Source organism: Bos indicus x Bos taurus, chromosome 13, assembly GCF_003369695.1.
Source record: "Bos indicus x Bos taurus breed Angus x Brahman F1 hybrid chromosome 13, Bos_hybrid_MaternalHap_v2.0, whole genome shotgun sequence".
In the NCBI taxonomy this organism is placed as follows: domain Eukaryota; kingdom Metazoa; phylum Chordata; class Mammalia; order Artiodactyla; family Bovidae; genus Bos; species Bos indicus x Bos taurus.
In genome coordinates this window covers 16,325,750-16,397,018 of record NC_040088.1, presented here as the reverse complement: position 1 = coordinate 16,397,018, position 71,269 = coordinate 16,325,750, and the positions used below count along the sequence as shown (strand labels likewise).

Below are 71,269 nucleotides of genomic sequence, written 5' to 3'. Positions count from 1 at the left end.
CTGGACTTTGGGTCTCCCACAGGTCTCTGAACCTAAGTACAAACTTATTATAGAGCCTTGGCTGTGTGCCAAGTGAGTATACCCTCACTTATCCAAGCTTCTTAGCAACTCCAAGATATGGACACTATTCTTAGTCCCATTTTAAAGATGGGTAAACTGAGGCCCAGCAAAGTTAGAAGGCAGAGCTAGGATTTGCAAAAGCGGCCAAAAGGCTCTTCACCAACATGCTATACTTTTCCAGAGATCTCACCCTGGTCAAGCCCTACGGTCACTGCTACAGGCAGACCCCTTGGCCCTCACAGCTACTAGTCTCTGGCCTAAGAGAACCAGGCTCCTGAGGGTGGCCTCCAGGGAAGATACGTCGAGGCTGAAAAGCAGGAAATGCCAAAGTTGAGCCTGGCCAGGCCAGGGTCGCCCCCTGGTAACTCCCGCCCCAGCTGAGGCTTGGCTGTGCCAGGGACTGGGCTGAGCCCTGAGGCTAAGGAGGAGCCTCCCCCAGGGAAGTCCAGGCACTGAAAAACAAGCCTCCTCCCTCTCTGCCAGCTCAGCTTGCCCAGCCCTGCTGGGGGCCTGGTGGCAAGGCCGCCCTCCCCGAGGCTGAGGCTGTGGTTGGCAGGACGTTCAGCCCCAAGAGTTTGAGGCTCCCAGCCCTGCCTTGAGCTCTGGCTTCCTCTTCTGAAAACAGACTCCTGTTGTCTCCCTAGACATGTCTTGGCCCTTCGTTTTCCCCAGGGCCATGGGACAGGGAGAGGAGACCCCGAAGGCCCACACAGACTTCTAAGATGCCCATTTATCCACTGGGGAGACTGAGGCAGTGAGTGTGGATGTGACTTACCCAAGGTCAGTGAGCCAGCAAAGTAGACATGTGTCGGACTCTTGAGCCCAGCTCTCTACACAGCCCAGGGCCTCCCCAAGGAGGCAGGAAGAACCTGGGTGGGGCAGGGGGCAGGGGTGTGGGGGGGCAGTGTGTATGTGAAATCCCCAAAGGGAAGGGCATCAGTAGCTCCCCCAGGACCTGCCAAATGCTCCCATGATGCCAAGGCCCACAATTTCCCAGTCATGAGAGAGTTAAGACAGGGCCCCTTGGGACTGAAATCACTTCCTTAGAAAAGAACAAACCAACATGAAATGAAACCCCAAACCAGAAAACCCCACAATGAGCAGTTGGATCCACTGCCGATCCTGACCCTTGAGCTACATACTTACATGATAAATCCAGGAGTGGCTTGATGTCTTCATTCATTCATTTACCAAACAGTTGTTCGACCACCTACTGTATTCCAAACCCTATGCTGGGCATTTGGGATTCAGTGATGAGCAAACCAGTTCCAGTTCTCCTGGAGGCAGACTAGAAAAGAGGCAGTTACCAAAAGGCACGTATGTGGCCAGCTCTATGTTGGGTCAGGAACAGGAGACTCTGAGTCAGTGCCCAGAGAAATCACCAAACCTTACCTGGGGGAAGAGCATGGTCAGGGAAGACTTCCAGCAGGAGGTGACATTGGAGCTGGGCTTTGAAGGATGTGTAGGAGTTTGCTGGGCAGGCATAGGAAAACAGCAGGTTCAAAGGCCTGGAGGAGCGGGAGAGTGCAGCTTCTTTAAATAACAGCCAGAAAGCCAGTCATCCTAAAGTAAGGCTTGGGGAAACCATGCAGATCTCTGATGCTTTTGTCTCTGAGTACCCTGACACATGCTCTGACCCAGACAAGGGAAAGAGGATGCTGTGAGTATGCCAGGGTCAGGACCAAGGACACTCATCAGAGATTGGAAGTTGAAAGCTGGTCAGTTTCTTCCAGGCTCTTCCAACTCCCTCCCAGACACAAGAAATGGGGCTTCTGGCAGCCTGAGGCAGCCCAGGACAGAGACCCAGGTAATGGCTGTGGAAATGAGTGTGGACCAGAAGCTGGTGTGCAGGAAGCAGAAAAGGGATCTGAGGATGTGGGCAGAGCATATCCTGAGAGTTTCTGAGCTACCATCCCAGCCTCTGGGCCAGTCCCTGTGGGCTCCTTGTCACCTACAAAATGCTCCTGCTCTGTCCACACCTCTGCACGTGCTGTGTGCGTTCAATCAACCAACAGTCATCGAATCCCTGTGACACAACCACTGTGTGTTAGGCTCTGGCAACAGGGATGACTGGAACAGCCCTGCATGGTCCCTGCCCTGTTGGAGGTTAGAGCCTGGCTGCGGACGCAAATGCCAGATTGTCACTGAAGAGATGTGGACCTGGAAGGGAGAGAGTGTTACTCTCTGAGAACAGAGGAACTTGACCTAAACCAAGGGTATCAAGGAGGGCTTCCTGGAGGAAGGGATGCCTAAGGAGGATCTGAAGGAGGAAGGGGCACAATACAGGCAGTGGGATCAGAGCCTTTCCTCTTGGGAGATGGGTCTTGTTCAGGACACTTGAACAAGCCAGTTCCCTGGGCTGAGCCTCAGTTTCCTCATCTGCACAATGGTGCAGAGGAGGCTTGAATTTCCAGCTCTGATCCCCGGCTCAAAACACTCACTGAGCAGTGAGAACAGCAGCTTTCTCAGGACTCTCAATGACCTCTCACTCTGCGACCCACGCCTTCTTCCTTGTGCCCTCTGTGACCTCTGTGCTTATCAGTCTGACTGCTGAATTCTGCCACATGTGACGCTTAGGGTTGTGAAACAACTGCCCATTTCCCCCAAAGGCTGCCAGTTCAGACTCCCTGGACTCAGGCCCTAGACAGCTATGCTTGCTTGCCCAGGAAATGTCAGTCCCCAGGGGATGCTGACCTGGGGTCATTGCTTCAAGGGCTCTTTCAGAAACAGCTCCATTTCTGGAGAAAGCCTGACCTCAGGGATAGCAAACCTGGGTCCTGGACTCAGAGTTGACAGTGCCTTGGACAGCTTGTGACTGTATAGTCATTACATCTTATCCTTTTAGGGCTTTTAAACCTTCACTGTGTATTCATGAATTTCACAAATATTTACTGCATACCTACTATGTGCCAGGCACTGTTCTAGGCATTTAGAGAGACAGCAGTAGACAAAAACCAAGCAGGAAAATAAAAACAAAAGCCTTGCCTTTGTGAACTTCACATTCTGTAAATGAGTTGACAAAAGAATGTACCACAATGTCGAGTGGTAACAAGTGCTTTGCAGAAAAATGCAAAAAGGATAGAAGCTACTAAATAAGACAAGAAGGTCAAGGAAGAATTCCCTGAGGAGGCAAGAACTGAATAAAGCAAAAGTGGAAACTGTGGATATCTGGAGAAAGGGTACCACACAGAGGAGAAGGCACGTGCCAAGGTCCGAAGGCAGGGATGAATCAGGGAGAGCAAGAAGTAGTGTGATGGGAGTCCAGTGATGGAGATGGAGAGTGTTAAACATCAGAGTTGCGTTTGGGAGTGCGCTTTGTCAGGGTGAGAGTGTATGTATGTTTATGTGACAGAGAGAAAGAAAGAGAGACAGAGACACAGTCAGGGAAAGAAACCTAGAGACTCACATTCCTCTGTCTTTCTTTCACCTCCCCCTCCTCATCTTGACATTTCAAGATTACGGGGGTGGGGAGGAAGATAGATGATTAAATGATTTAAATGTGCAAGTAAAATAACAACTCAGTGAGCACATTATGCAAATCTATGCAATTAACATCACAAATGAGGTGAAGCCACTGGGGCCAGAAGAACTAATTTCTCTGGGGGCTCCAGCTCCATTCGTGCTCCTCCCCTTCATCCAGAAACTTGTCTGGGTGGAAGGGAGGTGCTCACAAGACTGAGCCCACAGGCTTGTAGGCTACAGGCTCATAGACTGAGGGTCTTTACCTTCCTTACTTCCTGCATCCTTCCTGCACTATCAGAGGCAGGAACAGATAATTGCTCTCTTTTGTTAAAGAAAAAAGTAAGGTCTGGAGAGGAGGAGGAGATTAGCACCCAGGTCTCTTGGGGTTAAACTTTCAGTTGAAAGTTTTCCATTTCATACCTTGGGGAGGTTTGAGCTTCTGGGAGGGGCAGCAGCTTTCTCAGGGCTTTAAGGAAGGCTAACTTTCAGCTGGGAGGGATTGAGGGCAGGAGGAGAAGGGGACGACAGAGGATGAGATGGCTGGATGGCATCATCGACTCGATGAACATGAGTTTGAGTAAACTCCGGGAGTTGGTGATGGACAGGGAGACCTGGCATGCTGTGATTCATGGGGTCGCAAAGAGTCAGACATGACTGAGCGACTGAACTGAACTGAACTGAACTTTCAGTAAAGGATCAGTTGCTAACTGTTTCAGGCTTTGTGGGCCATACTTGATTGTGCCCTTGCCGGGTTAAAGCAGCCAAAGGAGATATGTAAATAAATGGGCATGGCTATGTGATAACAAAGCTTTATTTACAAAAAAACAGACAGTGGGCCAAACCCACAGCTGTCCTTTGCAGTTGCTTTAAGAGATGTGGTTTAATCAGAGCTCCCCTGCAGCAGGGCAGCTAGCCACTGAGGTCTGTGGTACCCTAGGCAAGTCCCTGATCCCCCTGAACCCATCTCTCAATCTGAATAAGGATGGGATATTCTGGGAAAGGTTCTGGGTGAGGTTCAGCAAGGGGATGAGACCCACACCATGGGGGAGGGCTCAGGATGTTGGGTGGGGCAACCTCTAGCAGGGCCAGTATTCCTGTACTATCTCAGCATCACAAACCACCCAAAACTTTGTGGCCGAAGACAAGTGTTTTATGATACTTGCTGGTTCTGTGGTCCAAGAATTTGGACATGGCACAATTAGGGACAGTTTGTCCTGACCCATGTTGTCAACTGGAAGTGCTTGGAGGGTGATTCAGTGGCTGGAGGCTGAAATCACATGGAAGCAACCTCACTCACAGGTCTGGAGACTGATGCCAACTGTCAGCTAGGAGCTCAGTGGGGGCGGTCACCAAAACCCCTACATAGGGCCCCTCCTGGTGGTCCCTTTCTAGCTGGATAGTTTGGGGCTGCCTTGTAGCCTGGTGGCTGCATTCCCAGATGTTAGCAAGACAGTGATAAGGAAAAGTGAAAGTGAAGTTGCTCAGTCGTGTCCAACTCTTTGCAACCCCATGGACTGTTGTCTACCAGGCTTCTCTGTCCATGGGATTTTCCAGGCAAGAATACTGGAGTGGGTTGCCATTTCCTTCTCCAGGAGCTCTTCCCAACCCAGGGACTGAACCCAGGTCTCCCGCATTGTAGGCAGACGCTTTAGCGTCTGAGCCACCAGGGAAGTACAGTGATAAGGAAAGGATGTGGTTAAACCAGACTATGTCATATTTTGCAGAAGCAGAATAGCAGGCAATAAGAGAAAGTGTAGGAACTTCCTTGGCAATCCAATTGTTAAAACTTTGCCTTCCAATGCAGGGGGTGCCAGTTTGATCCCTGGTCAGGGAGATAAGATCCCACATACCTCATGGCCAAAAAAACGGAAACAAAACATAAAACAGAAACAATATTGTAACAAATCCAATAAAGACTTTAAAAATGGTCCACTTTAAAAAAAAATCTTAACCAAAAAAAAAAAAAAGAAAAGAGAGAGAGAGAAAGTGTAATATGCCCTGAATAAACTCAAGAACCAGAATGTGAATTTCAGAACCCCTCTGTGTTCTCTTTACTGATGATTTCGAGAAAGGTAAACGATAGCCTCCTATAGGTCTTCACGTGGAAACAAAGAATAGATTTCAGTAGTTAGTGTTAGTTGCTCAGTCATGTCTGACTCTATGTGACCCCAAGGACTGTAGCCCACCAGGCTCCTCTGTCCATGGGATTTCCCAAGCAAGAACATTGGAGTGCGTTGCCATTTCCTTCTCCAGGGGATCTTCCTAACCCAGAGATCGAACCAGATCTTCTGCAAAAAAAAAAAAAGAATGCAGGAACAAACAACTGTGATCAGGCGAAAGAAATAACTTCAGCAAAGATAAAAAATCAATCATAGGGCTCAGTGGTAAAGAATCTGCCTGCCAGTGCAGGAGACACGGGTTCTATCCCTGATCCAGGAAGATCCCACATGCCTCAGAGTAGCTAAGCCTGTTGGCCACAACTATTGAGCCTGTGCTCTAAGGCCCAGAAGCCACAACTACTGAGCCCATGAGCCCACCCTCTGCAACAAGAGAAGCCACTGCAAGGAGAAGCCTGCACATTGCAACTAGAGAAAAGCCCAGGCAGCAATAAAGACTCAGCACAGCCCAAAATAAATAAATAAAATTATTTTAAAAAATCAATCACAAAGACTCCTGGTTCTGTTTCAAAGGTAGAGATCAGCCTGAAGCACATTTTTGAGTGGTGTTGCAGGCTCCAACCCCCCTTGAGCACTCATCCACCAGACTAACCGGAGCCTAAAGAATGATGATACTGACTTTTGCTGACCCTGGTGACTTCATTCAACTAACTGCCTGGATTTTGACAACCTAGAGTAAGCTTTGCATCATTCTAACGCTAAAATCTCCAGCCCAAGGGTGGGGATTACCACCATGTTGTCATACCGTGCAAGCGGGTCTCAAACTCCACCTCTATGTGGAAGGTCACACCTGCCTTTCCATGAATACGCTTGCAGCCTTAGCTTAAACGTTCCTTAATCTTGCTGTTTGGGAGATCGTACTTTGAGAGCTAACTCCTGTCCCCTTACTTGTCACAAGTGCTTTTGCTTTAATGAAAGTACTTGGTGTGTACTTTCCATTGGCTAAGCACCCTAAGCGATAGACCCACTGCATCCATTAACAATGGCTGCCCTGGGTTTTTGTTGCAGAGCACAGGCTTTAGACCACAAAGGCTCAGTAACTGTGGCACTCGCTGACTTCTCTAGTTGTGGTCCGTTGTCTGAGTTGCGTCTCGACAGGTGGGATCTTAGTTCCCCAACCAGGGATCAAACCTGCTTCCCCTGCATCGGAAGGCCGGTTCTTAACTACTAGACCACCAGGGAAGTCCCTAGATTTGCATTTTTTCTGATCTGTGCTCAATAGAAGAGTCAGGGTCACGTGGTAAGAAAAGCAAGTGAGATGGTAGGGGCTGTCACAGCCGCCTTTGGGAAATGCAGTCTGCCCCACACGCGTGTTGTAAGGGCCCCAGAGTGGGGCCTGGGCCTGGGATCCCCTGGGTCAAGGCGGCGTCGGCACTGTCACTGGAGCCCACACTGCTCGGATCCCTCCCTCAGACCCAATCATGACCTTTCTGGTCGAATCCGGCTCATGCTCAGTCTTGGACCTCCTTGCAGAGCTAATCTTGGGGCCCTTCCTGCAGTGGAAACATATTAGCAGAGTGGCTAAGCCTTTTTCCTACAAACAATGAAGGAAACAAGAAGAAAACCCCCACCCACACAACAGCCCCAGTGATCCCAGCTTTGCAGGATGGTTGGCAAAGCAGATAGGGAAACGTTGAGACGAAACCAGCTGCAAAATCCTTCCTTGAGCCACAGGACGTGGTTTTGTGTTGAGGGTTGAAGCCTGGAGCTGGGATATCCTGGCCTGGACCCAGAAAATAGGGCCTCTCGGAGAGCAGATGGTAGAAATAGGCCCCCTGTAAGAGGTCAAGAGTACCCCAGGGGCACAGGGTCATGAGCAGATTTCAGAGAAAGAATCACTGAGATCAGGGCTGCTGAGATTCAGCGGGGAGACATGAGAGGCAGGCCAGCATTCAGGTAGATTAGCGCTGGCTCCCTGATCCAGATGATTCCAGACTTCCACCTCCTCCACCATCTAATACTTTCCCTAGCAACTGGAGGAGAATCCAGGGCTTACAGAAGGGAGTGACTTTCCTGGCGTCTCACCAAAGGCCGAGCTGGGACTTAAATCTGAGGCCCCATCTCCTTCCACGGAGGTAGCCCAGCAGAGGCTTCTTGGGGTTCAGAATCCCTTGTAAATAGGTCATTAATAATGATGCTACCTCCCACACATGGCCCTCCAAGGCTGAGAATTACATACATCTCCTTCAACCCTATGACAGCCCTGAAGGCTATGGACTCTTACTGGTATCCTCTCTTTCCAGAGGAGGAAATAACTTATAGGAAATAAATGATTGAGTGAGATGAAACACTAAATTCTCAAGTGTACATTTAGGGGGAGGGAAGTGACCCTCCCTGAGAGCACTGGGGATGCTGGGATAGTCCCAGCCCTTGCTCAGGCTCACTGAAGCTTCCTGTCTCAGGTCATTGGCAGCTGGAAATCCCAAGAGTCCCAGCCAGATGTGGCTATGTCCACAGGAGTTCACAGGGTGGGGGTGTGTGTGAAAGCAGGTGTTCCTTACAGGCATCTCATCCCCAGTTATCCTATTCCAGCTTCCTGGCCATTAGAACCAGGGTAAGTGCTCCCATTAGAAGAGATGGGCAAACTGAGTTCCGCAGGAGAAACCAGGTCACCCCTTTTCTGGGGGGGAGTTGAGGGTGGAGAGCAGAAATTGCAGCTGGACCCTAGCTGACATCCTGCCCACGGCTCCTTCCCCAGGGTGAATGGGATGCGTGGGAATGATAGAGGAATGGGGACAAGCCCAGACTTCAGCTGGGCGGACAGTCCCATGACTCATCCCCACATCCCAGTGGCCTTGAGGCTCCCCTGGCCTCCACCTCCCTGCCCCAGCCTTGTTCTCCAACAGCGAGGACCTGCCCATCCCCACCCCCTGTTCTTAGGGAGGCATTGTTCTTCACTGAAATACACCAGATGGGTAGGGTGACCATGTAATTTATTGGCCAAATGGGAACACTTTGGAGAGCTATTAATAATTATGTGGGGACAGTAGGAACGAATTGAGACTGTCCCAGGCAAATGTTTGGCTACCCTATGGTTGGATCATTACTTAACTCAAAAGTATTAGAAGCATAAATGTCAGACACGGAGGCATCAGCCACAAGCTAGTGCAGAAGGCTTCTGGAGCAGGTACATTTTTGAGAACTCTTCAAGTCATGGGGCATCCCTGCTGCTGCTGCTAAGTTGTTTCAGTCATGTCCAACTCTGCGACCCCATAGACGGCAGCCCATCAGGCTCCCCCGTCCCTGGGATTCTCCAGGCAAGAACACTGGAGTGGGTTGCCATTTCCTTCTCCAATGCATGAAAATGAAAAGCGAAGTCGATCAGTCATGTCCGACTCTTAGCAACCCCATGGACTGCAGCCCACCAGGCTCCTCCGTCCATGGGATTTTCCAGGCAAGAATACTGGAGTGGAGTGCTATTGCCTTCTCCAGGCATCCCTAGGGAAATTAAAATCTACATGGAGAGGTTCAGAGCCCATATTCTGAAGTGAGACTTCCTGGGTTCACATCCTGATTTTACCAGTTAGGGGCTGTGTGAGCTATTATGTATTACCTAACCTCTCTGACCATTTGTTCTTCAGTCGCTAAGTCATGTCCGACTCTTGAGACCTCATGAACTGCAGCACACCAGGCTTCTCTGTTCATCACTATCTCCCTGAGTTTGCTCAAACTCATGTTCATTGAGTCAGTGATGCCATTCAACCATTTTGTCCTCTGTTGCCCCCTTCTCCTCCTGCCCTTAATCTTTCCCAGCATCAGGGTCTTTTCCAATGAGTCAGTTCTTCGCATGAGATGGCCAAAGTATTGGAGCTTCAGCTTCAGCATCAGTCCTTCCAATGAATATTTAGGGTTGATTTCCTTAATTTTATCTTTTATAAAATTGATGTACCTGTTGTGATGATGCAATAACTCAGGCAAATCACCTGTAACAAATCTGGCACAGAATAGATGTTCAGTAAATAAAAGGCCATTGTCATTTTGTATTAGTTTTTATTAGTAGTAACAAACAGTGTCAGGTACTGAGAGGGGCAGACCTTCAGGCCTCAGATGGAGCCCTCTGGTTATACACAGTCCCAAGGGAATGAAGGTCAGATTAAGGGAATGAGTGCTCAGCATGAAGGGTAAACTGAGGACTGAGAGGTTCAGAGATGTAGGAGAGCCTTTCTTTTTCTTTTTTTTTAGGAGAGCCTTTCTGATTTGGTTGGGGTCATGTGGGTGGGCTTCCTGGAAGAGGAAGGGCACTCTGGGCAGGGTGATGATCCAAGCTTTTTGGAAGATTAAGGTCATAGCTCCTATTTCTTAAAAAAAAAAAAAAGAAAAGATTAATTTAAAAACATACATTCACCCCAGTGTGCACAGTAGCATTATTTACAATTGGAAAGCTAGGAAAGCAATATAAGTATCCATTAACACATGAATGGAGAAAGAAAATGTGGTCTATATATACACATGCATACAAATATGTATATATTATGGACTACTACTCAGCCATTAAAAATGAAATCTTGCCATTTGCAACATCATGGATTGACTTGGAGGGTATTATGCTAAGTGAATTAAGTCAGACAGAAGATAAATACTGTATGACATTACTGATAAGTGGAATCTAAAAAATACAACCAAATATAACAAAAAAAGAAATGGACTCTGATACAGAGAACGAGCAGTTACCAGTGAGGAGAGGAAAGTGGGGAGAGGCGAGATAAGGGTAGGAGATTAAGAGGTACAAACTGTAGTGTATAAAATAAATAAGCTACAAGGATACACTGTACAGCACAGGGAATATAGCCAATATTTTAAAATAACCATAAATGGAGCATAATCTTAAAAAATTGTGAACTGCTATGTTGTATACCTGAAACATATAATATCGTAAGTCAACTATACCTCAATACAATTTTTTTTTAAAGAAAGAGAAAGTCATAGCTCCTGTTTCTAAAGAACTTATGATGCCCCCTTTTCTCAGTATAAACATCAAAAAAGAAAGTTAATTTTAAGTTCTGCTTTCTATCTTCGCAACAGCTTCCGTGCTCTTTTTGAGATGTCAAGTATCAAATTTTTTCCCCTGGAAAGTTCCTTTTGGGGTCCTCAAGCTTCCATTTCATCTCCTTATTGTTTCCTCTCGGTCGCAAGAAATACAAGTCCCTAGAGCTTGCTGAAGCATGAAAAGAGACACAGGGTGGAACCAGTAGCAAGCAGGGCAGCCCGGCCTCAGGGGTGGCGCTTGAGTGTGGGGACTGGATTGGGAGCCTTGTTCTTTGCTGACTCTGGGTCTCTTGAGGCTGGCTCTGGGCCCATCAGCTTTGGTCTCCCCCTCCTTCCCCAGAACTACTTCTCTGCTTTCTGTGGATACAGCTGGACACAAGTGCCCTCTGAACTCGTTTACATATACTCAGTTCAGAAACTGCCCAGCATCTCTGAGTCCCAAATCCAAATCCTGGGAAGGGAATCTTATGGGTGAGTTTGGGTCACATGTCTATCTTTTCAGCCAATCAGTTTATGACTGAGGGCTGCAGCACAGTATAAACTGAGAACTAAAGGGTGGGAAAGGTCAGTTTTCATTCCGATCCCAAAGAAAGGCAATGCCAAAGAATATTCAAACTACCGCACAATTGCACTCATCTCACATGCTAGTAAAGTAATGCTCAAAATTCTCCAAGCAATATATGAACCGTGAACTTCCTGATGTTCAAGCTGGTTTAAGAAAAGGCAGAGGAACCAGAGATCAAATTGCCAACATCTGCTGGATCATCGAAAAAGCAAGAGAGTTCCAGAAAAACATCTATTTCTGCTTTATTGACTATGCCAAAGCCTTTGACTGTGTGGATCACAATAAACTGTGGAAAATTCTGAAAGAGATGGGAATACCAGACCACCTGATCTGCCTCTTGAGAAATCTGTATGCAGGTCAGGAAGCAACAGTCAGAACTGGACATGGAACAACAGACTGGTTCCAAATAGGAAAAGGAGTACGTCAAGGCTGTATATTGTCACCCTGCTTATTTAATTTATATGCAGAGTACATCATGAGAAATGCTGGACTGGAAGAAACACAAGCTGGAATCAAGATTGCCAGGAGAAATATCAATAACCTCGGATATGCAGATGACACCACCCTTATGGCAGAAAGTGAAGAGAAACTAAAAAGCCTCTTGATGAAAGTGAAAGTGGGGAGTGAAAAAGTTGGCTTAAAGCTCAACATTCAGAAAACGAAGATCATGGCATCTGGTCCCATCACTTCATGGGAAATGGATGGGGAAACAGTGAAAACAGTGTCAGACTTTATTTTTTTGGGCTCCAAAATCACTGCAGATGGTGACTGCAGCCATGAAATTAAAAGACGCTTACTCCTTGGAAGGAAAGTTATGACCAACCTAGATAGCATATTCAAAAGCAGAGACATCACTTTGCCAACAAAGGTCCGTGTAGTCAAGGCTATGGTTTTTCCTGTGGTCATGTATAGATGTGAGAGTTGGACTGTGAAGAAGGCTGAGGGCCGAAGAATTGATGCTTTTGCACTGTGGTGTTGGAGAAGACTCTTGAGAGTCCCTTGGACTGCAAGGAGATCCAACCAGTCCATTCTGAAGGAGATCGGCCCTGGGATTTCTTTGGAAGGAATGATGCTAAAGCTGAAACTCCAGTACTTTGGCCACCTCATGCGAAGAGTTGACTCATTGGAAAAGACTCTGATGCTGGGAAGGATTGGGGGCAGGAGGAGAAGGGGATGACAGAGGATGAGATGGCTGGATGGTATCACTGACTTGATGGACGTGAGTCTGAGTGAACTCCGGGAGTTAGTGATGGACAGGGAGGCCTGGCATGCTGCGATTCATGGGGTCGCAAAGAGTCGGACACGACTGAGCGACTGCATTGAACTGAACTGAACTGAAAGGGTGGGATCCTGGACATTCACCCTGAAGACAAGGGAGAAGGCTTTTCCAGGAGGAGGGCACAGCAAGGTCAAAGGCTTTTAGAGGTGGGGAATTTGAGGCTTCACAGGGACAGTCCTAGTGGCTAAATTTGTAGCCCTCGTGGGACTGTTTAAAGGGCAGCTCCCATAGGCAGCTCCCATAGGAGTGGCACAGACATGGCCTGGGGAGGGAAATCACAAGTTAATCAGCAACAGAACCAAAGCTCAAACCTATTTTCTTCTCCCAGCCCAGGCTTGAATGTCTAAGGCTTAGGAGGGAGTCTGGGTAGAGGAGCAGGGAAAATGAAATCAAGAACTAACAGGCTTCACAGGAGTGATAATGACATTTTAACTTGAAAATTGCAAGGAGACAGAGCTGTGGAGGCGTATGCAAATTTCCATGCAGATGAGATGCAAATGAGGCCGCTTGCTCCTGCCCGGCGCACCTGGATGTGATTCAGTGACAAATCCTAATGGCATCACATGGTTGTGTGATTGATTATCAAGGCCAGCTGGGATGACAACGGCACTCTCCTCCTGGGAGCTGAGGCAGATGAGACTGTTTCTAGAGCGCCCTCTGATGGGAGACCCTGAGGGATGGCCCTTGTAGCTCAGGGATGGCAATTTGGGGGCGCATCAGTGGTAAAGAATCTACCTACTAAGGCAGCAGACACAGGAGACGCGGGTTCAATCCCTGGGGCCAAAAGAGCTCTTGGAGTAGTAAATGGCAATCCACATCAGTATTCTCGTCTGGAAAATTCCATGGACGGAGGAGCCTGGCGGGCTACAGTTCATGAGGACACAAAGAGTCAGATGACTAAGCAGGAGCACCAAACACTAGTATCTCGGTCACATACTCATCCATGGCAGACATCATTAATCAATCATAGAAGTCCTTCTAACTGAGAGAACCAGGTGCTCTAGACAGTCCCTACTAATCAATCAGAGTTGGTATTCATTCATCTAAAAAATTTTGTTGATTTCCTTCCCTGTGCCTAGGGTACATTGAGCAGGCCGGTTCAGTTCCTGTTCTTGTGAAACTCACAGGAGTTTAGTGAGGGATATGTGCATTAATAAAATAGCAATTGAGATTAGTGATATGAAGAAGACCTACATGGTCTGCATAAAGGGGGATTTTGACTCCTTAAGGGTAGTCAGGAAAGTCTGACCCTGTTGCTGATATCTGAAGGATAAAGAAGGCTTAGTAAATTGAAAAGATAGGGGAAGAACATTCCAGGCCTTGAGACAAGAAATAGATTGTAAGCAGAAATTGTCAGTGCTACATCCAGATTTCCTATGATCATTGTTTGTTTCTCTGCATCCCTCCTTTGGCTTCTGTCTGCTTTTTTGTTTGTTTGATTGTTTAAAGGAAAAAAAAACTTTATTGAGATATAGTTCACATACTATGCAATTCACCCATTTAAAGTATACAAATCAATAGTTTTTAGTATATTCACAGATACCTGCAACCATTATCATAGTTAATTTCAGAACATTTTTATGACCTCAAAAAAACCCAAAAAACTTTGCTCTTTAAGGATTCATATCCTCTCACCCCACACTCCCAATCCTAAGCAACCACTAATCTACTTTCTGTTTCTATAGATTTGCCAGTTCTAGACCCATTAAACAATGATTCTTTATTCCTCCCTCCTCCCAGCCCCTGATAAACTCTAACCTACTTTATGTCTCTGTGAATTTGCCTACTCTAGGTATTTCATGAAATCATGCAATATTGGTTCTTTTTTTTTCTGATTTGTTCCATTTAACAAAATGTTTTCAAAGATCATCCATACTGTAGCATGTATCAGAACATTCTTTTTACAGATGGATACTATTCCATTGTACATATATACCACATTTTGATGGGCACTTGGATCATTTCCATCTATTGGCTATTATGAATGATGCTGCTGTGACCATTGGTGTACAAGTACCTGTTTGAGTCCCTGTTTTCAATTCTTTTGGATATATACCTAGGAGTGGAATTGCTGAGTCATTCTATATTTACCTTTTTGAGGAACCACCAAAATGTTTTCCACAGGGGCTGCACCATTTTGCATTCCCACCAGCAATGTACAAGTGTTCCAATTTCTCTACATCCTCACCAATATTCGTTTTCTGCTTTTCCAGTTATATTCATCTTGGTAGTGTGAGGTGATATCTGTTTGCGGTTTTGACTTGCATTTCCCTAATGACTAATTATGTTGAGCATCTTTTTATGTACCTGTTAGCCATTTATATATCTTCTTTGGGGCAATGTCTCATTCAAGTTCTTTGCTGCTGCTAAGTCGCTTCAGTCGTGTCCGACTCTGTGCGACCCCATAGACAGCAGCCCACTAGGCTCCCCCGTCCCTGGGATTCTCCAGGCAAGAACACTGGAGTGGGTTGCCATTTCCTCCTCCAATGTATGAAAGTGAAAAGTCAAAGTGAAGTTGTTCAGTCATGTCCGACTCTTAGCGACCCCATGGACTGCAGCCTACCAGGCTACTCCGTCCATGGGATTTTCCAGGCAAGAGTACTGGAGTGGGGTGCCATTGCCTTCTCCTCAAGTTCTTTACCTATTTTTAAATTGAGTTACTTGCCTTTTTCTTGCTGAGTTGCAAGAGTGTATATATTCTGGATACTAAACCCTCATCATATATAAGAGTTGCAAATATTTTCTCCCATTCTGTACGTTGTCTTTTCATTTTTTTGATAATATGCTTTGATGTACAGTTTTTTATTTTTATGAAATCCAATGTATCAACTTTTACTTTTGCTGCTCATGCCTTTGGTGTCATAGCTAAAAACTCATTGTCAAATCCAAGCTCATGAAGGTCTACCCTTATGTTTTCTCCTAAGAGTTTAACAGCTTTATCCCTTACAATCTAGGTTGTTGATCCATTTTGAGTTAATTTTTTATATGCTGTGAAGCTTATGCAAATGAAGAGGTTCAATTTCATTCTTTTACAAGAAGAAATTCTGTTTTTCCAGCACCATTTGTTTAAGAGCTCATTCTTTCCCCATTGAATGGACTTGGCAGCCTTGCTGAAAAGCAATTGACTGTAGATGTATGGGTTTATTTTGATTCCCTCTGTCTAGATGTCCATCCTTATGGTAGTACCACACTCTTTTGATTACTGTAGGTTTGTAGTAAGTTTTGAAATTGGAAACTGAGAGTTCCCCTAGCTTGTTCTTCTTTTTCAAGTTGTTTTGTCTACTCGGGGGCCACTTGCTATTTTACATGAATTTGAGGATCAGTTTTTCTGTTTCTGCCCAAAAAAAGGCTGTTGGAAGTTTGATAGGGATTATGTTGAATCTGCAGATCCCTTTGGATAGTATTGACATTTTAACAATGTTAAGCCTTCCTACCCATGAATATGATGTCTTTCATCTCCTTGGCTAAATTTATTTCTAAGTGTTTTATTCTTTCAGATGCTTTTGGAAATGAAATTGCTTTCTTAATTTCCTTTTCAGATTGCTCATTGCTGGTGTGTAGAAACACAGATCTTTGTGTGTTGATCTTGTAACCCACAACTTTGTTAAATTTATTTATTAGCTCTAGTAGCTTTCTTGTGGATTATTTGGTATTTCCTATATACAGAATCATGTCATCTGTGAATAAAAACAATTTTACTCATCTCTTTTCAGTTTGGAAGCCTTTTTTTTCTTTTGGAGGGTTAATTGCTCTTTTTACGGTCTAATTTAATTTCTTTTATATGTTTTTCTTATCTAATTTTCTTGTCCAGAACTGCCAGTACAATATTGAATAGCAGTGGTGAAAACAGGCATCCTGTTTTGCTCCTGACCTTAGGGAGAGAGCTTTCAGTCTTTCACCATTCATTTGATTTTAGTTGTTGGGTTTTCATGAATTTCATTTATCATGTTGAATAAGTTCCCTTTTATTTTCGGAGTAGTATTTTTTCTTTTTGTTCTTGTTTTTATTTTATTTTGTTTTTAATCATGAAAGGCTGTTGGATTTTGTCAAATGTCTTTTCTGAGACAATTGAGACGATCATGCTTTTTCTCCCTTTATTCTGTTGATGTGGTATATTGTATTGATTGATTTTGTTTTATCTTTAACTACCCTTGCATTCCTGGGATAAATCCCACTTGATCACACTGTATAATTCTTTCAATGTGCTATATTCTTTGGTTTGCTAGTATCTTGTTGAGGATTTTTATATCTCTATTCATAAGGTAATATTGATCTGTAATTTTCTTTTCCTGTGATATATTTATCTGGCTTCAGTATCAAGATAACGCTTGCTTCATAGAATAAGTTCGGAAGTGACTTCATTCCTTTTTATGGCTGAATAATATCTCATGGTATGAATATACTACATTTTGTTTATCCATTTGTTGGTTGACCAATATTTGGATTGCTTCTGCCTTTTAACAATGACGAATAATTCTGCTCTAAACCTTCATGTAGAAATGTTTGTGTGGACATATGATTTCATTTCTTTTGGGTGTATAATTCCTAGGAAGGAAATTGCTGGGTCATGTGATAACTTGATGTTTAACTATTTAAAGATCTTTCCCTGAAGCATCTGCATTATTTCACATTTTCCACCAGCAATGTATGAAGGTTCCAATTTCTCCACATCCAGCCAACATTACTGGACTTTTAAATTCTAGCCAGCCTAATAAATGTAAAATGATATCTCATTGTGGTTTTGATTTGCATTTCCTCGATGACTAATGATGTTGAGAATTTTTTTTCATGCCCTTATTGTAATTTTGTGTATCTTATCTAGAGAAACTTATTCATATCCTTTACCCATTTTTCTTAATATTTTAATTTATTTATTTGGCCTCACCAGGTCATAGTTGTGGCATGTGCTAGTGCCCTGACCACGGATCAGACTCCAGGCCCCCTGCATTGGGAGCTCAGAGTGTTAGCCACTGGGCCACCAGGGAAGTCCCTCCTTTCCCTATTTTTCAGTTGAACTTTAAAAAATTTATAATTTAGTGGTGAGAAGTTGCTATGTATTGTAATACAGAATATTATCTTCTATGGGCCCACACTTATAACCCTCCAAGCAAGCACTGCTCTAGGGTTCCTGGGCCTTGCTTTGTGCAGCAGGCTTTTGCAGAGGCCTGCAGTGGGAAAATACCCTTCAGCAATCTCCATGTAATTAGGCAGAGACTGAGGCTAGATCTGAAATTGTACCTTGGCTTGCTTCCCTTCTCTGTCCTATTTCTCCTTTCCCTGATTTCATGATCTCCTCTTCAGCAAATCACCAGTATCTTAGTCCTTGTTGCCAGGTCTGCTTCCAGGGGAACTTGAAAGAGCTTGGAACAGCTCAGGAACTAAGAGGAAGGTAGGTGCTGTTGGAACTCAGACAGCATGGAGATAGAGGAGTGAGGTGAGGCTAAAGTGATGGGCAGAGGCCTGACCACACAGAACTTTGTAGATCACAGCGATGGGCATAGTGGGGTTTACCCGGAGTGCCATGGGATGCCACTAGGCTGTGTTAAGTGGGGACTACCATTAGTTTACATTTTGCAGGAAAGTGAAGTCGCTCAGTCGTGTCCAACTCTTTGCGACCCCATGGATGGTAGCCTACCAGGCTCTGCGGTCCATGGGATTTTCCAGGCAAGAATACTGGAGTGGGCTGCCATTTCCTTCTTCAGGGGATCTTCCCAACCCAGGGATCAAACCCGGGTCTCCTGGATTGCAGACAGATGTTTTACCGTCTGAGCCACTAGGGAAGCCCTTAGAGGGACATTTTGCAAAGGTCCCTCTAACTTCTGTGCGGAGGGCAGATCAAAGGGCCCAAGAGGCTGCAGGAGGACCATTGAGGATACTGTTACAACTGTCCAGGGGAAAGAAGATGAAGGCTGGGATGAGGATGGGAGGATGGAAAGAGAAAGAAGTAGATTAGAGAGAGATGAGGAGGGTGGATCTGGGGCCTCTGGGGCAGTTCAAGGACAACTTGCGGTTTCCAACCAGGGTGCCTGAATGGATGGTACTCAGAGAAGGAGGCAGACTTGGGAGGGTTCCACAGGCCAGATGACACCCCCTTGCCATCTCTGGTCTTGACCAATCCCCCCATTTCACAGATGGAGACAATAAGGCCTGAGGAAGTGCAGTGGTTCACCCAAATCCCCATCATGCCCCAGACTGCAGGGGATGGGATCCAAAGGTCCTGTTACCTGGCCAGAGGACTTGTTTATTCTCCAGGGAGCCCACTGGTTCTGGCCTCAGAGAGCTATTTTGCAGCTGGGAGAGGGTGGGGTTTTGGGCCTGATGGGTTTGTCCTGGGCTGAAAGCCAGTTCGCAGCTCACAGAGAACAGAACATTGCTGTACCCGGAGGGCAGCCTGTGCTGCCAGGTGCCCTGTCTTGGTCTGATGTGGGTAACTTGAAGACCTGAGGGTGTGGGGTGCCCACCTCAGAGTGGCTCATATCTGCTCTCCTGGAGTGGGCATGCACCAGAGCTCAATCCAAATTCTGTGGTTCCCGTTTTCTGGTCCTTCTTTCCCTTGCTGTGTGACCTTGGGCCAGTAGCCTCTCTTCTCCAGTCTTCAGTCTTCTCATCTGTAAAATGGAAACATACTAGAGTGTGAATTTCATGCACTCAGGGTGGTAGGGAATATTGGATGCAGAAATGGATGGACAAAAAAAACAAAAACAAAAACAAAAAACCCCCACCACATTGTAAATTGTAAAGTGCCTGAACTTCTATTTGGGCTCGGTCCAACCTGTGCCTCCAGCCACTGCCCAGTGGATTTCTCAGACTTCACAGTCTGGATTTCTCAGCCCTCTGGGGAGGAAAAGGCGTAATGTGGAGCTCAAGGATCCCGCGATCTTATTATCCTGGCCCAGCAGGCTTGACACACCCACTGGACAGATGGGAAAAACTGAGAGGCAGCCATCTGCTCAGAGTCACCAGACAGTTAAGCCTGAATTCAAAGCCTGGGCTCTCTGATCCAAAGACGAGAAAGATCCTTATCCATTCAGTGACCCAATGGGACAGATGGGGTAAACTGAGGGCCAAAAAGGGGAAGCAACCTGCCTGGGGTCATGAAAGCAGCCAACAGGCAGCAGGGCGGAAGGGTCACGTGAGGTCCCTGACTCCCAGGCTGTGCTCCTTCTACCAGCCCTTGCCCACCACTCCTGGAGCTTGCAACGAGTTTCCCATCATACTGGGATAATCACAGTCATGTCACTGGCAGACTTGAGGTTCCTCCTCAGCCCCATTTTCTTCCCACCAGAACAGGCTGCAAACTTTCTTAAGAGAGCCATCAGAGAGACATTGCCCCTCCTCAGCCTCAGAACAGAATTTGGGAATTAGTAGAGAATCTTTTGGGGTGGAGGGGCATACCATGCCTCCTCCATGGGCAGATCAGGGCAAAGTCAATCAATCAGCTCTCTTTGGCTTTCAGGAGACAGCTGGGGATCCAGAATACTAATCAGGGAATCCACATGATTCAGAGAGCAAAAGACCCTTTGGGAATCCGTTGACGTCCTTTGAAGGAATTTCTTCCCTGATTTGTTGGGTAATGAAATCAGGGGCTGGGCTGGCTTGGTGCCAGAGTATAGCACTACACATCACTTAATGAGCACTTACTAAGGAGCCTTTCTAAGGACCTTCCACATAGTAACTCATTTAGTACTCACAGCAAGCCTCTGAGGTCTGGTGATTCTCATTTTAAGGATGAGGACATCAAAGCACAGAAAGGTGGCATAATCTGGCCAAAGACTCACAGCTTGTGATTTATGGAGCCTGGGCAGGAACCCAGTCCATCCATGTGAAGGACCACCAAGCCACGCTGCCTTGGATGCTTTTGGAGACCAGAGAAAGTGCCACCTAAAGGGCCAAGTCCCGCCCAGCCAAAGCCCCTGGCTGCATGGCAGTGTCCTGGCACAGCAGGACTGCTGAAGAGACAAAGCCCATGGTCACTGCAGAATTAGCAACCAGCCCAGCTTGTCTGAAGATGAGTCTGAAGCATCAGTGCTGTGTCGAGTCCCAGTTTTGCCACTTGCTATGTGACACTGGGCAAGGCATCACCAAACCTCTCTGAGTCTCAGTTTCCTCCTCAGTAAAATGGGGTGAAATCAATATTGGCTTCGTAGGATTGTTGTGAAAAATTCAACAAGGCCGGCAAAGCTTTTAAAGGGCTTAGCACCAAGCCAGACACAAAGAAAACACAGAATAAATGTTAACTATTATTATTAATCATCTTTAAAATTTTTATTTATTTTTTAGCTGTGCTGGGGTCTTTGTTGTTGCATGCAGGATTTTCTCTAATTGTGGCCCTTGGGCTTCTCATTGTGGTGGCTTCTCTTGTTGCTGATCATGGGCTCTAGGACACACGGACTTCAGTACCTGTAGCATGAGAGCTCAGTGGTTGCAGTTCCCGGGCTCTAGAGCACAGGCTCAATAGTTATGGTGTACCAGTTTAGCTACGTCTTGGCATGTGGGATCCTCCCAGACCAGGGGTCGAACCTGTGTCTCTTGCATTGGCTGGCAGATTCTTTACTACCAAGCCACCAGAAAGCCTTACTATTATTAATTACTATATTTCATTTCTGCACCCCTTTCTCTCCTTTGGGCTGCTGTGAATAAACAAGTTGTTGGGGTTCGGTTCTTTTTGGAGACAGAGGGATGTATGAGACGGCTTTGGAGACCCTCCCTCCCAAGGATTCCTGGATTATCCATACCCCTCCTCAGCCCCTCTCAGCCCTAGCAGTAGCTGTAGCCTCTCAGAACTCAGTTTTCATCCTTACACCCCAGGTACCCTGGCTCCCTGCCTGTGGTCCCCACTGGCTGGATGCTGTTGCTATGGCAACAGCATTTTAAGAGCCTTCAGCCCCACTCTGAGGCAACAGGCATGGATGGAGATGGGCAATCAAATGCCTCCTGCATCCTCAGGGCTGTCTGGACAGAAGGCAGGAGATTGGAATGAAAGATCAGAGCTGGCTTGGGGTTGGGGTGGGGGCACCGGCTCAGGTCTCAGCCCCAAGTGTTTCCCAACAACACACACACTTCACTGTGTTGCCTGAGCAGTTGGTTACAAATGCAAGTTCCAGCCACCCCGCCCCACGGGTCTGGTTTTGATTATCTGGGGTGGGATCCCCTAGGAAACTGCCTTTGAACAGCTCTGCTTGTGGTTCTCAGGCAGAGAGGCCTCAGACCACTCTTGACGGAATCTTGAGTCCCGGAAGATGCCCAAAGATATTTTGGGCATGGAGATTTGTGCGGCTCTCTCTACTGAGACGGCTCTTGAGAAACCCTGTTTGTTCTCCGGTCCTGCCTCCCCCACTCCTTCTAGAGCCTCATCTTGTGGGAGGACGTGTACCCCACCCTCATCCCGGAGCCAGGAAAATTCCAGGGCTAAGCTACCAGAGGCCACCTTGGTGAGGCATCCTAGGACAGACAGGCACATGCTCTTGGGATAATGACATTCAGGGGAGGCGCCAGCCGGGGTCACTCCGGGCATTGTGAAAGGCCCGCTTTCTTCTGGATGCTCTGATCTCAGAGCCTCTTGAGTCTTTTCCCACTGTCTCCTCGCACCACCTGCTGGCTGGGGATGTGGCTCCCTACCACAGCAAAACCTGATGGCACTGGACACCAGAGGCTGTGCCTAGAGAGAGGTGGGGCTTAGGGTGGGGAGAGCGGATGGTAGGGTCTGAGGACCTGTGCTGGGGAGGGGAAGAAGACAGAGATACAGGAGAAGGAAGGGGTCCTCTCTGGGGTTCCTTGAACTTCAGACTGATGTTCATATCGGTTGGAGGAGCCAAGTGACAGAGACGCGGCAGAGAGTCCACCTCCCTACCCCTCTTTTGTGCACTAACTGGCCTCCAGCAGGTGATTCTCTTTGCTTGAGGCCAGCGGTACCAGCGAATAAATTACATGCGATAATTCCCTTGACAGCACACCCTTTATTCCCTTCCCAGACTCACTCCCCCTGCTCCTTTGCCAGTAGTTCCTGGGATCAAAGCCAAAGAAATGTGCACTCGAATCCTTGTGTAGGGTTTGTTTCCTTGTGGGCCCCTAAGACAAGAAACCACTCCCCAATCTCCCCACCCTGGGTTCCATCATGAGGGCAGCTCTGCCCCTCGTGTTCCAAGAGGAAGCTGGCACACCCCAGAACTCCAGGCGGGCATCTGGCCCGCCTAAGTCAGAGACCTCTGGAAAGGTATGTACCATCAGCTCTTTCCACGACGAGTCTCTGGGGTTTTGGAGCCAATGCCACGCTTCCCCATGTCCTGCCCTGCCCTGCGCTCTCATTATTCCGAATGTGAGTCGGGCTTCCCGGAGCTACCTGGGGCCAGGAGCAGGTGCCGGGTTCTCATCCTCCAAGCACGGGCCAAACTCAGTAGCTACGTTCTGAGGGATCATCCTGGGCTCCCCATCTGTTGCTGGGCTCCACCCCAAGCACTCCCCGCACCCCGCCCTCAGGAGTCTGATGATTGACGGGAACTCCCAGCTAGAGGGAAGCAGGGGGACTTGTGTGGGGCGAGTCCTCCAGAGACGTCTGTGAGCCTGTCCCCTCTGAGGAGAAGCTGTCCCCAGCAGGCTGGGAGATCTGAGTCTGCCTGGGGAGTCGCTGCCAGGAGAAGAGGGTGGTGAGGAAACGCTCAGGAGCGGGGTCCAAGGGCCCATGGGGGGTTCTGCCTTCATCAGCCTCAACAGCCTGGCCAGCTTCCTGGGTCGGAGGGGCCGCTTGGAGATTTCTGTTCTGTCCGCGCCTGGGGGCCCAAGGAGGCCAACGGGATTTGGGCGAACGATCTGAACCCAGTGAGTCCTGGAGGGGCAGGTCCCATCTGCCCTTGGAAGTGACTTCCCCATTCAGGCCCTGGTCCTTGGCGGCCGCCCCCCTGAGTTCCGGGCACGTGGGGTGGGCCGGGGAACCTGCTGGGCACGGACAGTGGGCTAGCGCCTTCTTCAGGAGCATCTGGATGTCCTCGTGTCTCGCCTGGGCCTCCTCCCACAGGTCCCGGCCCAGGCCCTCCCGGCTCAGCGAGGCCACCTGCAGCCCCATGGCTGTGAGCTTCTCGGCAGGAAACTCGGACGCCAGGCGCTGCAGGTAGCGGTGGAGACGGCGCTGGTCCCCAGGGCTGGTCCTCTGGGCCTTGCCCAGCCTCAGCTGGGCCATCAGGTCCTGACAGTCCATGTGGAACCAGGTCACCTGGGAGACAAGAAAAGAGGGAGGTGGGGTTTCCGTGAGGATAGGGATGTACTCCCTCTGAGCAGAGAGGAGGCTTCAATAATGAATCTAGCTAGAGAGAATTAATAAAAATGCCCAATCCATGTTAGGCCCCTCCCCACCCAGCATGGCTGTGGTTCTCTCTGCTGCTGCTGCTGATAACAATATTCCTCTTTCTTCCCCAAGGACCCACCAGAAACAATCCCCATCACCCTTGAGATCTTTAGGCACAGTCTTCCAGACTTAGGGACCAGTAAGGACTCAACCCTCTCTAGGGCTCAGATTCCCCCTACATAAAGTGGAGGTTGTGGTAACTAATCATGAAAATTGGGGAGCTGAATAATGTGGATTCTCGGAGGGTATGAACCCCTTATAAGTGGTGCTGAGGGAGGAGACTGGCTAATATTGATTGAACCACTGACCGTCTGCCAGCCTCTGTGCATCTCATGTAGGATCTCACTGAACCAGTGGCCCATTTTACAGAGGAGGAAACTGAGGCTCAGAGACGTGAAGTCACTTGCCTCAGGTCAGGGAGAAGCTGGGATTTGAACTCAACTGTCCCGCCTCAAGAGGGTATCTTGCAAGCACCTCCTTGAACAGGAGAAACTGGCCCAGGTGGGGCCACACCCTTGCAGTTCCATGGGGAGACTGTCAGCCAGACCTGGCCTGGAAGCCCCTTCACTCTGGTCAGGCCCTCTTTGGGGATTCTGCCTGCCCCCACGTCACCCACAAAATGTCTGCAGGCCGCAAAGAGCCAACACATTTCCAGCAGCTCGTGAAAAACATAATCTTTCTCTCCATTAATTTAGAAGCCGACAGCGAGTCGTTAGGCGGTGGGGACTGAAGAACCATTTTCTCCGAGGAGACCATCCTTCCGCGGATTAAAGGAACTTGTCTGTAGATAAATGGCTTCATATTCGCGGAAGCACACTGAGCTCATGGCTGGGAAAGGGCTCCATAAATCTCCCTTAGCGGTACAATCGTGTTATTATTATTTAGTGCCAAAGCTGCCGCCCGCACGCTCTCCATCTGGGGCTGAGCCCAGCACTGAGCCGTCCGGCTGTCTGTCTGTCTGGGACCAGATATTCCAGGCCAAGCCAGACAGAGGTGGACAGCACCTCAGAAACCATCTTGCCCCACTGCTTATTGTGCGGATTAAAATTCAAAGCCGGAGAGGAGAACGGGGCTGAACACCCAGGCTGAATGCTGAGAGACAGGCCAGGTGGGAATGAAGGTTAAGGCCATCCCCTCCTGTCTTGTACGACCTCCGAAAGACTCTGGGCTCCTGCACGCCCCCCAGCCCTTCTCCCTACACCAGACTCCTCACTCTTCCTCCATTCACGTGACCAATTACTGAGCCTCCTCTGGGTGCTGACCCTGCCCTGGGCACCGTGATAGAACCAGGACCCAGTCGGACCTGGTCCCTGCTGGAGGAGCCCAGCTCACAGTGACAGATAAGGGAGAGGCGAGCAGGTGATGGAGCCACAGGATAAGCTGATTGCAAAGAGCCCCATGAAGTCATCAGCACAGGGTGATGAGAGAGAATGTGGTGGGTGGGGCAGGAGCTGCGGGCTCAGGCAGGACCTCTGTGAGGAAGGGACATACGAGCTGAGACTTACCAAAGGCAAGGAGCCAGCCCGTCAAGGGGAAAAGTTTTCCAGCCTGAGAGAACAGCCAGTGAGAAGGCCTCAGTGCTGGAGCTAGCTTGCTTTCTCCAGAGAAGGTTGATGGGGATGAAACTGGCTAAATTTAGTAAACAGGGGAGAGAAGCTTCCAGATACCCTTAACCCACGAGGCATTACCCCTCTTCCTCCTGTTGCCCCAGCTCTGCAACAGAGAGGTGGGACTAGATCAAGGTTCTCAGCCTGGTTCTCACCCCATGAAGTTGCCTGCAAAGGTCTACATGTGGAGGGAAAGTCTATGACTTTGCTCAGATTCTCAGAAATCCCCAGGCTCCAAAAAGCAATGACAAACCTAGACAGCATATTAAAAAGCAGAGACATCAGTTTGCCGACAAAGGTCCAGATAGTCAAAGCTATGGTTTTTCCAGTAGTCATGTATGGATGTGAGAGTTGGACCATAAAGAAGGCTGAACGCTGAAGAATTGATGTCTTTGAACTGTGGTGCTGGAGAAGACTTTTGAGAGTCCCTTGGATAGTAAGGAAATCAAACCAGTCAATGCTAAAGGAAATCAACCCTGAATATTCATTGGAAGGACTGATGCTGAAGCTGAAGCTCCAATACTTTGACACCTGATGCAAAGAGCCGACTGACTGGAAAAGACCCTGATGCTGGGAAAGATCGAGGGCAGGAGGACAAGGGGGCGTAGAGGATGAGCTGGTTGGATGGCATCACCGACTTGATGGACATGAGTTTGAGCAAACTCTGGGAGATGGTGAAGGACAGGGAAGCCTGGCGTGCTGCAGTCCATGAGGTCACAAAGAGTCTGACACGACTGAGCAACTGAACGACAACAACGTGCCCCTAAACCCATCACTTAAGAAGCAGATGTTTTCCGAGGGTCCTCTGAGAGTTCGTGTCCCGGGGAGGCTCCTGTGTAGTGGGACAAACCGGGTTCAGAGATCAGCCGGACCTGGTTTAGGGGGGTAACTTCATCTTGCAAACCTTGCTTCCCTTTCAGAAAATGCAGCTAACTCTCTTTGCTATGGAAATGACTGTGGAATGAAGAGAGCCTAGCACTGCGCCTGGCCACTCCTGCCCACCCTTCCTCCCAGGCGCTGGGGGCAGGGGTGGGAGGCCTAGGCTGGAAGGCTCACCTTCTTGCAGAAGTGGTGCAGGTGGAGCAGCGTCTCCAGGTCTGTGCGTTGCCGCTCGGCCGCCATGTAGAAGTGGGTCAGCTTCGCCTGGAAGGCCCGCTGGGTGAAGGCAAAGGCTGCCAGCTCCGGGAGCTCGGTCCCTCCTGCCTCCCCAGCCCTGGCTGCTGCTGCCAGCTGGGCCGCCTGCTTGCACAGCTCCAGGCCGCGGCGGTATTGGGCCTGAGTGGGGAGGGGAGGGTGTCCACTCAGCTCCAGCCTCTCTACCAAGATATGAGACTTCCTGAGTCTCAGTTTCCTCATCTATAAAATGGGAATCCGGGGTTCACTTTGCCCACTGAGACTCTACTTAGTGTCACCTTCTTCTGGAAAAATTCCCTGACTCCAGAGTCTGAGTTAGAGGCTTCTCATCTATGTTACCATGGTGTTCCCCTTCTGACTATTTCCCCATTGCCCCTCCAACCCACCCTCCAAAAAAAAAAAAAACAAAACTGCCCTGGAAGTTCCCTGGGGGTTAAAACAGGGGCTGAATTGCCCTGGGCCCCAGGGCCCAGCACATCAGAAGGCAGACTCCCCCACCTCCCAGGCTGATTCAGTAGGGCTAGAGTAGGACTCTGGAATCTGTATTTTAAGAAATCTGTCAGGGATTCTGAGATCGGTCATCTTTGGACTTGGTAGTCAGGGAAAGCTTCCTGGAAGAGACAATATCTAAGCCAAGCCCTTTGTGATCCAAGCTTCTTCCCTCACTGTCTTGAGCAGCTTTCTAGTACTTCCCCACCTTCGCAACTTTTCCCAGCAGTGCCACCCCCACCCTGCTCTGGTCCTCTCCATCTGCTCCCATCCTGTCCCTCAGTCTCAGGAATGCACCGCAGCCTGAAGGAAGAAGTCCTCAAACTCTGCGTGGGCTTTCTCCACTGTGTCCAAGCTTCCGTCCTTGGGGGTCAGCACTTGCAGGCACCGGCTTCCTTCCTGCTCCATCCAGTGGCTGACCTGGAGCAGGGAGGGAGGTTTGGATGTGAGGGACTGCTGAGGAAATATCCCTTGGCCAGCCTCCCGATTTCGTGAGAGGCTGAGGTCTTGTCCTCAGTCATTTGGGGGCCCACTGACCTGGCCTGAAATCCCCCGCCCTCGATTCTGGCGACATGAGGATTCAATGAGGGACAGATGGGGTAAAATGGCTCTCGATCCCACGAGTCCTCTTCGTATTCCGGGGTGTCTTAAAGGGCACATACTCACCTACTTTATCCTCACAAAGCCCCGTGTGGCCACTAATTTCATCCCCCGTTTAACAGATGAGGAAATCTAGGCACTGAATAGTTAAGCACCTTGTCTAGATCACACCACTAGTAAGTGCTGGAACCGGTACTGGAACCCAGGCCGTCTGGCTCCGGGCACCCTGTGCTCCACGACCCCGAGCATGCAGGGAGGTGGTGGCTCTAGGCACCGGCAGTTGGACAGGATGGTGCCCGGTGTGGGCTCCAGGATCAGACCCCCAGGTGTGCGACAAGGGCAGGTGACATAACGTCTCCCAGACCCCGTTTCCTCATCAGTGAGTAGGCGAAATCCTAAAGTCTTCCCTGTGTTGCTGGTCAGGGATGAGGCTGAAAAGTGGTGATGGTCGCAAAGGCTCCAGCCCAGGGCTTGGGACAAAGCTGGTATTTAAGAAATGCAGCTTCTGGGGGGCTTCCCTGATGGCTCACCGGTAAAGAACCTGCCTGCCAATGCAGGAGACACAGGTTTGATCCCTGGTTGGGGAAGATCCCACGTGCTTCGGAGCAACGAAGCCTGTGCACGACAACTAATGAGCCTGTGCTTTAGAGCCCAGGAGCTGCAGCTACTGAGCCCGGCAAACCTAGAGCCAGCAACAAGAGAAGCCACCGTCGCGAGACACCTGTGCATCGTAACTAGAGAGTAGCTCCCGCTCACCGCAACTAGAGAAAAACCCGCGCAGCAATGAAGACCTAACACAGCCAGAAATAAATAAATATACAAAATTATATACATATATAAAAAACGCAGTGTCTTGAGTTATGTCCTCAGTCACCAAGCACACTTACGGAGTGCACGTTGTATGCTCCAAGAACCCCTACCTGGCTCTCCAAGAAGTGCCAACCTGGTATCTTTATACCAGAGCAAAGCGCCTGGCTGGGGCGGGGCCTGGAGCGGCAGGAGCCCCACCTCCACCCTCAGGTTCCTGGGCCAGCCTCCTCCTTCCCCACTCTCACCTGGTGGATGGCAGCTTCCAGGCGGCCCAGACGGACACGGAGCTCCAGCCTTCTCAGGAGGTGGTTGGACACAGTGGCCAGGACGTGCAGCTGCTCATCCACAAGGCTGTACAGGGCGGCAGCTTCTGCCAGATGGCTCCTGGGAGGCCACAGAGGGTGAGCGAAAACCCAAGATGTTGATCCCTTGCCCCCCACTCCCTGCACTTCTGCCCAGCATAGACCTGCCTCCCTAACTCCCTCCAACTCTGTGGCCTTGGCCTGGGTGCTTCAGCTGCTGACTTGCTGTGTGACCTTGGGCGGGTCCCCACACCTCTCTGGGCCTCAGCCTTGGCCTTCTGTGCGACTGGGAGGACCAGAGGCCACAGAGGGAAACCAAATGACCCTGTTTTTCCCTAGGAAGGTAGGAACCGAGGTGGACAGATCTGAGTTCACACCCCAGGCCTGCTACCTTCCAGTAAGAGGAGCTTATGCAAATTCCTCACCCTTTCTGGACTCCGTTTCTTCAGCTATAACAAGTAGGGTAACAGAACCCACCTCACAAGGTGGTTGCGCCCTCCTCTGCCCTAGCGATCCTTTGGAAGGAAAAGGTAAAAGAGGAGAGGGAAGGAGAGTCTGTTCTCCTGGAGGGAGCCTCATCTGACCGCAGGTTCCCACGGGTCACTACCCTTCCAGGGAATAGGTGAGCGCCCCGGGTGAGTGAACAGGATGGAAAATGCCAGGCAGTCTGGCAAAGGGAGGGAGGAAGTTGGGGACAGGCAGGAGCTGCAGAACCAACGCGCGGAGTGGCTCACATGGGACCACAGCGCCCCCTGGTGGAGCTTCTGGTGGCCAGCGATCTGGACGGGCCTATGGCGAACCAAAGAGGCCCCGGAGCCCAACCAGGCAGGCAGGGGCGTGCTGGGAAAGGCAGTGCCAGCCCCACCAGGCCATGTGAGGGGCAGGGAGATGACTCCACCTCCAGGAGCCGCTGCCCAGCACTCGCATCTGCATGAATCTGTCTGTGGGCACAGCTCAGGGTGGTGTGTTCAAGATTCTGGGCCAGGCTGCCTGGGTTCATGTCCTGGCTGTGTGACCTTGGGCAAGTCATTTATCCTCTCTCCGAGCTCCAGGCTCTTCCACTGTAAAATAAGGACGGTACTAGGATACACTGTGTGGGTGGGAATTAAACACGTTAACATTCTCGAGGCCCTTAGAACAATGCTGTGCTCATACTAAGTGCTGTTTGAGGTTGGTTAAATAAACAAAACGTTCTTGGAAGCTTATGCAAACTTTGTAATTGTGCTCGTTCTAACAGAGACAAAATTTTTACAATTGCTGGCTGATTTAATTGCTGATTTGCACCCCACCCCATCCCTAACTTTAAGAAAATTGGTACTTCCTAGGAATGTGCAGTTTGCTCTCTGGTTCTGAGACCTTAACACACCGTGAAGTTCTCTCAGGCCCCTGCCACGGCAGGCAGGGAAGTTTGGGGGTTAGTGCTCATGTGGCCTGGCTCTTACTTCCCTTCTCTCAGCCTCAGCATCCATCAGCCAAATAGGAGGAGGCAGGCCTCATGTAATCTTATGAGGAATAAGAGACAAGCTCTTGAAGGCACTCATCCCAGGGTTTAGGTCAGAGATAGTGCTTGGTCTATGATGGTGACCGGAAGCAGGGGGAGCTTGTCCTCCAATGCCTGGGCTTAGGAAGACCACAGAGAAGGGACTTGCTGAGGTACAAGCCTCAGCTTGGAATATGGGCACTGCAAACACCCCGATTCTGTACATCCTCGGAGCCCACCCTATGTGACCCCTCAGCAAAGTGGCCCCAGCTCTGAGTCCCAACCCAGGGAACATAATGTGGTTGGGGAGGAAAAGCCTGGTGCCTGTACCTGACGTCCGGGTTGAAGTTCAGCCTGCTACCCTCCTGTCTCAGCCTGGCCAGGGTGGCTCCGCCTTCCCGCTGGAGGCTCATCAGGCCTGGGTCCCTTAGCACTGCCTCCATCAGCTCCTTGGACTTGCTCAGACACCTGGAGGCCTCCTGCCAGGGTAGGGAAGTAGCCTGAGGCTCAATTCCCACTCTCCTTCTATAACCTTCCAGGGCTCCCCACACCCTGATCCTATCTGACTCCCCCAGTTGGGCATTCAAGGTCTTACGGAAAGTCCATCCTTTCTATCTCTAAAACATCTCCTCAAACCAACCTTCCTCTCATCACCATGGCAACCTCACTGGTCCAAGCACCATCATCTCTTACTGGTACACCCATCCCAGGGCTCTGCTGATTTCCCCATAGCACCCTGGCTCCCCCTGCAGTCTGTTCTCTGTATGGCAACCAGATAGATCTCAAAGGGCCCATATGATCATCCCACTGCTGCTTAGAACTCTCCAGCAGCTTCCCTTCCCATTTAGAATCAAATCCCAACCCAGCTTCTCCCTAATACAGCTGTGGACCCAGAAGGTCTCCTCCCTTTCCCTTACTTTGTTCCACACTGGCCTCCTTGCTCAAATATACCAAGCACAGCCCCGCCTCAGGGCCTTTGAACATGATTGCCCTCTACCTGGAGCACAGTCCTGTTCCTGTTCCCAGGGTTCCATCTCATCCTTCAAGGCTCAGCTTCAATACCCTTCTTCCCCATTATTCTCAATCTTACTTTCATAGCCTTTAGCATTACTTGTAGTGACATGTCCATTTCTGTCTACTTTTTTTTTTTTAATGACCTCTCACACTGCACCATGAGCCCCATGAAGGCAGGGACCCCAGGCTGGGTCTCCAGGGCGTGACACATATTAACTGTCCAATAAACATCAGCTGAATGAATGAATGAAAACTAAGGGCCCTTCACTGAGCCCTTAGTCCATGGAATCGGGGGTGTGTTGTGGTTTCCCCACTTCTGGCCCCTGGCTCACCTGCACCCCTCCAGGGGGCTCACCCTTCTCAAACTCTTTGATGGAAGCCTTTAGCAGGCAGGAGGCCTGGCGAAGGTCAACGAGGAAAGGATCCAGCTTCTGCAGGACAGGAGGCCCAGAGTGGGGGTGTCAGCCTGCGAAGAGGACGCCGCTCCCCTCCACCCACCAGGAGGACATGCAGGCTGGTGGTTCTCAAACGTTAGCTGCATCAGAATCGCCTGGAAAGCCAGTTAAAATCCAGGCTGCAGGACTTCCCTGGTTGGCCAGTGGTTAAGACTTCGCCTTCCAATGCAGGGGATGCAGGTCTGTCTGATCCTTGGTCGGGGAGCTAAGATTCTACATGCCTCTTGGCCAAAAAACCGGAACGTAAAATAGAAGAAGTACTGTAACAAATTCAATGAAGAATCTTAAAATGGTCCATATCAAGAGAATTATTTTTTTAAAAATCCAGGCTGTTGAGCCCTCCTCCCAGGTTTCTGGTTTAGTTTCTCTGCAGTGGGTCATGAGAGTGTGCATTTCTAACAGGTCCCCAGGTGAGGCTGATGCTACTGGTCCAGGGACCACAGTTTGAGAACCACTCATGATAGAAATGAGAGGGGAAAAGACAGAGGACAGGTCTGACCTACTCCCAGGCCACTGGGGATATGGTGGGGGAGGGAACGGTAGGAGGGGTGAGATGGCAGGGTTGGAGGCCATCCTCTCTGGGTCCCACTTCAGCCTGGCTTTACCACTTGCTAGCTGTGAGGCCTTGGGCAAGTTTCTTAACCTCTCTGTGCCTCCACTGCCTCTATAAAATGGGAGCACAGTAGTTCCTGCCTTAGAGGCTTGTGTGAAGACTAAATGGGTTTATTTGTTCCAGGCACTTAGAATAGCATCCTTAATCATCTTCATTATTAGCGTTATGAAAGTGAAAATGCTAATTGCTCAGTTGTGTACAACTCTTTGCGACCCCATGGACTGTAGCCCACCAGGCTCCTCTCTCTTTGGGATTCTCCAGGCAAGAATACTGAAGTGGGCTGCCATTCCCTTCTCTAGGGGATCTTCCTGACCCAGTGATCGAACCCAGGTCTCCTGCACTGCAGGCAGATTCTTTACAATTTGAAGGACCAGGGAAGCCTCTATAGGCTGGATCTATAGGTAAGATTCAATTTAAAGGGAAGGCATTAAAGCAAAAATATAGTTTAAAAGCCCCTAGAGGAACTGGAGATCTCTGGAGAGGGGAACTGGGAGCCTGTGGGACGAGTAGGGTAAGAGATTTTTCAGTTTATACCCTTCTGTACTAATTGAATTTTGAACGTACGGTCTGTTTGAAAATAGATCCAATTAAAAAGAAGAGCGTAGGCCAAAAGCAAGCAAGCAAACGGCCATGTGAGACTAGAGACCGGTGAGTCTCTGTGGGGCTGGTCTCCCACGCCAGGGGACACAGGGAGATGTCTGGAGACATTTTTGGTTGTCATCATTTGGAGGAAGTTATCGTCAGAGTGGGTAGGGTCCAGGGCTGGTACTAATCGTGTGACAGTGTGCAAACAGCTCACCCCCAACATGAATTATCCAGCTCCAAGTAGGAACAGTGCTGAAATCGAGCTGCCCTGGGCTAGAGAAAGCCCAGGGCTGGCTCTCAGCACTGGTCCTCGAGTGGCTTAAGCCCATAAGCACCTTTGTGTTGCTGCAGAAGTCGTGCCCATCCTGTGCGTCCTCATGTGCTAAACCAGGCATGAGATGCCCCCTTGCAGGGTTGGGGTGAGTAGGGACTGAGGTCACATGGGAAAGCAGCAGACCCTTGGAAGCTTCCTTACTTCCTCTCTCTTACAGGAGGGAGCACGCCTGCCTCCCCCACCAGACCCCGAGTTCCCCGAGATTTGTGTGTCCACAAAGCAGATGCCTGTAAATGTATTTGTGGGTAACACTCACATTACTCTTAGCATGTGGCAGACACCCTTTCTTCTAAGCTCTTTACCCACCTTAACTCAAGTCTCACACTAGCCCCAGGAGGAGGTAGTCTTCTTAACCCCCATTCTGTCATTGAGGAAAAGGGCTCAGAGATGGCGTATAACTTCCCCAAGGTCACACAGCAGAGCTGGGGGTGGGAGCCAGGCCTTCAGGCCCCAGAGCCTGAGCTCTTCTTCACTCCACTCTCCACCCTCATTATCAGTGTTTGTTGAATGACTGTTTTTGAACCAGATAAGCTCAGGTGGATCCATGGAACGGGATAGAGAATGGGGAAAGAGAAGGGATGAGGGCGTGGGGTGAAGGCTGTGATGATAGACACCTGGAAGAATTGCACCCACTCGCCATGACAGTAGGGGAAGGGGCCTTCCAGGGCCGTAGGGAGCTGGCTGGGGTCCACATGGTGGCTCAGGGCCTTCAGTGAGGTCAGCACCTCTACCTGCAGACCAAAAAAAAAAAAAAAAGTAATTCTGACGAGGGAACTCAATGTAGAGACCAATGTCTGAGAAGGTCCTGCCCAGATCCATGCCCCAGCATTTCTCCACCTCCCATGGGTAAGACTGTCCCTGGCTTTAAGAGTTGCTTTCTGGGCAAAGAATTTTCTCTGGAAACACTGATAAATCAAAGTTGAGAGCCAGACCCTGTGTAAGGAATAGCAAATAAACAGCGCTCATACTGCCACTCTCCTAGCCTGTGATGGAGGCAGACATCATTAATCGATCACGGCACTCCTTCCCTCTGAGCTGGGCTCTTTCCAGCACAGTTGTCCAGGCAATCACACAAACCGATTAAAGCTGACCCTTGTCGTGCAACTCCTCTGCAGTCCTGTACCATTTTCTGGAGACCCATGGAGATGTTCTTGGGGATGTTGAGAAAAGTCGCCAAATCCTAACGGTACCCACTAAGATGTGGAGCAGGGACTAGCTGACTGTTTTTCCCAGGTAGTGAAGCTTGAGGTTTATAGTACAAACAGCTCCACATACCTAAGTGTGGGATGGGGAGAATTCTGTGGGGTTCTGGAGCCCATTTTTCATCCCTGATTTTTCAAGTGTGCTCCACGGACCAGCAGTCCCAGCAGCACTTTAGGAACATGCTAGAATGCAGAATCCCAGGCCCAACCCAGAACCACTTAATCAGTACTTGGGGAACCAGTGATTCCCCAAGAAATCTGTAGGCACCCCTGGTGGTTGAGTGGTAAAGATTCTGCCTGCCAATGTAGGGCACACAGATTCAATCCCTGGGTCGGGAAGATCCCCTGGAGGAGGAAATGGCAACCCACTCCAGTATTCTCACCTGGAGAATTCCATGGACAGAGGAGCCTGACAGGCTACAGTCCATGAGGTCGCAAAGAATCAGACGTGACTGAGCACACTTGCACACCATGGGGGCTGGGCAGGAGCCTTGTAGCATCCAGGCCTCATATCTAATTGACTTGCACTCTATTATTCCAGGGCCACCATTCTTCACCCCAGCTCAGCACAAGCCCAACTCCTCTGCACCTCAACCAATGCTGCCTTCCCCTTACCTGGATGTCAGGTAGTGCCTCCAGCTGGAGAGCTGCCTCCTTCTCCCCCAGGAAAAGCATGGCACGGATGGAGGCTGGGACCAGCGCCTGTCAGAGAGAACCATTTCAGAGCTGATCTGCCTAGGCCCTCACCGAGCTTCCCCTCTAAGATGCGGGCAAATGGGCCATGGGGACAGGGTAAGGGTTCCGCATGCCTGGGATCCACATGGAAGGGAGGCCTGGGATCCTTATTTGGAGGATGAGTCAAATGATTTATTGGGAGTCATCGGAAGTCAAGGGAACAGCAGGTTCAAGCTGGGTTGCAAACTTTCTGGGTGCCCCGCCCCCTCTGGGTCTCAGTTTCCCCATCCATAAAGGGAGAAGTAGGAGGAGATGGGGTGGAGGTCAGACCACAAGGTGAGCTTATCCCAAGCTTCCGTTTATGCTGCTGCCTGTACTGGTGAGTTATGAATCTCTTCCCTGCCCCATTCTGAGTTGGTGAGATTTACGTGAGCTAAACCTCAGCCAATCAGTGTGCCACAGTCCCCTGACCACAGAGGTTGACTAATGGATGGACACCTGAGCCAACGGGGGCTAAGAAGGTCCTCAAGAAAGCTTTTGCTGGGACTTCTGGGAAAAGAATTGCTCTTTTCTTTTGGATTTAAATGACAGATCATATGAAATTAGAGACGGTGGGGACCGCACAGCCAAAAGAGTGGGTCCTGGCTGATAATGGCACTCTCCCGGAGGAATGGAGCCAGAAATGGGGAGAGAAACCAGATCCTGGGGACAATATCTGAGCCCCCAAATCAAGTCATACTTGAGGCTGGATTTAATTTCCAGACTGAGTCACATCAACCAATGAATGACCTTTGTCTTTAAGCATGTTTGGGTTGGGGTTTCTTTTGCTGCACAGCATGTGGGATCTTAGCTCCCCAAACAGGAAACGAACCCAAGCCCCCTGCAGTGGAAATACAGAGTCTTACCCACTGGACCACCAGGGAAATCCCCTGGGCTGGGGTTTCTATTATCTGCAACTAAGGTTCCCTGCCTGGGGTCCCAGTCCTAGCTCTGAGCATCCCCAGGATCTGTGAATATCCAAAGGCCTCCAGTGCTTCTAAAACTTGGTAGGCTGAGGCTGTCCACTTCCACTCACCTGGGTGGCCTGCAGGGCACTGACCAGACCGGGATGTGGGGGCTGTTTCCTAGCATCAATCACAACTGCCAACCCCTTAGTTTTATCTTCAGGCCTGTGGGTGGTAAACAGAATTGGCAGTCTTATTGGTTGAATCAGGCCCTCGAAGGGGAAGGACCCAGTGGAAGGTGAGGGAAACTGGCTGCCAAAAACCTGGGTACTACTGCACTCTTCATCCTACAAGACAAATTTCCAGTGCCTCCCCAAGCCCCCAACACACACCACTTCCAGAGAGCCCTCCATGATTCTTCTCCAGGCAGAGCGTATTGCTCCCTCTTCAGGCCTCCTACAGTACCTCACACAGCTCTCTCAGACACCCTAATAATCATAAACTATATGCTACTATCCCAGTTGCAGTAGGTGAGTCACCCAACCTTCATTCACCCCTTTTGTTGGGGGAGAAGGCTCATTTTGTTCAAGAATCCAACTTTCTTCCTATAACCACATCCCTTCCGCCCCCAGGGCCTGGATTCTGATTGGTTGAGGCCAACAGCTGACCCAATTCCCCTGGCCAATGATTGGTTTAGATAGGGACCATGTGACATTTTCTGGCCAATGAGATGTGAGGAGATGTTTGTTGGAGACTTCTGGGAAAGACATTTTCTCCTTTAAAATGTTCTTACAAAGAGCTATAAGGCAGAGACAAAGACTGCTACATTTCCGTATCAGATAAGACATTTTGAGTTGGAGTTTGTTACTTGCAGCCCAAACATCCTCACCGGTTCACAGGGTACTTTTCAGTGATTACCTTGGGATTTTCCAAACAGTTTCAATTGTCAGTAAGGATGCTTCACTTCCACCCCTGCTCGTCCTCCAAGAAATGTGTCCAGTGGGTAGGGGGTGGAGCCAGGCAGTCTGTGGTTCCAATTACCCTGGCCATTCGATCAGACTGGGAAAGTAACCCCCAACTGCCTTCAAGTCTTACAACCACCCAAGTCACAGACCAAAGCCAGAGGTGGCCAGTGTGAGATGTGGAGCTGTGGCAGTCACCTGGGCATGTTGTTTCACCTCTCTAGAAGTCAGTTTCCCAGCTGTAAATGGGGCTAATGATAGTGTAGGCTTCCGGGGGCTGTGATGAGGACTGATGGATTAGAAACAGGGATGTCAATGTCTGCTGTTATCACTGTCGTGAGAGGGGAAACTGAGGTACTGGGCAGTGACATAGCACACAGTGAGAGGAGGCTCTTGGAGGTGAGGCCAGGGCTCTGACTTCAGGTCCTCACCTGCTTCTGGCTGTGCCCATACTGGGAGGGAAGTTCATTTCCACCCCTGCCTCCACTGCCAGCCTGGGCACCCATAGAGGTCAAGGCCAAATATAGGAGGATCGGGGTCCCCAGCACGACCCAGTACGAAGCCTGTCTCAGGGCAGGTGCCCAGCAATGGTGGTTCACAACAGGAATGAAGAGGCAAGCCCAGCATAGGAGAACCCCATGCGCAGTGCTAAAGGAAATCCCCAGGTGCAACCCTAAAGGAAATCAGTCCTGAATATTCACTAGAAGCACTGATGCTGAAGCTGAAGCTCCAGTGCTCTGGCCACCTGATGCGAAGAGCTGACTCATTAGAAAATACCTTGGTACTGGGAAAGGTTGAAGACAGGAGAAGGGGATGACAGAGGATGGGATGGTTGGATGGCATCACCAACTCAATGGACATGAATTTGAGCAAATTCCGGGAGATGGTGAAGGACAGGGAAGCATGGCGTGCTGCAGTCCATGGGGTCGAAAAGACTCGGACATGACTGAGCGACTGAAAAACAACAAATGCGCAGTTCACACTGCACCTCACTTCCCTTTTTGTGATCATGCTTGGTCCTCACAGCCCACTTGGTCATCTCCCTTTTTCAGGGGGCATTTCAGAGAGGCAAAGTAACCACTCCCAGGTCACACAGCAGATTGGTAGGGGGCGGGGGTGGATTCCATCTCCCCTTCAGACGGGAAAAACCACTCCTCTTTGGACAAAGGGTAGAAAAATCTCAGTGGCCAGCAGGTGGCAGTGTTGGCTCCCATGGGGTGGAGTTGGAGGAGGAGGTTCCAAAGGGTCCCCCGAGTCCCTCCCCAGCCCACCTCTGCCTGGGCACTGCGACTCAGAGGAAAGATGGAATCTCTTCCCCAGGCAGTCCAACCTGAAGTCTTATGGGAGGTAGAGGGAAGGGGCGGTGGTAGAAATAAGCCTGGTCATCACTCATCATCAGTGATGAGGGAGCCTCATCACTCACTCATTCTTTTGCTCTCTCGCTTATTCATTCCTTCACCCATTCACCCTTTCCTTCATTTGTTCAACAAATATTTATAATTCAGATCAGTTCAGTTCAGTCGCTCAGTCTGTCTCTTTGCGACCCTGTGGACTGCAGCATGCCAGGCTTCCCTGTACATCACCAACTCAAGTATCACTTCCTCAGGGAAGACTTCCCTGATTTCTCAGTTGAAACTAACCGCCCCTCGCCCTTCCTTTTACAACGGAGGCTCTCAAAATGTGTTTGCAGCCCACCCACATCAGTATCACCAGGAAACTTGTTAGAAATACACATTGTCAGATCATATGCAGACCAGTCAACTGAACCAGAAACTCTGGAGGTGGGGCCCAACCATGTGTTTTAACAGCCCTCCAGATGGTTCCAATGCCTGTTGAGTTTGAGAACCGCACTGATCTACGATATCCCTGTTTTCTTCACCACACTAACACTCCCGAGAGCTGCTGGTCCGTGGCTGGTTCCTTGCATACCATCCATCTCCCCCACCAGCCTGGGAACGCCCCCGTGTCAGGGACTATCCTGCTTTTTTGGTCTGTCCTGCTTTCTTCCCATCATCTGGCTCAGGACCAAGAGGATGTGATGTCTCTTCATATGGTACCTGGTGCTGGGCTCTGGGCTGAGGGGCCGAGGGGGCATGGGGTGGTCAGGCTGGCCCAGCCCCTTACCTGGGGATGGTGCACAGATAAGAAAACAGTTTGGTGACCTCCGAGGCCGTGCACCACGGCGCCTCCCAGGGGCCCTTGGTGGTCGACACCAGGAGCAGGGGCCGCCCCGCCCTGTCCCGACCGCCTGGAAGAGAAAGCACACACATGAGCAGTGAGCACTTCGGTGGAGCCCCTTCTATAGGAACCTGCTCTGTGGCCTCTAGGCTTTGCCTGTACTAGTCCCTCTGTCTGGAATGCCCTTTCTCTTCTCCATCTGAACTCCCATTCATCCCTCAAGACCCAGTTCAAAAACTACTTCTTCAGAAAAGTCATCCCCAAAACCATCCTCCATGCGGAGGCAGCCTCACCCTCCTCTGGGCACCCCTTGCCCTGGGCACCTTGGGCAGAACAGAGCTCACAGAATGAGCTTTGGGATCACACAGACAGGAACTGAAGTCCCAGTTCTACACTGACTTGTTCTGTGTCCTTAGACAAGTCAGTGTGTTTCCTCATCTGTTAAATGGGGAGAATACAATACTGAGCGGATTAGGCTATTTCAAAGACTAAATGAAACAGTTCCTGAGAAACATTTAACACAGGGCAAGGGCCTCATAAACAGCAGTTGTAATAGCCATTATCTCTGTCCTCATCTCAGCCCCCATGTGGTGAGTGTGCATTCCACAGCTGACAGGTCACTATTTACTCTTTTTTTTTTTGGCCATACCACGCGGCATACGGGATCTTCCCTGACCAGGGATTGAACCAGTGCCCCCTGCACGCAGAGTTTGGACCGCAAGGGAAGTCCCACTATTTATTCTTGCAGACATCTAACCATGAGTTCTCCACAGACTATTTCCTGTTCCAGGAATCCAGACAGTGTGCCCCATGCTCCCCACAAGGGTCAAGAGTCTGAGGCCCAGGGGGTCAGCACAGTCTGTCTACACTGTGGGGAAGGGAAAGTCTAGCAGGGGGAAAGAGGCCCTGGCCACTGGAAACTGGGCCTGTCCTGCACTCTGGACTCACAGCCCTGACCCCCAGAGTCACCTCACTCAAGGCCACCCTTCAGTGAGCACTGTCGACTCCGTGCAGGTACAACCCTCCACAGTGTGGAAGTGTGGGAGACCCTTTGTAGCTCATGAAGCCTTCAACAAACTTAACCACCTTCGCAAGTGTTGCCTTACACACGGGTGCAACCATCTAGAACACAGAAGGATTGTGAGACTTTGTGAACAATTAACATGGGGGCGGGGCTTCCTAGATGGTGCTAGTGGTAAAGAACCCACCTGCCAATGCAGGAAACATAAGAGACGCAGGTTCAATCCCTAGGTAGGGAAGATCCCCTGGAAGAGGGCATGGCAACCCACTCCAGTATTCTTGCCTTGAGAATTCCATGGACGGAGGGGCCTGGCAGGCTGCAGTCCATGGGGTCGCAAAGAGTCAGACACGACTGAAGCAACTTAGCACCAACATAGGAACAAACAGCCTGAGCTTCAACAAAGATGACCAAGAAGACAGACAATGTCCTCCAGGAGTTTTAAAGTGACAGAGCAGGGACTGCCCTGGTGGTCCAATGGTTAAGAATCCGCCTTCCAATGCAGGGGACAGGGGCTCGATCCCTGGTTGGGGAACTAAGATCCCACATGCCACGGGCAACTAAGCCCCAGCACTGCAACTACTGAGCCCACGTGCTGCAGCTAGAGAGTCGCCCACAACAAAGAACCCACATGCCAGAACGAAGACTCGAGGCAGCCAAATAAATAAGTAAATATTTTTAAAAAGGAAAACAAAACAAAATGACAGATCAGTGTCCCCCCGGATACGTCCGCAGAAACTTAGATGTCTATGAAATAAAACAGACTTGCAGGACAGTCAGTTCCCAGAAAGCACAGTGGTTTCTCTTGCTTGGAGAACTCTGCACATGCTGTTCTCTGTGCCTGGAACACCATCCCCACCGTTTTACACAGATAACACCTACTCATACTACAGGACTGAGTTTCACGTTACTTCCTTCAGGAAGTCTTGCCTGACCTCTCCTCTACCCCAAGCAGCCCAGGGGCCTCTCGCACCTCCCAAAGTCCCCTGTAATGCCACAGAGTCACATTTTACTGTGAATTATAATAACCTACTGTAATAACCTGTTGAATTTACTCCCAGAATATGCTTCCTGAGAGCAGGCTTGGTTCTCTGCTGAAGCCTCAGTGCTAAGCCCAGGGTCTGACGCACAGTAGGTGCTCAATAAATCTTTATTGCAAAGATGAAAAAATGTTAAACAAGAGTGATAACACTCTCAGTACTGGATGACGTTGACACCCCAATCAGACCCCTGTTATCAGGTCAGAGCACTCATCCCCCAGAGGCTGTAGTTACAGGCTGTAAATTGGCCCAGAGATGTCCCCTTGTCTGAAGAATTGCCCTCCGCTGAACTGGGTCACGGGTTCACTTGCATCCTCATCCCAGGATCAGCCTGCTGCTGATGACTCACAGATCCAGGTGTACAACAGGTCAGCCCCTGAACCTTAAGATAGAACAATCTCTGTGATGTAATTCATGCTCCAGAGCTGCCCCACCCTCAGAGAATCAGGTCACATCCTGGCTTAGCTTCTCCCCTGCCTTGCCCTGCCTCCCTCACTCCCCTTCCCCTGAAAGCAACCTTCAGGAAAATAAATCACTACCCCAAGGATCCCTGTCTTAAGCTTTGCTTCTAGGGAACCTGACCTAAGACATTCACCTTGATGGCCTCACTGGAAGTAAGACAGATGGATGGATGGAGGGAGGGAGGGAGGAATGGATAGATGGATGAAGGAATACCTAGAAATTGCTTTAACCTCCTTCATTGGAAAGATGAAGAATCTGAGTCCCAGGGAGGCCTGGTCCAGAACACAGGCATCTAGGACCTTCCCTGCTCCCCCACACCCACCAACATCTGAAGATTCTCAGCCACCCCATCCCCACCCCCACCGCTCCCTCCCCTTCACCTCCACTCGCCCCTACAGCCCCTGAGGACCTGGCAGGCATGCAATCCTGGAATGGAATATCTCCACGCTCAGGGCCCCAATCCTGGGCTCAAGCCCCGGGGGGTCCTCGTCCAGAGCGGGGCTTTTTTCTGGAGGGCCGGCAGAAGCTTCTGGGAAGTCAGCCTTTTCCTCAGTCACTGGGTCTGAGTCAGCGTCTAGGCCAGATGTTTCGGTCTGAGTTGTTCCAGCTGCGGATAAACAACAAAGAATATTGCAGAAGATGGATTTTCCCAGGGAAAATGTTTTCTCACATTCTGCCTAACGATAAGCGCTTACAATATCGATCTCCTATGTGGCAGGCATTGTGCTGAGCTCCTTACTATTGGTGTTGTCTTTGAACTGCAAAACAACTCGAGGAGGCAGACGAGATCCTCACTGCACAGACAGGGAGACCTGGCCTTACAGAGGTTAAGTCATTGATCATGGTCACCCAGACAGTTTATGGCCAAACTGGGGTATAGACTCAGGCTGTCTCAACACAACCACAGAATCTTGCTCAATTACAGGCTCAAGAGACCTTAAGCTTCTTGACATGCCACCCCATGCTCTAAGCCCCTGAGATGGACCCAGCCCAGATGAATCTCGTCCCTGACATCCTACACCACCTTGTCACCTGATCACATCTAGAGAACAGTTGCCCTCTCCAGCTGAGCATGCAGGCATCTTACCTTTCCCTAAGCACTTGGCTCGGTTGGGTTTGGGTGAGTAGAGTGAACACAAGACTTTCCAGGGCCCATCATGCTGGAGTGAGGCTTTCTCTGGGGCCGCAGGGGCTTGCCTCTGCCCCTTTAAGAATGAGAATTTGAGCCCAGGAGTGGGCGACCCAGTAGAGGAAGTGTTTCGACCAGGGTTGGTCACAGGTTTGGCAAGTCTCCCATTGCCCTGTTTGGTCCTCTCTTCCATCTTGGTTTTGGAGGCTGGAGCAGCAAGAGGAGAAGCTGGGCAGAGCCGGGGAGAGGGTGCTTGTTTTGGTCCTGGCTTGAGCTGGACCACGTTCTCTGAGTTTCCCTGAATGCCCTGTGTCTTGGAGGCGGGTGGCTCTTCTGAGCCACCTGTCCCGAGGCCAGATGCACAATGCAGTGGGTTTACAAAGATGCTGAGGTATGGCTCTCGGGGCTGGTGTTCTGAGTCTTGGGTAGGGACTTTATCATTAGCCTTTCTCCCCAAGCCCCAAACACAGGGTTTCTCCCCCAAGCTTTCAGGCTTCTCACAAGCCCATTTTTCCAAGGAAGGCTCTCCATTGGCCCCTGACAGAGGAAGCATCCTTTGAGAGAAAGGGATTTCCTTGGTTCCAGATAGCTCTTCTGGTGTCCCCAAAGGACACCCACTGGGCGTCGCCACCTCCTTACTGGGAGACCCTTCTCTGCTCTCTTGGGAAAAGTCCAGAAGAGCCACATACTCTCCCTCCAGGTCCTCCACCCTGAAGCCCACCTCCCCAGGTCCAGCTTGCTCCACCTTGATGAGTCCTGGGTACTTGTTCCTGTGTGTCCTGCCCTTGCCCAAACTCTGGACAAGCAGCACCTGCCTGTCTGGGCACCTGGCCTGGTGCAGCTCTTGAGAGCTGCTCAAATCCAGTGCCTCTAACTGAAGGGACTCCCAGGCTGGGGAGAGGAGATGCACTGCTGGGGGTCTGTCATCCACAAACTCTGGGCTGGTTATCTTGGTCCAGGGCACAGGGGCCATGCCATCTTCTGAAGCTACCAGGCAGTTGTGTAGGGGACTGCCCTCAGAGTCACTGTTGATGGCCTCCAGCCAGGCTTGGGTGAAAAGTAAAGGATAGGATGACTCAGGGACAGGCTTCGTGTCCACTGTGCGGAGGTCCACAGAGAGGCACTTGATCGTGAGGCAGACGGACTGCTCCTCCCGGGGCTCGACTTGGAGGTAGAAGTCACCTTGGCGTAGTAAGAGGGGATTGAGGGGTGCCAGGTGGACCACAACCTCATCCCGCAGGCACAGTGGCCAGCCCTCGTGCAGAAAGAGGCGGTGTGAGTAGGGGGCCTGCAAAGAGGAGGAGACAGCATCAGAGAATCGGGCTCTGAAAGCCCCGCCCACGGGTTTCTTCCTTCCCTCTCCCAGAAGGAACGTTGAACAGTCGAGGACTCAGGTGAGGCAAGAAAGGTGCCTAGGACACAGCATCCAAGGAGGCCCCACTCTCAGCATCCTGCAAGTCACGCAGCCCCGAGAGGAGTGCCTCCTTAAACATTGGGCCCTCCATGCCTCTTGCTCCCCCTAGTCCTGGCCCTGACCTTGAAAATACCAATACTTGCTCACCTACTGGGCCAAGGGAGAAAAGCTCTGAGCGCCAGGCACCAGTTAGCAAGAGCCTTTTCCATGAGGATTGTCCTGCTGGCTGCCTTCTCCTTTCCAACCATCAAAACTCCTCTCAACCCAGTTCAAGTTGAACCCTCCACTTTAGGGCCAGGGAGACATGGGTTCCAAGGTCTGAATTGCTAACTTGTGCAAATGACATAATTTCTTTGAGCCTCAGCTTCCCTATTTGCAAATAGGAATAATGATTCATATTGGTATTATTAGGACTTTCCCATGTGGTAAAGAATCCGCCTGCCAATGCAGGAGATGCAGGTTCAATTCCTGGGTCAGGAAGATCCCCTGGAGAAGGAAATGACAACCCACTCAGGTACTCTTGCCTGGAAAAATCTCATGGATGGAGCTTGGCTGGCTGCAATCCAAGGAGTCACAAAGAATCAGACACAACTGAGTGACTGAGCTCAGATACCAATACACACATTGGTATTATTGGGTTGGTTTGAGGATTAAGTGAAATCATAAATACATGTATGTTTTTTTAAAAACAATGCAATGCATAAAATATAATATGTAGATGTTCGGGCATGCTCAGGCACTTAGTCGGCGCTGTGCAGGCCCAGTGTTCAACAGTGACACCTAGTGGCATCAACAGAAACAACAGCTCCACCAAACTGAAAACAGGTCTTTCTCTTCCTGACTTTTGGGAAAGAGTCTGATTCCCGCAGATCGAATAAGCTCCAATAATCTCATGTAATTTGGATGAGTGTATGGGAGACTTTTAGAGAATGACACTGAACTTCCTGTGAATCAAGCAGGTGTTTTCTGGAATTATGAATTGGGGGAATGATGAGATCTGACCATACCTGTACCTGCCTTGTTGATAAGCCAATTCATTTCAGTTACACGACAGATTTGGCTGTCTCCAAGAAACTTTCTATCCATAAACCACAAGTCTGTGCGTTATTTCACCCTCTTCATATAGTCCTCTGCTGTTTACAGCATCTTTCCCCCTCCCTCCACTTCTCAGTGAATGAGATGAAACAGCCGAGTGGTATTTTGCAAATAGCAAATCATCATAGAAATGACTGTTATGATCATCTTATTTGACTCACAGTAATTCAGGAGTGCAGGCAGTTCAGGAACTATCATTCCCACTTTACAGATGAGAAAATCAAGGCTCAGAGAGATGGTAAAAAAAAAAAAAAAAAAGCCTCATCATCACACAGCTGAAAAGCCGCAAAAGGAGGACTTGTGCTCACATTTAGAATCAGCCATATGTTTGTCTCCAGTCTCCCTAGGCTTCATTGATTGTGGCTGTCTGTCTGGGTGCTGGTGGTTACAAAGAAAGACTTTGAGGCCAGAGCATTCTTAGTTCATAGGGAGAAAGGAGACAGTGGTAAAGTAACAGCCAGCAGCTACTGAACAATTTCCTCATGCCAGGTTCTGTGCTAAGCTGTGTGTATCATCTCAGTGAGGTATGTACATCCTGTGTTATTAACATGCCTGCTTTCCTTATGAGGAAACTGAAGTTCAGAGAGGAGACACGGATCCCCCAACTTCACAGTGATGGAGACTGGATTTGAACCTTGGGCACCTGACCCCTGGGGGCATACATTAATTCCATGCCACCACTCCCTGCTCTGTGGTGACACAAATTCACCTATAATTACAATTAAAGTTGTCCATAAATTAAAATATAAAAAATCTAACTATTGTGATCTTTGCCCCCAGAATAAATGGGAAAGGAACAGTGCAAATGCAGTTTTAATGGCCAAATAAAAGAAGCTGGTAGATGTAGAGTTTATTAGGGAGAAGAAATAAAGATGGGGAACCACTGTGTGCGTGATCAGTGGCTCAGTCATATTCGACTTTTTGCAACCCATGGATTGTAGCCCACCAGGCTCCTCTGCCCATGGGATTTTTCAGGCAAGAATACTGGAGTGGGTTGCCTTTTCCTCCTCCAAGAGAACTTCCCGACCCAGGGATCAAACCTGTGCCTCCTACATTGGCAGGCGGATTTTTTACTACTGAGCCAGGAGGGAAGGATGGGGAGGATACAGCTTAAATAATGTCAACATGGATATGTGGAAATTGGCTGCAGTGTTTCAGCGAGACTCTTTCTTCTCGTCCAAGAACAGTGAATGTGTATGGAGCTATTTCTATGTGCTAGCCACTGTGCTAAGCACCTAGAATGAAATGACCTATTTCCTTCCAGTTCCAACCATCTCTTATTCTAGCCTCCTAAGCCTGAACTGCATTCAATTCTTTTCTATCACTGAAATGATGCACATAATTCCTCCATTTATTTCTGTTCCTGATATGCCAGGTCCCTGACAGATATGAGCAACTCAGGAAAGGCTAGTAGGACCTAAGATGCTCTTAGCAATTCTTGAGGCTAGAGCAGTTAGGGGTGGGCATTGAATAACAGAAGGGCAGAGCAGAATCAGCAACTCTGAAGGATGAGGGTAAGTTCCATGAAGCTTTTGGTCTCCAAAGACCTCTCCCTACCCTTTTCTTAAAACAATCTCCACCCTCTGAGCACAGAGGGAGGTATACGATTCAAGTCTGCAAAGTCCTCCTATCCATTCCTCTGGCTGCAATAATTGGTCCAAGGATAGACACAGGATCCAAACCTGGCCAATCCTGGTACCTCATTCCTCTTGTCTCAATGATTGGTCCAAGCACGGGTGGAAGGCTCAAGCCCAGCCAATCAGGATTCTCCCTTGTGGTTTTCTATCTGCAACTGATGGGGAAGAGTTCATTTTCTTCTTCAGAGTAGGGTTTGATCCTGGTGCTGCCCTGGGCTCCACCCTTGAGGAAACACCTAGCTTGTAAGAATGATCCTGACAAGCAGTAGAAGCAGAGACAAGAGACAGAGTCCTGAAGGGGTCTGATTAGTGGATCACCTCAGACTCATGTCAGGATCACCTTGTCCTGACCTAAGTAAGGATCTGTCATTTGCAGCCAATGAGTTCTGCCTAAAACACTTTTCTTTCCACTTTGCCTCAGGAGAGGGCTCCTTGAGATCTGGGTTTGAAGGAGTCTCATTGACTTTCCAGGTGGCTCAGTGGTAAAGAATCTTCCTGCCAGTGCAGGAGGCATGGGTTCGATTCCTAGGTCAGGAAGATCCCCTGGAGGAGGAAATGACAACCCACTCCAGTATTCTTGACTGGAGAATCCCACGGATAGAGGAGCCTGGCAGGCTACAGTCCATGGGGTCACAAAGAGTCAGACAAGCACTAGTATGTCTATTGCATCCTTAAACATTGAAGACATAATTAACCATTCATAGAATCCCTTCTTACTGAGCCAACCAGGTGCTCTCGGCGGTCCCTATTAATTGATCGAAGTTGGTATTCGTTCATTCATCACCCAGGGAGGAAAGCAAGAGTTCTGATGCCACAAGGGCTCCAAGGAAGGTCTGGGACATTCTCTACTATTTCTACTGAAGCTTCCCACTTGAGTCAAGATAGCCAGTTGATGTCCACAGTATCAATTCCTGGGGGCCAGAGAATCCACATGGATGCTTTACCCAGGCCTCCCTCCTTGTTATTTAAAGTGCAAATGTGATTGACTCCTAGATGTCAGAGGGCAAAGGCCCAAGGGACCTTCCTGTCCATCTATGGGGCTTAAGTCTTTTGGGGGGCAAGCAATTAACACCCGAAAACCATCCCACATCCCCAGTTCGTGCTCTTCAACAAGACACACACCAGCCCATTTCCTTCTCTGCTCACCTCCAGCCCTTCTGGGAGAGCTTGTACCCCGACCTCATGTCCCTTTCAACTTACACAGGCTGCTTCACGCACTTGTTCACACAGGCGCTTGGCAGGGATGAGGAAATCCAGGAGGAAGTTCAGTCCATCGCCCTGGAAGTCAGAATCCAGGAGACGGAACACCTGACCCAGGATGGTAGGTGCTGTTGCCTCAAAAGGGGGATAGAGGCCCGCCAGGGCGTGCTGGATGGCTGCATCCAGGGATGGGGGGTCCTGCGGGGAACAGGAGAAGAGGATGGAAGGTGATAGCAGCAATAACAATAAGAGTAGTGGCCACTTCCCAGGACCTTCCTGGCCCCATGTGACTAAGGTCCTGGCTAACTCTGACTTCCTCTGCTACCCCTTCCCACTCACACACCCCCTCCAGCCACACTGCTTTTCTTCCTGTTCTTCAAACACTAGGCAAAATCTCACCTCAGGGCCTTTGTACTGGCTGTTGCCTCTGCCTAGAATGCTCCTCCTTAAGACATCCTGATTCCCTCCCCTCCTGTAGCTCTTTGCTCGGTTATCATCTGCTGGTCCAAGGTAGAGTAGAACAAGGGAAGGCATTCAGGTCAGGGCCAGAAGGAAAGGGGTGGTCAACAATCCCAAATCTGGCTACTTAGCTGACCTGCAAGCCTGCAGTTTGAAGGTGAGCCACCAGCAAAGCCCAGCCTGGATCAGGCAAGCCCCAGCCATATGTGGACACATGAGTGATAATAAGTGGTTGCTGTTTTATACTACTTGTTTGGGGTGGTTTGTTACACAGCTATAACCAACAGATACAAGTTGGTATAATTGATACAAGCGCCCATATTCATATATGGGGGATGCCTTCCCTAGGTGTTTTTTGGGAACAGACCATCAACACATACCCTCCTAAGCCTACTCCTTCTCCACAACCCTACCTTAGTGATTGGCCCCCTCATCCAGTCAGACTCCTAAACCAGAAATCTGCTCATCATCTTGCCCCTTCCTCCTGCCTCTCCTGCCCACAGGCAACTGTCAACTGTATCCTATAGTCTTCTCATCTCCAACAGTTCACCAACCCACTCCCTCTGCTCTGTTCCCCTTCCTTGCCTTGATCCAGGTCCCCATCACTTCTTTTACTGAATCACATCGTCACTGGTTTCCCATCTCTAGTCTCCTTCCCAGCCATTTCTCCAACAGGACCCCAGGGTGATCTTTCTCAAATGCAAACCTGGGGGATTTCCCTGGTGGTCCAGTGGCTAAGATTCCACACTCCCAATGCAAGGGGCCTGGGTTTGATTCTTGATCAGAGAACTAGATCCTACATGCCGCAACTAACAATCTCGCTTCCCAGGTAGCTCAAACAGTAAAGAATCTGCCTGTAATGTGGGAGACCTGGGTTGGATCCCTGGATCGGGAAGATCCCCTGGAGAAGGGCATAGCAACCTACTCCAGTATTCTTGCCTGCAGAATTCCATGGACAGAGGAGCCTGGGGGGCTACAGTCCATGGGGTCGTAAACAGCCGGACACGTCTGAGCAACCAGCACCACCACCAACGATCTCGCATGCCACAATGATGATCGAAGATTCCATGTGCCACGATTAAGACCCAGCACAGCCAAATAAATATATATATATATTTTTTTTAATGCAAACCTAGCCTTGCAAGTCTCCTGCTCAAAACCTGCTCACAGGTTTCTCACTGGCTTCAGAAAGCAGCTAGCCTGGCCTCCAGCCTCACTATTCTCCCCAGGCTTCTGCCACAAGGACACAGCACTCTCTTCCTCACTTCCAGGCTTCGCACATGCTGTTCCTTCCTCCAGGGATGCCGCCCACCTCCATGCTCACTAAACTAACTCCTTCTCATATGCAACATCCCAGCCAGTCCATCATCTCTTCCAGACTTTCTCTGACCTCCCGCTCCCATCCCAGCTGGGTCAAGTGTCCCCTTTTCTCAGCCTCCATGGCGAACGCCACACTGATTTTGTCTCCCTTGGTGGAGCCCAGGCTCCCTGAGGACAGGAGTGGTATTCAGAATAACGCCCCCCACCCCCAAATGCCCACATTCTAATCTGTTGAACCTGTCACTAAATCCCCTTACGTGGCAAAGAGGAACTAAAATTGCAGATGGAATAAAAGTTGCTAATCAGCTGGATTTAAAATAGGGAGATTATTTTGGATTATTCAAGTGGGCCCAATCCAGTAACAAGCATCCTCAAAAGTGGAAGAGAATGCAGAAGAGGCAAAAGTCAGGAGGAAATGTGACCGTGGAAGAAGCATCCGAGAGAGGACATGCTGCTGGCTTTGAAAATGGAGGCAGAGCCAAGGAATGTGGGCGGCTCCAAGAAGCTGGGGAAGGCTAACGGATTCTCACTGAGAGTCTCCAGGAAAGAATGCAGCCCATCAACACCTTGAAGTGAGCCCAATGAGTTGGACCTGCTGATCTATAGAGATGCAAGATAACAAATTCATGTTGCTGTAGGCTAGTAGACTTGTGGTCATTTATTTCAGCAGCAACAGAAACTAACACAGCCAGCTCTGGCTCCTATTCATCTAGGGTCTTCGTTCCTGGCATAAAATGGGTTCTCAGTAAATGTGGAGGGATGAATAAAGTGTCCCTCTCTGAGTCACAGCTTTTCCACCTGTAAAATGGGCAAGTGGAACAAGGCCAGAGGTTCCCAACCAGGTCTGGTGGGATCCGTGGGTTGTGATTTTCAGCTCTTCAAAAGCCTGATGAAAGCCCTTTTGGTTGCCCCAGATTGGGTGCCGTTATGAGTCCATCTATTGTTGAGGGGTGTAAAGGAAGACGAGAATAAATAAGACTTCAACATAAAGAAGGCCTATCTAGGGCAGAAAAATCATTTTTCTAAATGAGGTCCCTGGAGATAGGGAATAAATAGAGACTTTGAGGAGAAGGAAAAATGCATTTCTCCATCCCAGAAAGATTCCAATGCCAGGAGGCTATAAAGCAAGGGATGCTAGCTCAGGGCATTTAGACAAGTGTCAGGGTCACTGCTGGGTCACCAGCACCCACAGAGCTGAGCGCAAGGGAGGCCCTCTACTGCTCTCTGTAGAACGAATGAAAGAATGTCTACAGCCCCCATTCTGAAGGAAGGAGGGTCCTGGCATGACAGCAGGAAGCTCAGAGGGGACACACCCCCACACACAGCAGTGCACAAGCCCAGGAGGCGCTATTTTCACACTAGCATGGGGATGGGGTTTGATTTCGAAGAACAAGGAAAAGCTCATCTGGCCTGGGGACCTCTCTCAATGCCTCCCCTGGCCAACACCCAGTAATCCCAATACCACCTCTCCTCCCTGGCCATCTAATCCTGAGGCCAGCAGTGGGGACAGGAAGTTGGGGGACCCTGTCTGACACCCATGAACACACAGACACCCTGACTCAGGCTGCCACCCGTCCCTCCCCTCTCCTAGGTCCTACTCTGCTGTGCTGCCTGGAGTAGGCGCTTCCTTGCCGGGCCTCGTTCCTCGTGGGCACATGGAGTTGGGCTAGCTATGTTTTGTTTTGTTTTTGGAAATTTAATCATTTATTGTCACCTTCATGAATATTAGCGTATCTGAATACCTTTTCTTTTTAATACCTTTTGTACTATCATCATTTACTACTTTTCTTCAAATCCACTCACTTTTTTTTTTTTTAATCTCTTGGTCACGCTTCAGGATTCTAGTTCCCAGACAAGGGAAGGAACGCACACTCCCTGCCGTGGAAGCGTAAAGGCTTAACCACTGGACCACCAGGTAAGTCCCTCCGCTTATTACTTCTTAAAAACTTACATACATAATTGCATCTTTTTAAAAAAATCATTTATTTATTATTTTCAGCTGTGCTAGACCTTTGTCGATTTGTTTAGCCCTGCCATTTATTGGTCACGTGACCTGGCAAGTTACTTAACTCTCTTTGCTTCCATTTCCTCATCTTTAAAGCTGGAGACTATCATCCTACCTGCGTTAAAGAGTTGAGACAGGTTGAGTGAGAGAGTACACGTAGATTCTCTGCCAAAGTCTAGCACTTAGTAAGCACTTTAAACGACAGCCATCACTGCTTTTTTTGTAGTCAGGTTACAATTATTATTATATCACTACTTTAAATGGAAAAATCAATATAAGTTGGCCTAACTAGAATGTAACTCCAAAAATAAACCAAAGATGCATTGGGTAGTTTTTATATTATTTTATTGATGGGAGGGATTGGGGGCAGGAGGAGAAGGGGACGACAGAGGATAAGATGGCTGGATGGCATCACTGACTCGATGGACGTGAGTCTGAGTGAACTCTGGGAGTTGGTGATGGACAGGGAGGCCTGGCGTGCTGCGATTCATGGGGTTGCAAAGAGTCGGACATGACTGAGTGACTGAACTGATACTTATTTTTTCAATGTATTGAAATATGTATTCGTTTATATTTATTCATAAGTATATTTACATGTATTATTATAATAGCCATATATATGTATATCTCATGTAACTGTGTGCTCAGTTGCTTCAGTCATGTCCAGCTCTTTGTGACCTATGGACTGTAGCCTGCCAGGCTCCTCTGTCCGTGTGATTGTCCAGGCAAGACTACTGGAGTGGGTTGCCATGCCCTCCTCCAGGGAGTCTTCTCAACCCAGGGATTGAGACCTCAAACCCGTGTCTCCTGCATTGCAGGTAGATTCTTTACAACTGAACCATTGGAGAAGCCCCTCTGTAAGTGTATATTTATGCAAATAATTTAATATATAACTATAAAATAATTACACATTTATTATATAAAATCTATTTTTACTATTCAATTTCCATAAAAATAAACCATTTAAAAAAAAAAGAGTAATGGATTTGCATAGCAACTATACTTCAGTAAAATTTAATTAAAAAAAAAACAAAAGGTAATTGATAAACAGCTAGGTCCTGCTGTGTAGCAGAGAGACCTACATTCAGTACCCTATGGTAGGACTTCCCTGGTGGTCCAGTGGTTAAGAATCCACCTGCCAACCCAGAAGACATGGGTTCAATCCCTGGTCCAGGAAGATCCCGCATGCCATGAAGCAATTAAGCCCCTGCACTTCAACTCCTGAGCCCGCATGCAGCAATACTGAAGCCCGTGTGCCCTAGAGCCCGTAGCCACGACAGCACGAAGTAGGGAAGAGAGGCCACGACAGTGAGAAGCCACAGCCAAACAGGAGCCCCTTCCCTGCTCACACAACCAGAGAAGGGCTGTGCACAGCAACAAAGACTCAGCACAACCAAAAATAAAAACAGTAAATAAACTTCTAAGAAAGCAGCGCTTGCTTTAAAAAATATCCTCTGGTAAATCACAATGGAAAATAATAAAAAGTGTGTATATATGTATAACTGAACCACCCTGCTGCACAGCAGAAATTAACATAACATTGTAAGTCAACTATATTTTTAAAAAATATTGAAAACAAACAGTAAACAATGAAAACAAATACTGCCATTAAATTCTAGGGATATTTGGTGACTTCCTGAAGGTCAGAACACTCTCTGATCACCACACTCTCGAAAGGTGTTAAAGACATCTTTTCACAGAGGGAGGCTTACTCCCTGGGTGCTCAGATCAGAGGACAGTTTGAAAGAGACAGACTCTAACCACACTATTCCACGTTACTTAGTTTCACTCTAGGACCACCTGTGACTCAACTACAGTCTGCATCCCAATGTCTGGGGGAAAAAAAATGATGAGCCTCAGTTCCCCATCTGTAAATATGAATTCTAGTCCCCTGCCTGTCTTGCTCAGATGACTATTCTGGACATAGAAGGAGATAAGGGATGTAGGAAGTCATAAGAAAAGTAAAAGTTGTTGCTGTTGTTGTTACTGTTATTAATTGTTATTTATTTTTACTCATTCTGTCGAACAAAGCTCAAGTCCTGGCCTCTATATGAAGACATCTGGTCCCTTCCCGAATCCACAAGGGTCACCCCCATACTAACAACAGTTTCCAGGCACCTACTGTGAACCACACTCTCTACTCACACTGCTTGGCCACACACAACCATCCTAGGGGCAAAATAGGAACATCCCATTTTGCAGATAAAGAAACTGAGGTTGATCTGGCCCAAGGTCACAGAGAAGGGGAGAAAAAGCCAGGATCCAACCCAGGTCTGGGAGGGTCAAATCCACCCTCTGCCTTATCACTGGGAGTCTGCCTTGGGGCCCCCAACAGCCACCAGACTTGGGGGCACCCTTCCCAGCTGTCTTGCCCTGTTTCGAGTGGGGCCTAAAGACTCTGTTTACCTCTCACGGTCAGAGGCTTGTAGCCTGGGAGGCCTTGGCTTTTACACATTGGCTCAGCTGGCCGCACACTCTAACCATATATGGAGCAGCCAGTAAAAAGGAAGAATGTTCTAAGTTAACATGATTCTGAGCTCTTGGCCAGAGCACTACCTGCTACAGGCCTGAACCCCAGGGGCTCATAAGCTGTCCAAGTATTGGGGGAAGCACACAGTGACGGGGCCCAGGCAGCTGCAGAGAGGAAAATTGGCCATTCTCCACTCAAAATCAACCGAGCAGCCCAGCCTGGGACCACAGGAACCCAAACACCGTCGGCTAGACATGGGCCCCTCAAAATGATTTCCGTGAAACTTAATCAACATGTTTCCATTCCTCCCCTGTGAGCACAGCCTGGCTGCACCTTTAACTGCTCCTCGACAGAATCTGAGGCAGGAGACAGCCTGAAGCTGAGAAAGAAGAGGGTGTCACCGCCCAGAGCCTGTCTGTAGCCCTCCAGCCCCCTCCCCTGTGACCAAGTGCCAGAGATGGAAACACCAATGGGCCTGGCCGGATCGGCCCGCAAGGCTGGCACCTGTACAATGCTCACAGACCTTCTGGAATGACCCATGGTACCTTGTATGATGCCAAAGGACAGAGAAGAGTGTCTGTTCCCGGCAGTCTTGTCTGGGCATAAGACGAGCGGGGAGTATGGGTGTTTGTAAATTTCTGATCAATGTCTTTGCAAAGAGCCTCTATTATTATTGTAATCTTAAGTCTTGTCTTTATCAAGTAAGCAAACAGAAAGTGCACAGGCTTCCCTGGTGGCTCTGACAGTAAAGAATCTGCCCACGATGAAGGAGATCTGGGTTCGATTCCTCAGTTGGGAGGATCCCCTGAAGAAGGGAATGGCAACCCACTCCAGTATGCTTGTCTGGAGAATTCCATGGACAAAGGAGCCTGCTGGGTCGCAAAGAGTCGGAAATGACTGAACAGCTAACACAACATAAAAGGCACAGGTTGATGCATTTTTAACTCTGTACATACCCCTGGAACCACTACCCGAATCGAAAGGTCAAGATTTCCACGCCCCTCCCTGCAAGAAAGAGGTCCCCACCCAGACCACTCTCCTATTCCAGCGGTAAGTATTCTTGTGACTATTAGAATTTTTTTAAAGAAAAATTCCCATGCAGTGTGGTCTCCACTGTGTAAAAATGTGTGTAAGCTGAGAGGCCATCAAATAAAGTGTTAACTGTAGTTACCCCTGAGGGCTGTGAGGGGCAGGGGCTTGTAAGTCGCAGTTTTAATTTTCCTCCTCAGTCGCTGGATTTTCCGAACACTCTGTAACTAGCCTGTAGAGATTTTATAATTGGGGGGCGGGGATATAAAAGTGTGATTGTGTGTGTGTGTTTCTAAGTCTGGTTCCCTTTTTAAATGGTCTCACCAGCTGTGGTTAGCTGGGCCGTTTGAGAGGTGGGCTGAGCTCTTAAAGGTCCAGCTTTACGCATTTGCTCCGACAGGCACAGTAAATTTTAGCATCACCTAGTATCGGCACCTCCAAGCTTGGGAAAAGAGAGGGTGGAGGAAAGCTGAGGTAAGCAGTATCCTCAGGCTACGACCTTCAACCCCTACTCCCCTCTGTGGCAGAAATGCCAAGGGAAGATGAGATTCCACCGTTGACTCACCGAGTCATCTTGGCTTCAGTTTCCCCATCTGTAAAATGGAAGCATTGGGCTTATCTATCTCCAAGGCCATTCCAAGTGGGGCCTTTCTAGAATTCAAGGTATAATCAGATCCAGGAAGGATTGGACCTGGCATGTGGTTTCCCAATGGGGTCAGTTAGCCCACAGGTAGTGAGAAAGTTCACAAAGGGCTGTCTCATCCATTTTCCTACTCAGGTCCAGGGAAGGTCTAAACCAGCAGCCACAGATGCAAATGCCTACAGAGGCCTGAGAGTTGACATGGAAGACGGAATTGGTCTCTGTGTGAGAAAATAACCCCTCTAGCCCTTTGGCGAGTGACCCCTTATGGTGGGCCTCAGAATCAGGGAAGCCGTAGGGAGCTGTGGCTCCTGGGGCACATGCCCCATTTCATCAGCTCCAGCCCAGTGCTGCCTTTGCCCAGCATTGCCAGATCCACTGACATTTTAGTAAAACCTCCCAATATTTTAAAGTTTGGCCAAACCGAATACATCTATGAGCCTGATGCAGCCTGGTGGGTATCAAGCTGTGACCACCAGGCTCAACTACCTGGGACCCACCCCTTGAACTCCTCCAGGCAGGAAAATCTAACCAGTGTTCTGTTGCTCTGGGTGCCAGGAAGTTATTGCTCACATCCATCTAAAGCTTCTCCTGCTTTGAATCCTTTTTAGTTTTGTGTGGGTGGAAGTATGAGTGAGAATTGGCTCCTTATTAAAAAAAAAAAAAAACTTTCAGAAACTGGAAAAACAACTCAGATGCAGTGAACTAAAAAGCAAGTGGGAGTCAGCAGGCCCACGTTCAAGTCTAGCTTTGTTGTGTATCATCTGTGTGATCTTGAGCAATTTGGTTCACCTCTCTGGGCCTTAGTTCTGTGTTTGTTCCTTTCCCTCCTGGCCCTTTTGTCTCTGCCCTGGGGTTCATCTCCCACCCAAACCACATAAGGTTAATAACTATTATAACTAGGGCTTCTTCCTACTGAGCAAGTCTTCTGTGGCATGTCTTATGCTAAAAAATTTCCATACATTCTTTTATCTCATCTTCTCAACATTCTATGGGATGGGTATATTTATTCCCATTTTACAGATTAAGAAACTGAGCCCAAGTCAATGGTAGAGCCAGCATATGAACCTGCCCACATAACTACCAGTTCTTCTGCCTCTTCCCCAGGCTCCCTGCCACCTGTCTAGGCTCCCCTTTGGCCATGATGGTCTTTCTAACACACAGACTCAACTGTACCTTCCACTGTTCAACTATCTTGAGAAGCTCCCCAATGCCTGAGCAGCTCATCCTGGCATTGAGTGAGTGAAGTAGCTCAGTTATGTCCGACTCTTTGCAACCCCGTGGACTGTAGCCTACCAGACTCCTCCCTCCATGGGATTCTCCAGGCAAGAATACTGGAGTGGGTTGCCATTTCCTTTTCCAAGCCTGGCATTAGTGGCCCATTAATCTCCCCAGAATCCCCTTCCTATGTCTAATACACAATACACCCTAGCTCAGGGCTTCCCAATGACCCATGTATCTCATTCATGAGTTTTTCTTACTGTTCACCTAGCCTAATTTATTGTTTAATATCCATTATTTATGGGGTTGGCCAAAAAGTTTGTTTGGGTTTTCCCAAACATTTTGGCCAGCCCAATACTTCCTATTCATCTTTCTGTCAATTCATTCTCAACTTGAATTTATTTGTATTTATTATCATGTGTTCCTGCTTCTTGCCTGGAGAATCCCAGCAACAGGGGAGCCTGGTGGGCTGCCGTCTATGGGGTCGCACAGAGTCGGACACAACTGAAGTGACTTAGCAGCAGCAGCAACACTCATTAAGATGAAAAGCTGTAAAATGAGAAATGCTCATCTAAGTGCCATCGAAGTCTCCCCTTCCAGGACCCTTTGTGGAGTCCCCACTTTGGGAAGCACATCCTGAACTCCCACAAGCTCCTCCCCAGACTGGGTGAGCTCTTCCTTCAGAGCCCTACTCCACTTGCATTTTTTTTGGGGGGGGGGGGGCTGCTGGTGGAAATCTTAGTTCCTTGACCAACGATTGAACCCAGGGCACTGAAAGCCCTGAGTACTAACCACTGGACCACCAAAGAACTCCCCCGACCCGTAACTTTAATTTTTTCATGATATATGTGCTTCCAGGCAAAGTGATGGACTCAACTGCTCATCATTCAGCACAGAATTCCCAGGGAGTGGTCTGCCTTCCCCATTGACTGCAAGCCCCCCAGGCAGGGACCAGGGCTGACTCATCTCCAGGCCCTGATCCTTACACAGGGCCTGGCACACAGTAGGTGCTTTGGAGGACCACCCACCATTGCAAAGATAGGTACTTCGCAATGTTGAGTGAATTGAATTGGACTCAACCAGCATTTTTCAAAGCATGGGGTGGGATCACAGGTGGCCCATGGGATGATCTGGGGGGACATGAACTTGATGTGAAATCACAGTAAGAAAGTTATTCTAATTCTCTCCCAGTCCTCTTTATGAGACCAAAGAGAAAGCTCAGTGCCAATATACCTGGAACACCTCTCAGACACTTAGCTACTACTTCTTTTAAGAGAAAGAAAATAGTCCTAGGCTTAGAATCATCTACATCCAACTTGATCCAGCCACAATTTTCTAATATATATTCACTTTCATTGCATTTATTTGTTCAGTTACTTTCTATTAATGACAATGAATACTGATTTTTCATGGGCATAAGATTTCCTATTTAAATATATTTTTAAACTTACAAAGTAGTTGATTTCAATAAAATATTAAGTAAATAATAAGTAGTACATTTTGTAATTTCTTTACACCTTATCCAGTAAGTAGTTATGCAAAAATTATTATAATGATATGGAAATTTAAGAAATGTGGGACCAGGTAAGCCCTAAGCCCCTGTCATAAGATTCTGTGACCTTGGGCTGCCCAGAACACTAAATGGCCATTAATCAAATCACCCCACAAACATTACAGCTGTGATGGGTGCCAGGATGTAGAGATACATAGCATGCTAGAGTGAAAGGCAGAAGATTCGGGAAAGACTTTCCTGAGGAGGTGACATCGGGTGGAGACACACAGGATGAATAGGAATTCATTTAGAGGAAGGTGTTCCACCTGGAAGGAGCAGTTGTGCAAAGGCCCCGTGGCAGAAGAGAGCACGAAACATGAAAACTCGAAACCAAAGTCAGAGCGGCTGGAGTACGCTGACTCCAGAAAAGATGGGCAAGTGGCAACCTTTAATATTTAAAGACAGAGATAAGCGGAAAATCCATCCCTCACTCCCATTCAGGAAAGAATTGTTCACCCTTTGAGAGGAGCCACTCAGTGTCTGAGCCTTGATCTGAGGTGTCTGCGGCCCAGCAGGGCATCTGGATTCTAAAACAAATAACTGCATTAAGTCTGAAGCCAGAAAAAATGGCTTTGGGGTGGCCAAGACCATCCAGTGCAAGTTCAGAATTCAGGGTGTCCTAATTGCCACTTCCTGATAGAGTGACCCTTAGGCAGTCACTTAAGTTCCCAGAGCTTTGGGTCTCCATCTGTGGGGTGGAGATACAGCAGGTTTACTGTTGGAGGAGGTGTGAGTTACATGATCTCCTGTATGTAAATTGCCCAGCTCAGAGACTTGCCTGTGGTGAGAGGTGAAGATCTGTTAACTTATGATGACTATTGCCAAACAGCTCCAAGAGCGACGTGTGTGTACACCTGCCCTGTGGTACGTGGATTTAGGAGTCTGGTTTTACAGTATGTCTGTGGTGTATATGCAGGTGATTATGCTCATATTCTAGCAACCTGGGGGAGCAGGCATACAAGGCTCGGGTTCAAGAGGGCATGTGTGTTCAGCGGTGTGAGAATGTTTGCATGCTCTGTGTGTGTATGTGTGAACCTGTCTGTATAGAAGTCTGCATGTGCACAAATTCAACTGACACAGATTCAACCTCATTCATCACAGGGATTAAAGTTGTGACCTGTCCCTGGAGCCCTTTTCCAAATCCCCACCACTTCTGTGAACCAGCCCGGGGCTCCTGGCTGAAACTGGGCTGAGATTCCTTGAAAACAAGCTTTTCTTTCATTCTGTTTCCAGATATTGGCACAAACACACACACACAGCACCCCAGCCTTCTCAAGGTGCCAGCTCCGAAAGACATGGCATGGGGGGTATAACCCTCCCTTCTCTCTCTCCCACTCCCCTAGGCCTACCTCCCCACCCAGTTCCCATGGGAGCACTTCCTCTTGGACCAATGAGTAGACCTGACTTTGTTTCTTTGAGTCGAAAGCAGCAACACCACGCCAAGCCTGGGTGAACAAGTCCCTCCTCTCCCCTTGGTACCCTAACCCACCTTGCCCTGTGGTGCCCAACTGGGCTAAGAGGGGACTTGAACCCTTTCCCCATCCAAACACAGTGACAACAATGCACATATCTGACCCTCAGCCTCAGGTCTGAAATGTAACACCACCCCAAGTTTGTCCAGGGTTCAGAGCTAGGTTTCAGCTCTGGTCTGTGCAATGGGATGGTGCAGTATCAGAGTTTACCAAACATCCAATCTTAATGCATCCACTTCACACAAGGACAGAAGCAGGTCCAGAGAGGAGGGAAGGAAGCCATCGCCAGAGATGGGTTTCTGCATCCTCCACCCCACCCCTGCTGGTTGGGGCAGTTAAGCACAGACCTCTGGCCAGGAACTGAAGGTGGTCTCAACGTAAAAGGAATCTGCCTTGGACATCCCTCTCTAGGGCTGTGCCCATCAACAGGGGACAGAGCAAGGTGGTCCAGGCCTTGGCAGGAGTTACCATGGTGACGGGGTACAAGCTTCGGCGGCGGCGGCTGCTCCTCTCCCGGGTGACTCTCAGAGGGTCCGGTCCGCGCGTCGGTGCCTCAGTCTGTCGGATGCAGCCTCAGACCCTCCGCCTAGCCCTGGATCGGGCGGGGTGGGCTGGCCCCCGGACGCCGCCGACCCCGCCTCATCTGCGAGGGGAGCCGGGGATTCGGGCAGAGAGACAGAGTGGGTGCAGGAGAGACGCACGGTGATTGAGACTGGAGACAGAGACAGAAGGGGAGAGCCGCGGGCGGAGAGGGCCGGGCCACCACCGAGGGCGGCCGCAGGGGTGGGACGGGCGGGGCGGGGGCTGCTCCCCGCGTGGGACCCGGCGGCCGACGGCGGCCCCTCGGAGCCGGCGCCTTGCCCCCGCCCCGCCCGCCGCCGCCTGTGATGAGAACCAGACGCCCCCCTCCCGGCCCAGGGCCGCGGGCTGCCAAGGGGAATTTGATCTGGCCCTGTTCCTCACTCCTCCCGCCGCCGAGCTCCTGCCTCAGTCATCTTGCACCCCGCCCACCCCAGGAAGCGCCCATTGTACAGACTGACAGAACGAGGCTCTGGCGCTGTCCTGTTGCTCGGTGAAGTGAACCTCGTCTACTTGCCAGCTGGGGGATTCCAGCAAGTCAGGAGCTCTCGCAAATCAGTTTCCTCATCTGTAAGATGGGGATGATGATGGTGGTAGTGATGATAATGGTGACAATGGTGACGATAGTACCTACCTCTTAGATTTGGTGGCAAGAATTATGTCCCAAGGCCTTTCCCCTGTGAAGCCCACCCATGCTTCACCAGGACCACCCAACTCAAGGCTTAGAGGAGATGGCGGTTGTGAGTACTAGTCTTATTTCTCTCAAATAGTGACCGGTTTTGTGACTGTGGCCAAACAACTGTTCCCAGCTAAGCTTCAGTTTTGGAGGGAGACTGGGAAACTAGATGATAGCTAGTTATTCTTGTTGGGTGACTCTGGGATTCATCCAGTCCTTTATCAAACATTGTACCATGCACTGAGCCATAACAAGACAGAGCCCCTGTCCTTGGGTAATGTACAATCTAGTGCGAAAGACAGGCGTAAAACACAAAAAAGTAATACCTGAGTGTGTGAACTGCTAAGAAGGAAACAGACAAACGTTAATGCTGGGCACAGTAGGGGGATCAGCCTAGAGCTGGTGGTTTAGGAAGGGGGAGAGAAGCCTAGATCTGAAAGAGGGGAAGAAATTAGGTGAAGAGTAGAGATGGAGTGGGAGAATCAGAGTTCCAGGCAAAAGGAACAGCATGTACAAAGGCCCTGAGGTAATACTAAGCTTAAAGAAGTTGGGACTAAGCAAAGAAATGAAAACGGACAAGTATAGTAGTAAGGGTTTAAGTTCAAAGTCCAAGCATCATTCACAGCCCATCTCCCAACCCACATAAGTCAACCAGTCTTTTTGCAGAAAGTATCCAAGCTAGGAGCCATCTCATCTTGTTTGTATAACTTTTACAAGTCCCTTTACATCCCTGGACTTCTGTTTGTTCGTTGTTAATTCAGGACTAAGAATCCCCTATTTCTAATAGCTCCAGCCCGGGGGATCTCTTGATGGTATGTATTCAGCAGTCAAATCCTCTCCAACCCGAAGAAGCCGGTCTGGATGGTTTTGGTATCATTACTCCAGACTCGAGCTTTGGAGAGAACAGACTTGTTGATATCAGGTGGCAGGATCCTGCTGGAAGTTGAGGGGATCGTAGGCTGGAGGTTCTAGAGTTCCAGCTTTGCAGGGAAACAGAATTGACATGACATCTAGTGTTCAGGATTTGCAGGCAATGGAGACTGATTGTGAGTTAGGCAAAAAAATGAAGGATTAGTGGAGTATGGGGTGCTCACAGAATCAGTGAGAAGGCCAGAGTCCATCCTCTGAAACATACAAGGTAAGTGGGATGGTCCTGGCAGGAATGAGTTGTAAACTCTTGATGACCGATGGAATTACATCAACACAGACAAACACGATGTAAATTCTATTATTGTCCTCATTTTACAGGTGAAAAAAACCTGAGATAATGAGAAGTTATGCAGTTTGTTCAAAGTTGGATAGGAGTTAACTGAGGAAACCAAAATTGGACGTACTCAATTATGTCCAATTTTTTGTGACCCCATGGACTGTAGACCACCAGGCTCCTCTGTCCATGGGATTTTCCAGGCAAGAATACTGGAATAAGTAGCCATTTCCTACTGCAGGGGATCTTCTCGACCCAGGGATCAAACCTGTGTCTCTTGCATCTCTTGCATTTGTAGGTGGATTCTTTACCACTGCCCTACTTGGGAAACCAAAATTGGACAAGGCTGTCCATTTCTAGGAATAATGGTATAAACTAGCTCCTTTTTGCTACCACAATGAATCCCAAACTGTGTATCTCTCCCTGACAGTTTTGTGTATCTCCCCTTGACTTAAAAGAGAGATTCTCATTGGGCCATGTGCCCAAGGTCCCACCAACCCCGAACATCTCAGATCAATGGGTCACCCAAAAGAAAATTAAGTTGCATACAAAGGGTGGGAAGGGATCTGAAATGGCATATAAACCACAAGTACGCTCTTTATAAAGTCCATTGCTTGGCTCCACTGACATCCTTGGCCACTTTATTCCCATCCCATATTCTTCCAAAAATACTTTCTATTTTATGGTTCAATTCCACATGCAACCGTAAATGTACACACACATACCCATACAGCCTTGGCCTCATGTTGTGTGTGACCTCAAGCAAGTTCACCTTCCTGTGCCTCAGCTTTATCCTCTGTAAGCCAGAGAGAATAATATTTACTTCCTCACAGAGCTGTGGTGGGGATTAAATAAGTTAATGAGTGTAAGGTGCTTTGCACTGTCTCTGGTACATGGCAGAATTAATATATTTCAACACTAAAATGGTGTTGTTTATGTTAGGGACCAATGGTTGTGAAATCAACCTCTAAATACACGGGCTTAAATGCTCCATTGGATTTGGTTCATCTCCCAGGAACTTTCCAGAGGATTTTCCAAGAACTGTTCAAGTATTCATTTCCTCTCTTTTTGGTAAATGAATAACTGAATCTTGCTCCAATTGCTCCACTAAATTTGGAGAAATAACAAAATCCATCACCATTCTTACACACAGTGGAGTAGAGTGAACCGGGGAGGGACGTGCAAATGGGATCTGCTCTGATGTGCTGTGCAGCCTTGCACAGATTGAGGCCACAGTATCCACAGCATAAAGCACAGGTTATAATCTTTTCCTCATGAGACTTTGGTGAGAATCCAATGAGCTAATGCATTGAGAGGACTTCACACAGTGCTTGGCATGCAATAGGTCTCCAGCAAATGGCAGCTCTATCTATGTTTCTGAGATTCCCAGGGCCAGGTGCCAGGACATCTCATCAGGGAGCAGTCTCACTTGCCTAATTTTTTTTTTTAAAGTCATGGGATTCAGAATTTATTTATTCAGTAAATATTTATTTGTTCCTACTATCAGCAGAAGTACTTGGCACACGTGCATATATTCACCCGCTTCCTACCCACCACAAACATCATGAATCAATCATGGAACTTCCTGCTGAACCTAGAAGCAGCCTCAGAATTCTCTTCAACACAGATCCAGGTTGTTGCTTCCAACAACCTGGTAACTGCTTCCAATCAATATAAGCTGGCACTAGAGATGAAGCTTATTTACTACCTGTGGTCCCTCATGTATAAGGAAGATTGACACTGGAGAAGACAGACTCTGGATGCAGAAGGCCTGGGTTTGAATCTTGCCCCCTATACATCTTTATTAAAACAAGTAGGGGACTTACCTGTGCAATGAATAAGAATCCACCTGCCAATGCAGAGGACATGGGTTCAATCCCTGGTCCAGGAAGATTCCACACGCCACGGAGCAACTAAGCTCATGCGCTACAACTACTGAGCCCATGCTCTAGAGACTGCAAGCCGCAGCTCCTGAATCCCATGCACCCTAGAGCCCCTGCTCCACAGCAAGAGAAGCCACCACAATGAGAAGCCCATGCACCGCAACCAAGAGGAGCCCGCACTCGCCACAACTAGAGAAAGACTAAGGGCAGCAATGAAGACCCAGCACAGCCAGAAAATGTTTTAAAAATCAATTAATTAGAATTAAGTTTAAAAATTATTTAAAAAATAAAATGAGTATGTATTGAGGCATTGTACCAGCCATGGAGTGTGCCCCTTACATCTCCCTTCAAGTGAGAGCCTGTTGCAGGAAGTTCCATGAGCCCTGGATGACTCAGGACACTGCTTGTGGTCAAGGCCACGTGCCTACCTGGGCAGCCCCTGGCCAAGCACACTGTGCACAAGGGCTCACCCCTTCTGCCTGATGTGGGACTCTTCTCTAAACAGTTCCCATGCCAGAGCTCCCCACTGGGCTGGGTGAGACTTCCTCAGTGCTATGCCACAGACTGAAATTCTTTCTGCCCAGCCCTCCTTTCCTCCTCATTTCCTTTTGTAGTTGTCGGACCTGCGGTACAGTCCTCATCTCTCCTGGCTCCCTCTTCCCTTTATCCTTACAGGCATCACCCCCAGTGAATCTCTTGCACTTCTAACTCTGTCTTTGGTTTCTGTTTCTCAGAGGCTGCAACTAACACAGCACTGAACTGTAAAAGCCTGGGTTGAAAAGGAGTGGTTTGCTCCTCTTCTCTGGTGGTGTCTGTAGGAGGGTGGCACAGAAATGCTTGTGAGGGCTGGGGGCCAAGAGTGACTCGGAACAGGGAGGCTGAAGGGCACACAGAACATCACCCCCGGCCTCTCCAGGATGAAATTGACCTGACCCATCAAAGACTCTTGATTGTAAATGACAGAAGTTCAACTCAACCTGGCTTAAGTGAGAAAAGGGACTTTAGAATCTTAAAAGCGAGAACTAGTGCCAGAGGTCTGTCATCATTCTCCAGGTGGCTTCCCTCCCATGGCCAGGGAAGAAGGTCTCCAGGAACTTCAGGGTTACATGGTCTCAGTCAGCAGTCCTAGTACAATGACAACATTTTCCCCCTGCCTCTATATGCCACTAACTCTAAGGAAGACCCTGATTGGCCTTGCTTAGGTCACGTGTCTATTCCTGAGCCAATCACTATGGCCAGAGTAATAAGGCTATTCTGATTGGCCAGAACAGATTCTATGCTCACCCCTCAGTGGGAACACATGAGGACAGGTCTACCAGGACTGCATGGAGTGGGGAGAACTTCTCAAAGAAACCAGAAGGAGGGAGATGGAAACACAGGTTAAGTCAACAAAAGCTTTGATGATCATTGCCCACTTCATAAACACTAGGAAGAAAAAAGACATTGTTTTCTCCCTCAATGACCTTCTCTTCTTACAGGGGGGAAATATGATGTTTAACTGAACTCTCTGATACCAGGTCTTGGGATCAGAGCGGAGGACTCCTGTGGACACACAGGTACCCCAGACACTGTCCCACCTTCTCCTAGGATGCCCACAATCTGGTGGCAGGGACAGGGAAAGAAATCTATGAGAACAAAATGTCTCAGTGGCCCTGAGACTTAAAACTTCACTTGTTTAATTGTCCTAATTTACAGCAGGGAGATCCACCCTGAGAGGGGTTGACTCACGCAGTGTCACACTGCCCAGCCAGGACAACTACCATGTCTGCTCTTAAAACTTCTTCATGGAGACTTGCCTGGTGGTCCAGTGGTTAAGAATCTGCCTGCAATGCTGGGGATGCAGGTTCAATCCCTGGTCAGGGAGCTAAAATCCACATGCCACAGAGCAACTAAGTCTGCAAGCCACAACTAGAGAACCCGTGCACCACAACAAAAGATCCTGCACGCCGCAACTAAGACCTGAAGCAGCCAAATCAATCAGTCAGTTAATCAATATTAAAAAAAAAAAAACAAAACTGCTTCATGGTAGGGGAGCCCATGATATATGAGTAAGGGCCCTGGGTTCAAGTTCCTGCCTTTCCACTACCTCCCTGCAGTGTCATGAGGGTTTGTCTAAATTCTCTGAACCTCAGTTTTTCTCAACTGTACAATGGAACCGATAACTTCTGCTTTGGCTCCCTTCTCTGACTGCTATGAGGCAACACCCATGTGCATTTGTCATGTCCTGCAGGGGATAGCGGTTCTGAGATGCACTGATTGATCACCCGCTCTATTCCAGGGACAATGTGTGTGCTGGGGTGGCAGGGTGAACACAACAGGCAGTCCCTGCCCTTGTGTAGCTCATAGTATGGTAAGAGATCACATCTTAGTAATGAATGCACCACACAGGTGCAGGTATGGTTGTTCAAAGGAAACAGGAATCCATATCAAAGGAACCCAGTGGATTCTAGGTCTGGGAGGGCTGCCCTGAAGGCTTAAGCTGAGATCTGACAAGAGAGGAAGGATGAACTAGTGAAAGAAGTCAGGGAGGAGCATTACAGTCAGCGGGAACAGCACATGCAAAAGTCCTGTGGCAGGAGAGTGGATTGGAGGCACATTAGAGACAGAGTGAAGGGGCTGGGACTCGACCAGAAGTGGGAGAGGTGGGCAAGGTCTGCAAGTCACAGAGAATGGGAATTGTCTCTTAGAGCCATGAAAAGCCATGGAGGGAATTACAGAGGGAGTAATGTGATCAGATTTTTTCCCAAGATTTTCCTAGCTACAGGATGGAGGATACAGCAAAAAGAAGGCAGGGGTTGCAGGGAGACCCACCAGCAAGGAGGCTGCAGAGAGCTGGAGAGGAGTCTAGCTCCAGGGGCAGTGGAAACCAGCAGCCAAGGTCCCAGGGGAACCTGGGGCTGGAGACCCTAAGGTGGGGACACTAAGGACCTTCCTGCTTCCCTCAGTCCATCCCTTAGCCCCCTGCCCCTCCCTTTCCCTCCTAGTCCAGCCCTCCCTCTCGTGTTATTGTAGGACTGACTCCACAGATGACTCATCTAGGAGTTGGGTTTCTTGTTCCAGCCATCTCCCCTTCCCCGGCTACTTGGAGCTTCTCGGGGCCTGCAGACCTCACCCCTCACCATCTGGGGAGGCAGCCAAGAGCCCGCCAGCTGCAGGGAGGTCCAAGGAGGAAGGAGCTGGGCCTCTGCCAGCCTCAGGCACGACCCACGCCTTCCTGCCTCTGTGGTTTTGCTCATCCTCTTGCCCTCACCAGGGGATCCCCTTTCTGCAAGTCCTGTTCATCCTCCCAGGACCACCTCCTCTGGGGAGCCCTGCCCAGTAGCCCCAGGTGATCTTCCCCCTTCTGCTCAGCAGCACCTGTCTTTTCACTCAACCCTCAGGAGCTTACTCTCTGGTGAAAGAAGCAAAAAAGTTCTATAATGGAGCTGTGAATGAAAATATACTAGAAGCCTACAGGAGAGAACCAGTAACACCCACTAGAGGTGGAGTCCAGGAGGTTTCCCGGAGGAGGGACACTGGCACCTGGGTTGTGAAGGAGGAATAGGAGTTCAATGTAGGGAGAAAGTTGAGAAGGTACTCCAGGCCAAGAAAATGGGGTGTGCAGGGGCTGATTGCAGGTCATTTCTTTAATGTGTGAGAGGGGCCCCGTGCATGTAGGAGTTTGTGAAATGAATAAATGAACGTTTGAGAAGAACCCTGAGAAATTCAGTGTGGCTGCAAACTAGCGGCATATGGACCAAACCAGACAGACAGAAAGTTTCTTAAACAACAACTGAATTTGTTGTCAATGTCTAAAAAGAACGAGGCTTTACATAAGCCTCTGAAGCTGGCCAGAAACCTCTCCCTTCATCAAGGGTAGCCAGCTCTCCCGAGTCCCCATTTGGTTCACTTGTTCACGCTATTTCCTGGACCCTGGGACGACTGAGTTTGCACTCATGTCCAGATGACACTCTTTTCAAGGTTCTAGGCCGTGAGTTGCTCACAAGGCCCGGTGTGTAACAGGTGCTCAGTTAATGTTCATTGGCTAGGTGGATGGATAGCATGGTGATTCTAAAACATACTCACAAATTTCTTGACACTCCTCCCTTCCCAAAGTGGAGCCCCTTTCAGTGTGTGCTGGGTCTAGACTCACCTGGAAAGAATCAAATGTAGAGGAAGTTATATGTGTGACTTCTGAGACTAGCTCATAAAAGACATTGTAGCTTCCACCTTGACATCCATAGGTAGAGAGGGAGATTTCCTTCAGAAGGCGAGTCGAGATCAGATCTGAACTAGAAAACCAAAAAAGTTTGTAATACAGGAGTACCGTGGTCAGCTCTGGGCTTCCCAGGCGACACCAGTGGTAAAGAACTGGAACCCACCTGCCAACGCAGGAGACCTGGGTTTGATCCCTGGCTCGGGAACATCCCCTGGAGGAGAGCGTGGCAATCCACTCCTGTATTTTGCCTGGAGAATTCCATGGACAGAGGAGCCTGGCGGGCTACAGTCCATAGAGTCGCAAAGAGTCGGACATGACTGAAATGACTTAGCACGCACATGGTCACCTCTAAGTTTCAGGCATGTCCACAGGCAGTCAGGTAGGAGAGGACAGAGTGGAAGAGCCTTAAGTCTGAGAGATAAGTAAGAGGCTGTGTCAAGCATTCTAGGGGGATTAGGTGCCCTGTGTCTCCAATCCAGTGTCCTCAAAGAGCAGTCCTGGCCCAGTCCTTCGCACCCTGAGGTCCTGCCTTCATCGTTCCTCAGCCCCAGCTGGCCCTCTGAGCTGTGGAGGAGGTCAAGACTTCAGCATTTCTCAGAGGCCAAGTCATCCTCCTCACTCAGAGTCTTCTTTGTGTTGAGGAAGCAGTTGCTGCCTTGCCCAGTGTGGGGCTGAGGGGAGGAGGGTCAGTGGCCTCGGGGAACCAGAGATGGGGGGTAAGGAGCTGCGATTCTCTGTGGAGATCCCACTGGCCCCCAGGCATGATGGGAGCCACAGCCACCAACCAAACTTGTGGTTGGGACAACCCTGAAGTCCAGTCTACCGAGGTTGTTTGAAATGGCCCAGCACTTCTGGGGAAATGTATATACAGAGGGAACTAAATTTTAATGCAGATCAGACTGCCCTGAAGTGCCATTTCTTATCCATCAATTAGGGGAAAGTTCAAAAGCTTGACGACACATGCTGATAGCCTTGGAGCCCACAGGCATCCTTACACATCATTGGTGGGAATTCAGTAATATCTAGAAGAATGACATAGGCTGTACCCTCTGACTCAGGATTCCTCTAGGCTTTATCGTAAAGACATAATTACACAAATATTTAAAAATCTTCATACAGATCATTCATTGTTATTTGTAATAACAAAATGAACTTTATTTCTATATAATGAATGTCTGGGGCCTCCCAGATGGTGCAGTGGTAATGAATCCATCTGCCAATTCGTAAGAACCCAGGGGTCAATCTGGGTTCAGGAAGATGCCCTAGAGTAGGAAATGGCAACCCGTTTCAGTATTCTTGCCTAGAAAATTCCATGGACAGAGGATCCTGACGGGCTACCGTCCATGGGGTCACAAAAAGTCAGACACAGCTGGGCACACACGCACAGACATGCAATGATTGTTATGCTGCCATAAAAGCTAGGAGGAAGAACTTGATGAACCTGCGTGGAGTGATTTAAAACATACATTGTTAAACAAAATGTAGAGGATTGTGCATAGTATGCTACCTTTCATGTAAGAAAAATTTTTAATTATTTATTCTACATACACTTATTTATTTGATTATGCAAAAGAAACCGAAGAAGGATAAATCAGAAACTTATTAAAAACAGTTTCTCATAAGGAACTGGCAGTAATGCAGTAGAGAAGAAAAAGATAGGAGTAAGATTTCTCTCAGAGAAGGCAATGGCACCCCACTCCAGTACTCTTGCCTGGAAAATCCCATGGACGGAGGAGCCTGGTAGGCTGCAGTCCATGGGGTCGCTAAGAGTTCGGACACGACTGAGCGACTTCACTTTCATTTTTCGCTTTCATGCATTGGAGAAGGAAATGGCAACCCACTTCAGTGTTCTTGCCTGGAGAATCCCAGGGACGGGGGAACCTGATGGGCTGCCGTCTATGGGGTCGCACAGAGTCGGACACGACTGAAGTGACTTAGCAGCAGCAGCAAGATTTCTCTGAGTATATTTTTATACAGTTTTGACTTTTTAACCATGTAAACATTTTACATTTTCAAAAATAATATAAATTAAAAGATGAAAACCTAAATCCTAAACTTGAAAACAAAGGGGGGAAAATGAGCTTAATTGCATGTCAAGTTTATAATATAACCACACAAAGAAAACAATTAATTTAAGTAAGTTTGGCCACAGGACTCTGACTCCTAGCCTCTTAATAGGATATATTCTAAGAATAAAGAGAACCACAAAGAAGTCTTGAACTTGAATTAACCACACTTGGCAAAAGTACTGGTGCTGTAATTCTGAAACTACTATTTCTGTTGTCTGATTGAATAAATAAATAAATACATTAATG

At 49.0% G+C, this 71,269-nt stretch overlaps 1 protein-coding gene across 1 annotated transcript; it reads right to left on the bottom strand.

The window, feature by feature from the left end:
• Window positions 1-22,465: 22,465 nt before the first annotated feature.
• KIAA1755 (KIAA1755 ortholog) lies at window positions 22,466-61,169 on the bottom strand. The gene is made up of 14 exons (XM_027558566.1): window positions 60,883-61,169; window positions 48,247-48,444; window positions 42,859-44,188; window positions 42,181-42,378; window positions 39,198-39,321; window positions 36,243-36,336; window positions 35,108-35,194; window positions 33,905-34,021; window positions 31,636-31,734; window positions 30,620-30,768; window positions 28,753-28,891; window positions 27,395-27,517; window positions 26,531-26,749; window positions 22,466-23,735 (listed from the first exon to the last, which is right to left on the bottom strand). Exons 1-14 carry the CDS (start codon window positions 60,883-60,885, stop codon window positions 23,034-23,036), a joined length of 3,582 nt encoding a protein of 1,193 aa, XP_027414367.1. The 5' UTR covers window positions 60,886-61,169; the 3' UTR covers window positions 22,466-23,033.
• Window positions 61,170-71,269: the final 10,100 nt, after the last annotated feature.

Excerpts from the sequence above, each read along its gene's own strand:
- KIAA1755 (XM_027558566.1), bottom strand. Across the intron at positions 36,337-39,197 it reads TATCTGTGCACCATCCCCAG|GCCTGAAGATAAAACTAAGG; the intron begins GTAAGGGGCTGG and ends TACCACCCACAG. Across the intron at positions 31,735-33,904 it reads AGTGGGTGCAATTCTTCCAG|AAGCTGGATCCTTTCCTCGT; the intron begins GTGTCTATCATC and ends CCTGTCCTGCAG.